A 72,089-nucleotide genomic window follows, 5' to 3' on the forward strand; every position below is an offset into this window, starting at 1 on the left:
CTTCTTCCCTTCTGAAAAAAAAAACTAGTCACTGCAACTACAATTTTGTTTGGAAATTAATGCATGCCTTTCTGCCAGTACCCCTATCCTGTGAACAATTGAAAAGGAAAGCCAGGAACTTGCTTCCAGTGAAATCCTACTATGAAGACAAGAGTTCCATTTTTCATAACCGGTGCAACTTCGAGTTAGGTTACTAAGTGCAAGGAATGAGGAGCAGGCAATAAAGACAATTAATTTTCTCAGTTAAGATTTGCAAACTGGTGCTCAACCATTGAATGTGTTAACTCATTGTCTTCCCCAGTGAGCAGTGAAGGCTGGCCAATTGCATATTGTTTTGCATTAAAAAGGAAATCATGATTTGGGAGAGCAGTCAGCAATTGGAGATAGGCTGAAATCAAATGAGCTGTCATCTTATCACATGGCAGAACAGGTTCAAAGGAGCAAATAGCCTACCGCTGCTCCTATTTCTTATTGCCTTACTTGGGATTACACAAATCCAGTCAGTTTTACAGTAATGTTACAGGTATGGCGGGTGAAGGTATTACTGTTGAATATGTGTACAAGGCAAATCAGGAAGAATCACTGCCTCGGTGTCTACACATAATTGAAGATCACAAAATTAAATATGCAGCTCCAAATGGTTGCAAACTCCCTAAGAACATACGAAGGAGAAAGTTGCGCTGATTAATTGGTTCATTAAAAATGATGGTGGAGAAAAGATTCTTTTTCACTCAGTTTCCAGGGTTCTTGCTCAATTTGATACAAATGTACTGATTTGGCTGTATCAGTAGAGGGCGAAGTTTATAGACAGGCACAGCTGCCGTATAATTTTCGACTGTCAGCTCGAAGGACTAAAACGAGCAAGTATTACTTTCATTCATTCAAGAGACAGTGAGAATCAGTAAGTATGCAAGCATTTTATTGCCCATCCGGAGCTGAGATGGTGTCAATGATACACAGCAGTCTCTGGTCTTGCAGAGACACTGACAGTGGTGTTGAGAAAGTCGGTCAAAGACTGTACCCTCAGGAATGAGCAACACTGCTGGAGCTGCGATATAACTCCAAGTCAAAACTGTGAGGGGCTTGGAAATACATTGTATTTATGTGTGTTACCATGCATCTACTGCCCCATCCTTCTCAATTGTAGAGGTCATTTGTAAACTCTATATTGTAACATGTCTTAATGAGAACAAAGGACACAACATATTACAGTAAGGTACGGGGTTTGGTTACCTCACTTGGCTGAGTGCTTAGTTTCTGATGCAGAGGGCAATAGCGTTGGTTGAATTCCCTTGGTAAATTTGCATTTACATTCAGAGAGGATACAATCGAGAATCTGGTGGTCTGAACGAAGCAAAAAAAGAGGACTGAAAGGAAAGACATTTGACATATCGAAGTTATAGAACCAAGACAGGATGTACGCTATTTGAGAAGAAGGGACGTGAGGTGCGGTTGATGGAAATTCTGACCACAGTGTTCCAAGTGTAATGTTTTGAAGGACCTTACAGCAGGAATGGAGGATTGTAAATGTGAGCCTTTTATTTAGGATCGTGGAAGAGGCGTGCAGCAAGCACCCAAATGCCAGTAACATCAATTGGAGGCATGGTCACAGGCAAACTAAAGAATACTTGTACAGAATATAGGTAAAAACCAACATTTGTTGTTGACTTGGTACCGACCGGGATGTGAATTTCCAATGACATTTGACATTTTGCAAGGCTGAAACCTCGCAAAATGGGTTGGAATAGACCATCAGCAGTAAACCGTATTATGGCTTCCTAACTCTAACCAGAACCGTATTGCTTTATTAATACAAGATTTATTTTGTCCTGTTAAAAACACGGAGGACATTAATCATTTAGAAACATGCAGTCATAGAGTCATGCAACATGGAAACTGCCCCTTCAGCCCAACTGTTACATGCCATCAAGGGTTCCTCAACTGAACTTTCCCATTTTCCTGCGATTTGTCCATATGTCTATAAATCATTGCAATCTATGTACCCGTCCAAATTCCGTTTCCATATTAGAACTTTTCCTGCATCTATCACTTCCTCTGTTCGCTCATTCTATCAAAGCATCATCCTCTGTGTGGAAAAGTTGCCCCTCAGGTCACTTTTACATTTGTTTTCCTCCCACCCTAAATTTCTGCCGTCTTGGACTGCTGTACAGTGGGGGGAAAAAGACCCTGGCGGCTCACCCTTTAAATGCCACTCATGATTTTATGATATGGAGGTACTGGACTAGGGTGGACATGTTCAGAAGTCACACAATACAAAGTTATAGTCCAACGGGATTATTTGTAATCAAAAGCTTTCAAAGTGCTGCCCTTTCATCATGTGAAATGATGAAGAGGTAGTGCTCTTGAAGGTTGTGATGACAAATAGACCTGTTTAACGACAACTGGAAGTCATGTGACTTTTGACTATGACTTTATGAACATTTATAAGGTCACCCTTCAGCCGCGTATTCTCCAGGGAATAACAGTCCGAGTTTATCGAGTGTCTCCTCATAACTCAAGCCCTCCTGCCTTGGGAGCGTCCTTATAAATCTTCTTTGCACCCTACCATTTTAATGACATCTTTCCTGTCAGCTGACCGGAATTGTACGCAGTACTGCAAATGTGGTCTCACCAATTATGTTAACATCCATAACATGAAATCCCAAACTCCAATAATTAATTCTCTGACAGATGAAGGCAAGTGTGACAAACGGCCTTCTTCACCAACCAGTCTACCTGTGACACCACTTTCAATAAACTGTGTTTCTGCGCCCTGAGGCATGGCAACATTGCCTTGGGTTCTTTCTTTAAGTCCTGCTCTGGTTTGTCTTAAGAAAATGCAACACTTTGCATTTCCGTGAATTAAACTCCATCTGCCATTCTTGACATCATTGGCCCAGTTCTCCATGTATGGAATCTTCTTGACTTTGTATTTAATTTGGAGTTGTTCACACACTCATGAACGATGCCTCAGATTTTGTTAACTAAAACGTTTACTTAACTGATGAATAACAGTGAAATAAACACCAGTCCTTGAGGCACACCATTGGTCATAACCTCCAGTCTGAACCACAACCTCTATCACCACCCTCTGTCTATGAGCATAAAGCCAAATTTTCCAATTCGCTAGCTCTTCCCATTTGTTCTCATGGTATTATCCAGTCTGCCATGCAGAACCTTGTTAAAGGCCTTTCCAATGTCCATGTGCACAATGTCTGCCATTCTGTCTTAATCTACCATCTTGGTCACCCCTCCAATGATCTCAGTCAAATTAGTGAGACACGATCTCCCACGTGCAAATTCATGCTGAGTGTCCCTCATTAATCCTTGCTGTTCCAAATGCACGTGGATCTTTTCTCTCAGATTCCCCTCTAATAACGTGTCCACCACTGACGTCAGGCTTACTGTTATATCGTTCCCAGGCTTTTCCTTACAGTCTTTCTTAAACAATGACAAAATACTTCAACACGTCAGGCTTTTAGCAGTTCACCCGTGGTTGTTCATGTCACAGATATTTCTGCCAGAGGCCGCAATTAAATTTCGAGAGTCCCACAGTACACTAGGATACACCTAAGCATGTCCCAGCGATTCCTCGACTTTTATGCATTTTAAGGCCTTCAGTATCTCCTTTTCAGTGATGTCGACTCTTCTCAAGAGATGAATATTGATATTGGGGAGTTGCTCGCTTCCATGTCTTCCTGCGTTCTGACACAAAATATTCGTTTGGGACCTCGCTCATCTCCTGTCGTTTCACACATATATGTGACCCTTTCTTTTAGGGGCCCTATTCTCTCCCGAGTTAGTTTTTCGCTCTTAACATACATGTAAAATCATTTTGGAATCTCCTTAAGCTAAACTGCAAATCCTAAATCCTATCTCCTTTATGCTGTACTCATTTTCCTCCTAAGTATGCCCCTAAACCCCCTTTACTCTCAAAGGATTCACTGATCTCAGATGTTCATAACTGAAATATGCCTCTTGCTTTTTCTTGACCAGAGCGTTAACAGCTCTCCTTAGTCAGCGTTCCCAACGCCTGTCAGCTGTGTCCTTCACTTTCACAGGAACATGTTGTCTCTGAACTCTTGTTATGGCCCTTTTGAACGCATCCAATTTGCCAGATGTCCTTTTGCTTGCGAAAAGCCCTACCCAGTCAACTGTTGACAGTTTCTATGGAATAACATCAAAATTGGCCTTACCCTGATTTAGAATTAAACTTGTGTATTAGTTGTATCATTTTCCATTACTATTTTCGGGGAATAAAATTATAGTCACTGGTCCAAACGTTCTCATCCACTTGCCTGACTTATTTCCCAAGAAGTAGTCGACTTATGCAACTTCTCTGTACATACATCTACATATTGATTAAGAAAACATTCTCCTTTTTAAAGTTAGCGTTGCTGCACCCGTATCAGTGACATGAGAGGATGAATAATAATCCATACGAATCACTCCATTGACAGTTGAACAGAATCATAGCACCATACAACACATCGATAGACTAATCTGTCAGTTGTAAATACTTGCTGGCTACCTTGAAAGAGACGTCGAATTTGTAGCACTTTAAATCATTTGCACACTGATTATTTTGTTTGTAAACTACCCATTCTCTTGTTTTTTCAATGTGTTTACTGTTGTCCCTTGTTTTAAAGCAATTATCTTACATTCATGCTTAGCTATTGACAGCACTGACAGAGAAAATGCTGTATTCCCATAACCAACCTATAATCTTTAATCCATCAATTAAATAGTCTCTGCAACTACAGAAATACGACAAGAGAAAGTGGAGTTGCAGGTCGATAGGTCAGTGAAGAAGGTGTTTGCTATGCTTGCCTTTATTGGTTACTCCATTGAGTATTGAGTTGAGAGGTCCTGTTACGGCTGTACAGAACATTGTCTAATCTAGTTCTGGCGGACTATCCACAATTTTGTTCTCCCTGCTGTAGGAAGGATGTCGTGCAACCTGAAAGTGTTCACCAAAGATTTACAAGGATTTTGCCATGATTGGAGGGTTTGAGCTATCGGGAGAGTCTGAATAAACTCGGGCTATTTTGCTTGGAACATTGGAAGCTGAGGGCTGAACTTATAGAGGTTTATAAAATCATGAGGGGCATAGACAATGTGAACACTCAAGGCAATTCCATGAGTTGGATGAGTCCAAAAACGGAGGGCATACTTTTAAGGTCAGATGGGAAAGATTTGAAAGGAACAAATGGGGCAACAGTTTCACTCAGACAGGTGGTGCCTCTATGGACTGAGCTCCAAAGGACGTGGTGGAGGCTGGCACAATTGCAACATTTAAAGAGCATCTGGATGAGTGTATGATTGGAACCGTTAAGAGAGATATGAGCATTAAGTTGGCACATAGCACTAGATTCATTTAGGTTATCTGGTCAGCATTGACAAGTTGGGCTGAAGGGGCTGTTCCTGTGCTGTACTTCTCCACGAATCCATAACTTTTGCTGTCGGATCGTTCATTGCAGTAATATATTTTCTACCATTTTCAATATTTACAATTCTTCATAATTGTGGTAATTTCAATAAATGTGACACTATCAAGGGCACGATTTATAATGGCAAAGGCTGTGCACTGGCACAAAACAGATCTCTGACTGATTCAGTGATTTGTGAAGAATGACCATGGCTTCATGATGTACTTTCTCACTTCCCCTTATAACCAGACCAAAGGTTTTAGCTATAGCATTGAAAAGTCTCCTGTCCCTTCTCAGATTTTTTCTGAAACCTCAAGGTTCATATCTTTGAAAAATTCCTTTGCAAATTATTCGCAAAAGAACAAAAAAAAATTTCCTTCATGTCGCAGAGCAATGTTTGTATGTTTTCTTGAGCTTGGTCTCGAAAACCACACATGTTTTCGAATATATCAACCATGATTTTGTTACGGACCACATATTGACATCTGCTCTCCACTGTTCACCTCCTTCAGCAACCTTCTCGTTTAGAATGTGAAACCTGGAGCAGAAATAGACCATTCAGTCTATCGAATCTGTCCCGCTATTCAATTAGATCATGGCAGGTCTGATAAACCTGGGCTTCAATTTCCTGAGTTTTCCTTTTACCAATTGATTCCTTTACTGAATAAACATCTATCCGTCACTGCCTTGAATATTTTAAATAACCCAGCTTCGACCGCCCTCTATGATAAGAAATTCAACAGATTCGCAATCTTTACATAGAACAAATACCTCACCACATCTACGTTAAATAGGTTAATCCTTACACTGATTGTGTCCCGTGGTCCTGTACAGTCCTACAAGGGGAAACAGTTTCTCCAAATCTCTTTCTGATTACAATTGGTTTGATAAGATCGCCTTTCATTCTTCTCAATTACAAGGCCGAATCATTTAAATGTTTATTTAAAAAAACCCTTCATATCCGCGATTAGCTAAATGAAATTTTTCTCGACTCCATCCAATGTCAAAATATATTTCGATAGATAAGGGGACCAAAAGTTGGTCACGGTTTTTCAACCGTTTTTGATTATTGCCTTCTATAGTTTCAGAAGGCCTCTTTCCACAGCTCATAACGAAGATGACCAAATATGAGTTAATTTGCAGGTGCCGATACTTTTAAAGTGAGACAGGTTTTGTCCCCAATTTGCATAATGACCGACTTATGGAAAGAAGAATTGAGAGGTTAGTCATTCACCACGCCTTACTTAAAAATAACGACGAGCTAATTATAATGTATGCCGTCATCATTTCAGCTGGATTCCAGATAATGTGAGAGCGATTAGTCTTTATACTAATATCGCAATTGACCAAATAGAGAGTCAATGATCTCGACCAAAATTGGAGCCACTGAGAATCAGGTGAAAAATCAATGCTTTGCGCCATTCCGAGCAAATGGAAAATGTTTGGAGTTGTCGGAGATCAGTAATCTCAGCGCCAGGACATCTCTGCTGAAGTTCTTCAGGGGAATGATCCTGGCTGAACTATTTTCATCTGTTTCATCAATGACCTCCCCTATACCATAAGATCAGGAGCAGGGATGTTTGCTGGTGATCGCACAATGATCAGCGCCATTCATAACTCTCAAATACTGATGCAGTCCATGTCTAAATGTACCACGATCTGGATCCATAGCACGTTTTGGGCTGACAATTGTCAGTGAAAGTTCCTGCCACTCTAATACCAGGCATTGATCATCACCAATAAAATTACACGGAGACATTCAGTGATGTTAACTTTACAGGGTCACCCAATATCGACAACCTGATTGTCACCATTGACCAGAACCTGAACTTCTCTAGTCATATAAGTACAGTGACAGCAAGAACTGGTCAGTGGTCAGAAGTTTGATTCACTAACTATAGGATGGTGCGTTGCCTCCTTGGAAGGGAATGATATTATGACGTGGGTGCGGAATTCCTTCTCGGGAAGATGGCACTCTCAGATGCCACTGTACGTATTGGTGCTAACAACATAGGCATGAAGAAGACTGAAGTCCTGACAACAGATTTCAGCGAGTTAAAAATGAAATTGAAAGACAGATTCTCAAAGGCAGTAATCTTAGGATTTCTCTCTACCACGTATCAATGGGTAAAATAACAGAAGGAGTGATTGGTTCAAAACGTTTTGAAGAGCAGGTGTAGGAAAAAGCGCTTTGGATTTCTGAGGAATTAGAATGGATTCTGCCGCAGGTTGGGTCGGTGGTATCTGAACCTGCTACATCTTCACTGGTTAGCTTTATCAGATGCTGGAGATTCAGGGTCGAGAAGTGTGGTGCTGGAAAAGCACAGCCAGTCCAGCAGCATCAGAAAAGCAAGAGAGTAGATTTTTCGAACATGAGCACTTAATCAGATGAAGAGCTTATGCTCAAAACGTCGACTCTCCTGTTCCTCGAATTCTGCCTGACCGGCTGCGCTTTTACCGCACCACACTTTCGGACTATTTCAGTTTCTGTTTAATTGTAACTCACAGGGTGTTGGCAGATGGATAATTCAGTGACTGAAAAACCATTGGGTATGAAGTGGTAATAGCGAGATGTCTTGTTGTGTCGATGATCATTGGATGGTTCTCAGAGCATTTGAAATCCATCAAAAGTACCAGCAAATTCGGTGAAAATATCATGTGATAATTGATTCCGTGTTGAATGAGGCAGAGGTGCAATTTAGACACGTATACATTTATACAAGTATTTGATGTATATGTATGTACATTTCTCTCTGCGTGTGTGTATATAGAGTCATAGAGTCATAGAGATGTACAGCACGGAAACAGACCCTTCGGTACAACCCGTCCCTCCCAACCCAAACTACTCCCACCTGCCAGCACCCGGCCCATATCCCTCCAAACCCTTCCTATTCATATACCCATCCATGCTTCTTAAGTGTTGCAATTGTACCAGCATCCACCACATCCTCTGGCAGCTAATTCCATACACGTACCACCCTCTGTGTGAAAAACTTGCCCCTTAGGTCTCTTTTATATATTTCCCCTCTCACCTTAAACCTATGCCCTCTAGTTCTGGACTCCCCGACACCAGGGAAAAGACTTTGTCTATTTATCCTTTCCATGCCCCTCATAATTTTGTAAACCTCTACAAGGTCACCTCTCAGCCTCCGACGCTCCAGGGAAAATAGCCCTAGCCTGTTCAGCCGCTCCCTGTAGCTCAGATCTTCCAACCCTGGCAACATCCTTGTAAATCTTTTCTGAACCTTTTCAAGTTTCACAACATCTTTCCGATAGTAAGGAGACCAGAATTGCACGCAATATTCCAACAGTGGCCTAACCAATGTCTTGTACAGCCACAACATGACATCTTAACTCCTGTACTCAATACTCTGACCAATAAAGGAAAGCATACCAAACGCCTTCTTCACTATCCTATCTCCCTGCGACTCCACTTTCAAGGAGCTATGAACCTGCATTCCAAGGTCTCTTTGTTCAGCAACACTCCCTCAGACCTTACCATGAAGTGTATAAGTCCTGCTTAGATTTGCTTTCCCAAGATGCAGCACCTCGCATTTATCTGAATTAAACTCCATCTGCCACTTCTCAGCCCATTGGCCCATCCGGTCCAGATCCTGTTGTAATCTGAGGTATCCCTCTTCGCTGTCCACTATATCTCCAATTTTGGTGTCATCTGCAAACTTACTAACTGTACCTCTTATGCTCGCATCCAAATCATTTATGTAAATGATAAAAAGTAGAGGGCCCAGCACCGATCCTGGTGGCACTCCACTGGTCACAGGCCTCCAGTCTGAAAAACAACCCTCCACCACCACCCTCTGTCTTCTACCTTTGAGCTAGTTCTCCCTGTATTCCATGTGATCTAACTTTGCTAATCAGTCTCCCATGGGGAACCTTGTCGAACGCCTTACTGAAGTCCATATAGATCACATCTACTGCTCAGCCCTCATCAATCTTCTTTGTTACCTCTTCAGAATGCTCAATCACGTTTTTTGAGACATGATTTCACACGCACAAAGCCATGTTGACTATCCCTAATCAGTCCTTGCCTCTCCAAACACCTGTACATCCTGTCCTTCACGATTCTCCTCAATTCTGTCGACTTCAGACCCTGTTTGGTCGGTACCTTATATCCATTGACTTATGCTGAAATAGAGACATCGAGGCCTATAAAATAGTAAAAGTCCAGTCCCTCAATCTTGGGCTGAAGTGTGGTTTATCCATCGTTGCTCTCCCTCAATGGCTATAACATATTTTCAGCAATAAGGGCTCAAAAATTCACACAATGCTCCAGGTGAGGTCTAACAAAGCTGCTTTACAAGTGAGGCCACACGTCACTACTCCGGCATTCAAATCCTCTTGTGATGAAAACTGAAATTCGATAAACCTTTCTAATTGCTTGCTGCCTTCAGTGCATAATTGGGAAGGGCACCCAAAGCCTTCTGTTCCTCTTCTTTTACAACCGTTCATAGTTTGACAAATAGTAAGCACATTGTTTCTTTCCATAAGAGTGGGTAATCTCTCATATTCCCAGGATATTTTCAATCTGCTATTACCTGATCATTGTTTTAACATGAATTACCATAAGCTCGCGGGCGATTTTAATTCGTGCCTCCAAGAAACAGACCAAATGTTTTGTGATTAATATTTTCTGAATATTTCAATTTTTATGTCTGTGAAATCCTTGGTTTCATTTTCTTTGAGCCGTCAGAAAAAAAGAATCCCCTGACATTGTCAATTTGATACATAACATTCCAGTAAAAGAAAACTTCCTTCATGTTACATAGAGGTGTTGGTCTGATCAGCCATTTCAGACCATCTGGAGATATCAACCGTGATATCGATACTTTGCACCTTTGGTTATTTCCTGTACGTTGTTTATCTCAGTCCACACATTCCAATTTTACATGGTTGGGCACAACCTTGACCAGAGACATCTATTTTAATCAAGCGTCTGGAACCTGCTTTATGCTGAAAGGGGGTTCGCTCCAAATTTTCAGTGCTTTTTACTTTTTGGATTTTAAAGAAATAATAGTCAATAAGTATAGAGGCCTCAAAAGTTCGATTGCTTGATGCAGATGAGTACTTCCATTCGTGCGGTTGAATTGTCATTCTTTTTCAACAGGGAGGAACAGTTGTTCATCTGTCAATAATATTTGTATCTCTAAAGACAGGCAACTATTGAGAACATGTATTTTATCATAGAAACCTGGTTGTTGCAAAACATCGTCAAGCTTCGAGACTGCAAAATACTGATCAATTTCTGACACGATGACCTCGGATCAGCCATCTGTGAGGTTTCAATAAATTGTAACATGTATTTGCATAATACACGTTATTGTGCTGATTAAGATTTCATGTTTAAATTCAATGTTCTGCTGTGCCTTTTATTTGTAACACTTTTAGGAATTTGTCAAGAATAATATTCATTGTTTTAATTCTACTAAAGATGATGCTTGTACACTGACACAATGACTGAATGATGTTGATTTTGGTTGAACTCCGAAACACATCACTGATTTTTTTTTGTTTTAAACATCTGTTTTACAGGAAGGTATGGCAGAACTGAGATGCCTATCAAGCAGATTTCTAAAGCATTTCCTAATTTACTTGATTCAACAATTCATTGCTTTGAGAGCAAATTCTGGCTGAGACACTGAGCTGCAATCTGAATCAGTGGAGTCTCGTGCAACTTGATTTCTCAGCTGTATCTGCAACAAATAACTGTCAACCAGGTTGCAATTGACTTAAAGTGAACTCAGTTGCGAGGGACAAAATAAACAAAAACTTCGTGGCATCAAGAAATATTTGAAAGTACTGGACACAGCAAAGGCTATTTTTGCTGCCAAAGTCGATGCAATAGTTACAAATTTAAATGCTCCATATCTTTCCAGTACAAGCGCTTCCAGTACAACTACATTGTTGTCAACTCCCAGCAACACAGAACCCTTCCCACATGCATCCTGCCCAGGAATATAGGACAATAACAAAAACAGTATATAGCACAGCATTTGACTGCTGTTAGTCATTATAAACAAAAGGAGGGCAATCTCAGTGATACGGGGGAATTCAGTGAGTGTAATGGTATCAAGTGGTGATGGCAAGATCCTTTCTTGTTGCAGATGGTTACTAGATGACCATGTGAAGTGCTAATATTTGTCAGTTCTGAGCCTAACCCTGGGCATTTTCCAGGTCTTACTGCATTTGGCCACGTATGCCTTTAGTTTCTGAGGAGTTGTGAATTGTATTGAACATTGTGTCTTCTTCAGAAAACATCACACTTCTGATCTGAAGATGATAAATGAAGTAGCTGAAGATGGTTGAATATATGACATTACTTTGAGTATTTCCAACAGATATGTTCTGGAGCCGAAATATCTGACATCCAATAGCCACAGCGATCCCTCCTTTGCAATAGGAATGATTGGAACCAGTGGAGAGTTTTGATTCTGATCGATTTCAGTTTTGCGAGGGCTTCTTCATTCTACACGCGATCAAAGGTGGCCTTGATATGAAGAATTCACTCATCTGCTTCACCTCTGGAATTCGGCTCATTTGTCCATAGTTGAACCAAGACTGCACTAACGTCAGTATCTAAGCAGCCTTGGCAGAAGTCATTCTTACTGCAAAGCCATTGGTTCTTTTTAACTCTGCTGAAGAGCTGTACCATCACATTTCCAGTGATCAAGAGTTTACTGATTGTGTAATAACTGTTTGGAATGGATAAGGAAATAACGAGGCAATGTTCATCATTGCTGTTTAGATAGCATTATTTCAGCTTCACCAGAACAACTTGGATCGTGGGACAACAGGTTTTGCAAAATTGAGTGCATTTGGAGGAACGTTGTAAGTCCTCATTGAATTATCCGGAGCCTCCAGATATTTGATGCTATGATCAAGAATGAATCGAAACTGAAGACTGGCATGTTCGATTTCTGGGGTCTCTGCCAGAACAGAAATTTAAGAAGATTACTGACCACCTTCTGAAGGGCAAGAAGGAATGAACAATAAGTGCTAACCCAACCCTGTTTACATATCCCATTAGTTAATCAGTTATGAAATGGCAGTCCTTCAATTTTCAATGCACATATTTACTTTGACAGAAATAGACAAGGTGTGCTTGGGATGACAATAAGCTGCAAGTTTCCTTCCGAGCTTGGACTAATATTATGTTCTCTCACGAATTTTAAGAAGCTGCATTGGAACTTTCTGACAGAAATGTGGGAGCTTCTCCTGATAGTATGAAGTGATTCAAGAATCTGTCAGTCCATTATCTTCTCAGGAGTAATTTGGAACTGTAGCCAAAACAGGACGGACCGTTCTCACTCTTTTATAAATGTCGAGTTGCATTATCAATGAAAGGAAAACGCTTATTACTCGATCTAAAAGAAGTTACGTAACCCATGTGCAGCTCGTGATAACTGAGGTGCATTCCCCCATTAGGTATTGATTTGTGGCAAATTCTCAGTTGTTATAAATTAAAAATATTGTTCTGGAGGGTAACTGATGTGAGGAAAATTAGTTATTGATTTTACGGGAGCGGGAAGGTGGAGGCAATAAGAGACAAGAAACGAGCTAGTTCCTTCTTTTAGTTCCCTTATGATACAGAAATATTGGGCCATTTGTGGCATCGGGGCGAACCCGCCTGTATGTTGCGGTGAACACTGCATTTATTGATTGGCTGAACAGCAGTTATTATTTATGTTTAGAAAAGTTAAACATTTGAAACTGTGTTCATGCATCTGGTGGACTGCAGTTGTTTGGTTTGTTTAATTGCGATCTCGCATAAAATATATCAAGTTGTGTGCATGAAGTACTGATGGTCATTAAATCTACAACAGAGCTTACATTTATATAAGTGTTTCCCTGTCTCGTGCCGACGACACAGCTTCACAAACAACGTGTATTCTCGTAGGCACTGCAGTAAAAGATATATCGTAGTTACATTGTTTTAGTCTCGACAACTATTTCGAAATATTATTTCCTGATACATTTGTTTATGCATTCCATGTTTAATATTCTTCCAGCACCACCCAGAATTCATATTGCATTCAAAAGTGCTCACACTCTATAGCATTATTAGGAATTCTAAGCGTTAGTATACAACCATCAAAACAACCTGGTGTGGATTCTGAGTAGAGACCAATTTATGTGCATTCTGGCGAAAATGTGACACTTCTTCTGCTTCAACATGTTTTGTGGACTAATGTAACTTTAGGGTTATGTGTGTGCTTTGTAACAGTATGAATAAGTTCTCGTAGAAGATAGAGGAAATTTCGAGAGAGTTGAGAACCCCCAACTGACTGCATTCACAATACTGTAAAAGACTCTGCAAAATGTGTCAATATTAAACTGTAAAACCTTCATATGTGTTGTATTAATACGTTCATTTAGAATACTAGATCTGCTCCGTCATTCGAGCATTGCTGACATGCCTCTCAACCCCATTGTTCTGCCTTCTCTCCATAACCCTTGATTCCCTTCCTAATCAAGAAACTAAATCTGTATTAAATGCACTCAATGATTTAGACTCCACAGACATCTGTGACATGGAGTTATACCATTTTGTTGAATAAATTCCTCTCCATCTCAATTTTGAAAGATCGTCCCTTCACTCTGAGGCTATGCCCTCCGGTCGAAGTCTGTAGTGCGAGGGAAATTATCTTCTGCTCATCCGCTGTATTCAGGTTTCTCAGTTTTCGGTAAGATTCACTGACACTCCAGCCTTATTCTTCTAAACAGCATTGTGCTCAAAGGCAGAATCTTCAACTGATCTTCAAAAAATAAGCCTGGTATCCAGTGGATCATTTATGCAAAGCCTCTGTGGACTCCCTCCAATGCCACACGTCCTTCGTTAGACAGGAGTCCAAAACTGCTCACAATATTCCAAATGTGCTCCTAATGGACCCTTATACAGTTGGAATTCCAACTCCCGTCATGCTTCAGGTTTCAGAAGTCATTCCCCATTTAGGAAATATTCCTCATCTTGATCCTTCCAACCAAAATTCGTAACCTTACACTTCCCCACATGATGTTCCATCTACCACTTCTTTGCTAATCCCCCCGACAGTCGAAATCCTTCAGCACAATCCGTTTCCTCAGCATTTCTTATCCCTCAAACTATCATTGTATAATCTGTGACGCTGGCAATAATGCCCTTAGTTTCAACAGTTGCGGTCCCAACACTGACCCTGCAGAAATCCAGTAGTCACTGGCTACCATCCTGAAAATGTCCTCTTTATCCCCACGTTTTATCTTCTGCCAGTCAGCCAATTCTCCAGTTATGTCAGTGAGTTATGCCAAACACTATGGCTCTTATCTTAATTATCAGGGCTCTGTGCTTGTCAAAATCAAAATACATCGTGTTTACTGGGTCTCCTTTGTCTAACTTGCTGGTTGCCTCCTCAAATAATTCTTTCAGATTTGTGAGGCATGGCTTCCCATTGAACAACCCTATTTTACCAATCACACGCAAGTGTTCTGCAATCTCACGTTGAATAATGGACACGAAAATCTTACCAACGACCGAGGTTCGGCTAACCAGCCTAAATGTCACAGCTTTTGAGTTAACTAATTCGTTGCAAGAGACCGGGCATTAATAGAATACCATTTATCTCTTTCTTAGATAAGCTTTCTTAGAGAAGCAATATAAAATGACAAAGCCATTATGGCTTTAATTAGAACAAAGAACAAAGAAAACTTACAGTCCAGGAACAGGCCCTTCAGCTCTCCAATCCTGAGCTGATCCAAATCTATTGTCTAAACCTATCGGCCAATTCCTAAGCATCTGTATCCCCCTGCTCCCCAACTACTCACGCATCTGTCCAGACATATCTTAAATGAAGCTACCATGCCTGCCTCTATTACCGCTGCCGGCAGCACGTTCCAGACACCCACTGCCCTCTGTATGAAGTACTTGCCGCGTGTATCCATCTTAAACATTTCACCTCTCACCTTGAAAGCATGACCTCTCGTTATTGAATCCTTCACCCTGGGAAAAAGCTTGCCTCCATCCACCCTGTCTATACCCTTCATGACTTTGTATACCTCAATCAGGTACCCCTCAATCTCCTTTTTTCTCATGAAAACAATCCTAACGTTTTCAACCTCTCTTCAGAGCGAGAACCATACCAGGCAGCATCCTCGTAGAACTTCCCTGCACGCTGTCTACAGTATCCTATACCCTGGAATATTTAATTGCCAATCATGACCTTCTTTCAACCAAGTCTCTATGATTGCAATACGTCATACTCACAGGCACCAATCCAAATCCTAAGTTTATCTATCTTACACACTATACTCCTATGGAATAATGTAGATACACTTCAGGTCACCAATTCTTTTGCATTCATCTGATCTGCCTACTCTTCCACTTATTAATGCTATCTTTATGATTCTTACATCTCTAATATACATATCACTGTCTAATTCTCTTCTCTTCTGGTTCCCACTACCCCTGCCACATTAGTTTAACACATCCTCAACAAGTAGCAAAAACTTCCCCAAGGACATTGGTTCCAGTCTGTTTCAGATGTAGACCGTCCATTTTGTAATAGTCCCACCATCCCCAGAACCGGTCCCAATGTCCAACAAATCTGAATCTCCTCCCTCCTACACCAACCCTCAAACCACGTGTTCATCCTGCCTATTTTTCATTTCTACGCTGGCTATCAAGTGCCTTGTGTCGTTTCAGAATATTCTCCTGAAACATTGGAAACAACGGATCAGACTAAATTCGATAGAAGGCTGAGTTTCAGCCCTGGTTTAATTAAGACGCTGTTATTGAGGAAAACTCAGCAAATAATGAGTGACTACAATAAAATGAATCATTGCGATCCAGGATAAAAGATAAGACACACTAATCAATAATAAATCCTATTATCATGACGTTAATAAAGTGCAACGTTCTCACATGCAGAGAGATCTGGCTTTCAGAATGGACATTAATCAAGAAAGTTAAATGAAACTTATGTGTTTTTGTGACAGCAGTGCACTGCAACAGTATAACAGCTTCTGTTGTGCAGGGCATTGGTAAGATAAAAATCAGATATATTTTGGACAGTGTTGGTCACTGTGCTTATGAAAATGTTAATGAGAAAGAAGAGAAAATAGGGGAGAGAGGCGAGGTGTGTACATTCTGGAGTTAAGCAGAGACAGAGGTCAGTTGATTGAAACATATGGAGTGCTGAGGAAAATAGGCGGGGTCGATGATGAAAGATTGTTTCCTTTTTGGGGGGAATAGAGAAAAAAAATCATAGTTTTAACACAAAGACTTGCCCACTTCAGACAGACATGAAAGGGAAATAATTGCTTATATATTTGTGAGTCTTTGGAATGCTCTTCCACAAAGATAGAGTAATCAGAATGGTATTAAATATTTATAAGGAAAGGTAAATGAATTCTTGATTTCAAGGGGATGAAACATTATTCAGTATGCAGGAATGTGGAGTTGAGGTTAATTTCAGATCAGCCATCATCTTCTTGAATGCTGTAGCTGGGCTAGAAATGCGGGGGTTGGGGTGGGGGGCATTCTTGTTGCCTCTTCTGAAGAAATAAACAGATAATAATCAGGGAGAAATTAGATATAACTCAGTTTCAGCCAAGCAGCCACAAGAACTCCGATTCCCTCCACTCCACCTCCACATGGAAAACAGCATGCGATGATGCTGAACGTTTTGCATTAAAACCGGGCAAATAGAATACACTGAAAATGCTAAACAACGTTTGCAGTCTCTGAGAAGAGCAGAACAAAGTTAAAACTTCACACCATGTGTTTTAATCGGAGCCCATCTGATGAAATATCATGATATGAAACTACAACCCTGGTAAAAGTTTTCACAGCATCATAACGCTGTCTGCGAGGGTGTGCCTGCTTCCCCCGACAAAGATTTTACATTTAAACGTATATGCACGGCTCCTGTTTCCAGCTTATGCAATCTCTCGAAGTTCTCTTTCTCGATGCAAACATTTTCCGCCTGTTCCGCATATTATGTGGGCCAACAATTGCAGTTGTTTGAACAAAGAAAGCTCGTTTTCCATGTAATCATCATATTATATTTCCACGTCAGTCAACATTCTGGATAACTGTTGGTGCAAGCTTTGAAATCACAGCATACAAAGTCTTTGGTGGGGTCAAAAGCTGATCTGTGATATCGTGTTGGGATTTATCATTTGCACCATTTTGAATTGATTTAACAAGCATGACCTGGAATTTCATTTGACTCTTTGTGAAATCCTACCAAGCTCTAACGTTATGCTCAAAAAGAAGCCTTCCTCAATGAAAAAAGAAACTTTTAACAATAAAACGCATATCGAATCCTCTTTTGATTAAAAAATGCCAAAAACATTTCGCACTTGCTCCTGAGTTCTGTCTGCTGCTTTTAAACTCAATCACACGAATCTAACAATATCGCTTTGATCTTCTGAATTGCGAGCCATATTTGCAGTTGAACAGAACATTCAAGTTTCAGCAGCACCATCTCGAAGATTATACCCAAATGGATGATGTCAATGTGACGAGAAGCTTCTATCCATTTTTAAACAGGCTGAATTTCGTCTCTTTGTTCGTGTTTTCTCTGTCCTGAATTTTTGAATTGACTTCACTGACAAGTTTCAAATTTTGAATTCTGCAAAATCTGTACTTACTTTCATAGCTACTAACAGTCAAAGACTTTCAAATATTGACACACATTTCATGCGAAATTTTCAAGGAACGAGAGACGCCAATTGAACCTGATGTTTCTAATTTTATGGTTCTAGCGAGCATTGCATGCATACATAAGACGCGTGGCCACTCGGTTGTCAGAGATCACCATGTGTGGCTTTCAGTCTTAATTATTTCAGTGCCCCCTTTGTTCATGAATTCGCTGCCTGAACTTGACAAATGTTCACGGATACGAAATCAAAATGTCATCAAGTTAAACACAAGGAAATAAGCACATGCTGTTAATCTCTCAATTCTCAATTGATGCAGATTTCCATGATGTGATGTTGGTTCGTCTGCATAAAGCTCAACCCATCACAATTCGTGAGTCAGCATCAACCTGATTGGTTTCTCGCTCCACATGATGCAAATGAGCAGAGTCTCCCGTGGTTTATAAGGTCGGTGCTCCGACACACACTGTTCCACAGAACAGGTTTTAATTCCAGCATTGGTTGCGTATGAAGTTCTGTTTGTTGGTGCAGAAACAATGAATATTTTCTTGTTTTCGTGCCTTTTAGCCTGGTTCCCAAGTAAGTACGGTTTCGTATAGATGTTACTCGCATGGAGACTGTGTTTTTATTATTGATATGTCCTTGTCTGAAACTCTCCCGATGAGAAATAAATGTCATGTATTAAATATATTTTTCTCTGCATAGATGTCTTTACTGCACGGCTTGAACAAACACCGAGTACGGCAACAAAGGAGGCAGGCGAATCACTGACCATCAATTGCGTCCTCAAAGATACCAGCTGTGCATTTAGTAGCACGTACTGGTATTTCACAAAAACGGGCGCATCAAAGAAGAGCTTATCAACTGGCGGACGATACTCGGAAACAGTGAACAAGGGATCAAAGTCCTTTTCTTTGCGAATTAGTGACCTAAGAGTTGAAGACAGTGGTACATATCAGTGTCGAGCATATATTCATCACAGTGATAAACCTGATCTTCCACCAATACAAAAACACATTCAGATCTTCCGTGAAGCAAGTTTGCCTTGTTTTGTCTTGTCAACGCTCAACATGCACTTTGAGGCCACTGTTCAGGATACAGAATAGCAGGAGTCAAGTTCTAAAAGATAGTTAACAAAATTCAGCAGGGAAATTCAGAGAAGGTGCACTTGGATATTCAGTGCAGTTGTTGATCTTACAGTAATGTGCGAGCATTTGTTTTTGCACTGGGATGTATCACTGTGACTGCTGGGATGACTGGGATTGCACAGTGATACAAGCCAGAGCACAAACCTCTCGGACAGTTATTCCTTTTTCTGCTTCTGATGAACATGATTCCATAATCAACTTTCTGTCATGAATGCTGCTTCATAGAGTTAACATCAATTCCAATTCGTCCCATTCTGGAATTTTATACAAGTTTCACGTTGATTATAGATCAGCATGCTAAACGTTTCCAATGTCACCCAAGTTGGAATTGGAGATAGTCGGCATATGAATGGATTTAAATTGTTAACAAATGAAGATTTGTTCATGCTGTGAATATATATGGAAAATAGTGGAGAAGATTTGTTTTGGCATATTGATTATAGGACTTCTGCTTCACTGACACTTTTTGCATGGCGTTGAATGGGAGCTGATGGACTGTGACAATAACTTGTATGGAGACAGCACCATTCTGACTGTGAAACCTGGTAAGTGACCCTCTTGCTACTTATCGCTACGATTTTGCAGTTTAGTTATTTTTTAAAAAAAGTTTTCTCGTTAAAACAGGCTCAACTGCACAAGGTGAGATTCAGAACGTTTACTAATCGACATATTTTGCGTGCAATAATTTATGTAATAGTTTAAAAATATTTTCAAACTCATTTGCAGATTTTGTTTGAGCAAATTTATGCTAAGATACAAATATAGACTTAAATTTGGCTGAGAACAAGCCAATACAGTATCTAAATGTTTAACTTGCTTGGCATAGAGTATATAAGATTTTATTTGCACAGATGATGGCTTTAGCTGTTTAAGCAGGACACTGCCCACGATGTGAGGCTGTACTAAGGCACGCCAGTGTGTCATTGGCATTCAAAACTTCTAATCTGAACAACTAATGCAAGTTAGATTGAGGAAAACTTTCTGCTAGCATTAATGTTTTGGATTGTGTCCAAAATCAATGTTTCGAAAGACAAGCCTCATTATTTAACATAATTTATTACATTAAGTTATTACATAAGTTATTACATAACATTAACATTATCACAAAATCAGCAATTGGACCGTCCGATTTTGAAACTGGAACAATTGCAGCTCACCAAACGTGGGCTTGGTAAAGGTTGATTGGAGCTGAAGTTCGTCTGCTCCAGTTCCACAAAATGGTGAATAATTGTGCACTGATTTTCCCAGAGCCCTATTTCAGACAACTAGCGGAGAGTAATTTCACCGTAATTTAGCACGAATCCAGATTATCTGAAACATGCTCTCCCAGATGCATGTCCATCTGTGGATCGAAGTTTGTTGTGTATAAGAGGGAGTCAAATATTTGAGAACTTTGAACCTACTATAGATTTAGTGTAAAATGGTTACTTGACATTAAAGTGGAAATCATGTAGCCCATCTGTACGATATTATTTCCTCGAGTGGAATATTCTTTGCCTTACTGATAATATTCATTGCTATCCGATTCAATTCTTTTAACCACATCAAGCAACCTGTCTAAATAGTCTTTTGTCTTGCCCTCATGGATCCTCAGGACATCATACTTAACGAAATAGGATCAATAAGTCGATGTGTGCACTACAGCATTGCTTTTGTGATGCAGTCACCTTGCTGTCGTATTCTTGGACAGGTATTTACGATTGCAGGTGATAATAGGGGAACTCCAAATCAGTAGTTCATAATTGACAACAACTAACAAAAAAAGGTCAGAAATCAGTCTTCACCTGACAAAGGAGCAGTGATCAGAAAGTTTGTGATTTAAAAAGAAGACCTGTTTGACTATAACCTGATGTGGTATGACTTTTGACCTTGTCCACCCAGTTCAACACAGGCATCCTCAAATTAAAAAAAAAATGCAGCTTTGCCGTGGTGTCAATCCCACAACAGGAAGCATTCACTGCACGAACCAACTTCTGCAATTTGGGCATTCTTAGACTAATGTGCGAACATAGAAAATGATTTTAGTCCATCTAGAAGGTGCGTAGAATAGTTTGCCCAGGCAGAAGGTACTGTAATTTTAACTGAAAAGAATGAACACTTTCCACTGTGATATTGTTCGTGTCGTGGTAAATTTCGAGAAAATAGCTCTGTCTCTTTGAATGAAATGGAATTGGGTATGTTTACGCCATGCAAATTTAATTATTTTAACTGATATTTTTCACGCCAACGAAAAATTTTTTATGCCATATCACGTTTCCCAACAATAGTTAAAAACTTCACACATTTTAATATTTTCTTTTCTATTACACAAGTCTGTGTAAATTTATTTTGACTCGTACATTAATAGGACTATGTTTGCCAGTATAGTGATCACTTGTTCTACTTCGGAAACTTCTTCTAGGCCAAAACTACCAGACTCTGTTATTTTGCCTGCAAAAGGCTAAAATATGTGTTAAAGCAAAATTGCGAAATTTTTAAATCCGAAATAAAATCTGAACGAAACGATCTGAGAAATTAACTGTTCTCCACCTTCCCATAAGGGAAATTATGCAGTGAACTTTGAGGAATAACAGATCAGCTGGGAAGAATGCCAAATTATATTAACCTGAAGAATAACCATCCGGATGAAACACGGAAATTCAGAAAATCGGCGTCAGAGAAGCCCAGACCTTTTGAAATTACTCCAACGTAATTAAGATAGAATGACTACAGTGTGTAAGCAGGAGATCCGGCCCAAAAGGTTGACACTGACCCTTTCACGAGTAACCCACCCAACACTCCACATTTACACCTGACCCACACACCCCTGAACTCTATGGGCAATTTACTGCAGCTAATTGACCTAACCCGTAGATCGTCAGACCGTGGGAGTTAAATTGGAGCACCCAGAGCAAAATCATGCAGACACGGGGAGAATTTACAAACGCCACACGGACAGTAGCCAAAGACTGGAACTAAATCTTTATCCTGGGTATGGCGAGCCAACAATGCTAACTACTGAGCCATGATGACATCCGACCGTCTGTCCGTCCATCCATGATGAATCAGTTAACTCAATCTTGTATCCGGTTTCTCCGAAGCCGTTTAATCCATTTGCCTTAAATCTATTTAGAATTGGTCTCAAAAACCATCAATGGTTTGACCTCAACAGTTTTCTCTGGCGGTGAATCTCATCATTTCACCCGTCTCTTGGTGAACAAATTTCTCATGATCTTATTAGAATTTTGTGACTATCTATGAGCGTCCCCTCATGCTTTTGCTCTCCAGTGTATATGGTCTGACTGAATTTAGTCTATATGAACAGATCAGTCCTGTTGACCCAAGAATTACTTTGGTATTCAGTATGGTCAGATGAACTCTGTGCATAAAGGAAAATAATGCACGCATATAGTTATGAAAAAAAGTTTTGGAGTTTCAAGAATTTCATCATCAATACAGAAAAGTCAATTGAAGATAGGACACGTTCTAGGAGGACAGAGAAAGGCTCAGTGAGACAATTATTTGGCTTGGGTAACTTGTTCCCACCTGAAACACTCCAAAAACAATTATTTCCCTTCCTGCTTGAAGAACACGAAGACTGTTTTAATTTTGTATGCATGCTATTTTACCTCGAGGATTGGATTACCCGAGTTGGCTCAATTGTTGGTTTGTAGAGCAATGTGATACCAACAGCATGGGTTCAATTCAAATTTTTGGTTTGAGGTTATCGTGAAGGACTCTCCTTCTCAGCCACGTCCATACCCTGAGATGTGATGGCCCTCAGGTTAAATCACCAACAGTCATTTCCCTCTCATGAGAGAGCAGCCCCTATGGTCTGGCAAGAGTATGCTGTCTCAGCCAATAACTTTATTTTTTTCAGTTAGTAGTGTTTTTTTTGTCATTCCATGGAATGCTGAGATGATGAAAACCGAGGTTCAAATGTATTTAACTGAAATAGACGATAGAAATTTTCTGGTTAACTTTGACATGTTTCCTCTAACTGTAAACTTTGAAAAAAATTGGATACTTCTATGCCAGTTGCTTTGTCTTGATAAAAATATGTTTAATATTCCAAGTTTCCCAGCAGTATGAATTTAATATCAACATTAATGGCTATCTTATACTAATTAGTGTCACTGGTTCGAACTTGTTATTTCATTGCTATGTCTGTCAGTATTTACAGAGTTCCGTCATTTTTATAGTTCTGCCAAATATTAATCACTGCACTGCACCAGGTTTTCTGGGAAGTATCCATTATTTCGTGGAAATTCCTTTCCTTTCCATTAATTCTGGGAATTCTGCTTTTATTATGAAACTTGCATGACTAAAGCATATTTGTTTAATAGTTTTTTTTAAAAAAGAGGGATATGGGCTTCGCCAACTGAGGCAGCTTTCTTTTCGTTTTAACAAAGTCAGGGTACAATGCACTTTACCCTATAAAATATGGTGTAAATCTGACTACGTTCTTCATTATGATTTCGCAATGTTATTGTCGTTATTGGCAAGTTGTACCAAACACATTGTTCAGTCCGACATGCAGTTTCATAAAAAAAAGTTACAACCTCCTGCTGCTCCACAGGGTTCATTAATTCTGCCTTTCCTTGAATGTCTTTCATATTACTGGGAAATTGTACCCTAACTTCATCTGATTTACATTATTTTTTAATCGACCTAATCATGGCATATCCACGTACATATGGAGCATTCAATATCAATTCCGTCAGGAGGGCTGTAAAGCCATTCCGACAAAGGCAATTTTTCATTCCATGGAATTGTCAGGTCACCCTTTCCTGAACGGCCTCTGATGTGTTTACATCTCATGTGACTGAGATGACCAATCAGACGCACCACACAGTCCAGGAGGAATCTTTTATGTACCTGGTTTATCTGGAAAAAAGCGTCTGCACATTTCCGTCCAGTTTCCCATTTGATAAATGATATCATTGTTTTAGTTTCCTTAATTATTTGCTGGCCAGATGTGCTAACGTCAAGTGATCCATCCTTTTGGACATCATCAACTTTCTGCAACTCAGAGATGCACAAAATGTCATCATTTTGATTGTTCTTTTCTATTCCTCTTGCTAGATATTCACCCTTTCAACAAATTACTACATTGCACGTCATTGTCCGTGTTCTTATTCACACGTGTCAAGATATTCTTGTAGTTTAATTGGACCATCTGATGACTTAATGCCTCTTTTTATTTTTGAGAGTTCGTTATGTTGGGCAAATGGAGCATGTCCCACTTAATCCAACACATAAATTACGAACAGTTGCAATTCCTATAACAGTCGCTCTGGCACATCACTTGCCAACCTTAGGATTACTCCTGCACACCTACTGTCACTTTCAGCTATTCTCCTGTCCATTTCAGAATTGTCCAGTCCTCTGTCTTTCAATATGCACTATCAACTTTGATTTGGAATTTTATTGAATATTAACGGAAAATCAACACACACTGCAACCTTCGATTCCCCTTTTATCCAGTAGATTTCTTAAACATGATTTCCCGTTCATAAAGCCGTGATTGTGTTGAACTTGTCCAGTTGCACCTTATTTTAAACAGCTTCTAATATTGCAAACTGACTTGTGCCATTTCTTGCTCGCTGTCTCAAAATGTTTTGATAAACTTGTTAAATGTGATGCGTTGCAATCTAAAGGGCCTTCCCAGCATTGGAGATAATCTGCAACAGTCAACACAAAAGGTCAGTTATTTGAATGACATTTTCACTTTGGACGCAGGGATAATGTCACGAGGGGACAGGCAGGTCTCGGCCCGCAGATGCAACTACTTAGGCAGGACCGTTTCTCTGTTGCATGTCATTTCCCTGCTTTTGCCCTTCCTTTGATTTGCCGATTAATTGCAGTTTCTAGAATGCTGCTTGTGTTCTCTGTCATGAAAACTGTTGGAAAATAAGTGTTCTATTTATTTCTTCTCTGCTGCATTTTACAGGATGATTTGTCAAACAATCATTTCTTGCATGATTAACTTTCACTTTGTAAATTATTTTATTTTCGAAATAGTTACAGGACCTCGTCTTCTCTCTTTTTTTTAATTCACTCGTTAGCTTCCTATCATATTCTGATTATCCAATCATTTTTTCTGAATTTTCAGACATTTCGTTTCCGAACATTTTAATAGTCTGTCTAATTTTCTCACTTACCATCTGTTTATCCACAATCACATACGTTTTCCTGAATGTAGATATTATCTTAAACCACAAAAAGCAGTTCTGAACCTTGGAATATCCCTTACTCTTTGGAATGTGCCTATTTAAGTGATCTGAAATGTCTCCTTACATGTTTGCCACTTTATCATGATCGAATTCTCCTCCATCTGATTTTCCTGTTCACTTCAGCCAGCTCTGATTTCGTGCGCACAGAATATGATTTTTATTTCAAAAAAGACCAGTTGTCTATCTCACAAATTGATTGTATTATGCAATGGAGTTAATGTTGCTGATCCCGAAGGGCGCATTTGCAATGAGATAATGAGTTAATCCGATCTCAATCCACCATTGCAGGATGTTCAATATAGGTTGAAAACTTGCGATTCGAATGAATGATTGCAAGATCTATTTTTATGAGCTGCACACGTGGGCTGTCTTTGCACATCTAACTTTCACAGTTATTTTGCAGATTATAGCTCGCATTCTGATTTTCGTGATTTTCTGACAAGCTGTTGCAATGTCTTCCGTTATGCTCTCCCTATTATATAGTTACACATGGTGACCCAAACAATACTCCCATAAATGACTTCTTGAAGTGGTAATTCCTCAGCTTCACTCAAACCCATTCCACGGGTTGCTTTTCTGAAATGGGGTCACCCCTCTCCCTTTCATAAAACTAGAACAGCAAACTCTAAAGAAATTCAGCCTTCCTGGAAGCATTGGTGGAGAGAAAGAGACAGAATATGCCTCCAGTCTGATATGACTCTATGAATGAACTGTAGCACTTGTACAGGTTTCCTACCCCACCCTCCCCGTCTTTTCCACATCATCTGGACGAATCCAATCCATATCATCTTGCGGGAAGGATAATGTTGAAGGCCTAGAGTAGTTTCATCACCTTTTGGCCTCGGTATGTGCTGAATATCAGCATGGACATCACTAATGTCAATTCGAACTAATGTAACTCTGATACTTGCTGGAAAGTGTCACAAATTGATGCTTTCACACTGCATGACGGAGAAGACATACGCATACGCGTGAGAATATCAGTGTGCAGGTGGAATCAGTTGTTTTGTCGGGTATGTTGTTCCCAAGACTGATATACATAGTCATTGCCATGGATGTCATTTATAGAATTTGTTATCTTAATTTACAGCAAAATGCTGCAGTTTGTTGACAGTGTGCTTGCTGGAGAGCACGGAACAGTGGTCATGTGTAAAAGGTCCAAAGAATGTAATCAACTCAATATTTCAATTGCGGGTTGATAGCTGCTGCATTCGTGTATTATTTCAATATAAAATTTCACATGCGATATTTTCTCGTGTTATTGATGACGTGGCTGCTGAGTAGTGATAAACATTGGGGATTGATAAGAAGTCAGCAACAGCCCAGTTCATAAAGCTAAGAGATTATTTATCTCGGGATTTTGTAATAGCAAAACCATGGCTGTCGTTGAATTTGAACAAATGGAAGAGAAAATAAATTCAAAAGTATTGTCTGACTTTGAGGTAAAACGTTGATGGGTGAACAAGAAGTGCAATTTAGGATATGGGCAGCAGAGTTCAGATCAGATTTACATGAAAGATTTTGAAGATGGGATCCCAGGGTTGAGATTTGCCGAATAATCTAGAATACCTTTGAAGAGCTTGGAATTTCTGGTCACAGGTCAGCTGAGGTATTTTCGAGAGAGTAGTTGATTTGATGGAACAAGCAGGTGGTCCTGCTGATGGCTGTATTAAGTAGTCTGGTGACTCTAACAAGGTCACTCGTAAACACCAACTTGTGAACAGTGTGGTCAGCTGGTTGCATTGGTGATAACAGCTTTTGTGTAGAACATATTTGTTCAGGTTAGCGATGGAAAGGGATAGGTATATAGGCTAGGAGTCATATCGGGGGGAGAAGCAACTTTGATGAGATTAGGCAAGAGTTATGACGCATGGGATGGAGAAGAAAATTGCAGAGGACCAGCACACTTGAAATGTGGAGCTTATTCAAGGAACAGCTACTGTGTGTCCTTGTTAATTATATACATGTCAGGCAGGATGGAAGTTGTCGGGCGAGGCAGCCGTGGTTTAGTAACGAATTTGAGTCTCTTGTCAAGACAAAGAAGAAGGCTTATGTTGGGATGAGACGTGAAGTCTCAGGTGGAACACTTGAGAGTTACAAGTTAGCCAGGAAAGACATAAAGAGGGAGCTAAGAAGAACCAGGAGGGTACATGAGAGATCATTAGCGGATGGAATCAAGGAAAACCCTGAGGCTATCATTCAGTATATCAGGACTAAAAGAGTGACTAGAGTAAGATTAAGAGCAATCAAAGGTAGTCGTGAGAAGTTGTGCGTGGAATTCAGAGGAAATAGAGGAATGGCTAAATGAATCTTTTTCATCAGTATTCACACAGGGAAAATACTATGTTGTTGAGGAGAATACTGAGATACAGGCCACTACCCTAGATGGGACTCAGGTTCACAAAGAGTTGGTTATTGCAATTGTGGAATGTTTGAAAATAGCTAAGTCCACTGGGCCATATGGGATTTATCCTCGGATTCCCTAGGAAGCCGGAGAGGGGATTGAAAAGCCTTTGGCTTTGATCCTGGTGTCTTAATTATCTACAGGAATAGTGCCAGAAGACTGGAAAATAGCAAATGTTGTTCCCTTGTTCAAGAAGGTGAGTACAGTCAATTCTGGTAATTGTAGAGCAGTGAGCATTACTTCGTTTAAGGGTGAAATGTTGGAAAAGATGATAAGAGATAGAATGTATAATCATATGGAGAGGATGAAGTACATTAGGGACAGTAGATACGGTTTTGTGAAGGGTAGGACATGTCTCACAAACCTTACTGTGCTTTTTGAGAAGGTGACCAAACAAGTGGGTGAGGGTAAAGCGTTTGATGTGGTGTTTTTGGATTTCAGTAAGGTACTTGATAAGTTTCCCACGGGAGGCTATTTCAGAAAATGCAGAATGGTGATCTAGTGGTTTCCATAAGAAATTGACCAGATGAAAACAGACAGAGTTTGGTGGTTATGAGAAATGTTCATGTTGGAGTTCAGTTAATAGTCGTGTATCACGAGGATCTGTTTTGGAGGCAGTGCTGTTTGTCATTTTTATAAATGACCTGGACGGGAGCGCAGAAGGATGGGTTAGGAGGTTTGCGAATGAAACGAAGGTTGGCAGAGTTGTGGATAGTGATTAAGGATGTTGTGGATTACATAGAGACATAGATAAGCTGCCGAGCTGGGCTGAGAGATGGAAAATGGAATATAATGCGGAAAAGCGTGAGGTGATTCACTTTGGAAGGAGTGACAGGAATGCAGAGCACTGTGTTAATAGTAATATTCTTGGTAGTGTGGATGCACAGAGAAATCTCGGTGTCCATGTCCGTACATCTCTGAAAGTTATCAACCAGGTTGATAGGTTTGTTAAGAAGGCATACGGTGTATTAAATTTTATTAGTGGAGGGATTGAGTTTCGGAGCCATGAAATTATGCTGCAGCTGTGTAAAACTCTGGTGCGGCCGCACTTGGAGTATTGTGCAGAGTTATGGTCACTACATTCTAGGAAGGATGGAAAGGGTTCAGAGGAGATTTATTGGAATGTTGCCTGGTATGGAGGGAAGATCTTACGAGGGAAGGCTGAGGGACTTGAGGCTGTTTTTGTTCGAGAGACGACCGTTGAGAGGTGACTTAATTAAGACATATATGATAATCAGAGGGTTAGATAGGGCGAATAGTGAGAGCCGTTTTCCTCGGATGGTGACCGCTACCACAAGGGGACATAACTTTACATTGAGGAGTGATAGGTAAAGGACAGATTTCAGAGATATTTTCATTATTCAGAGAATAGTAGGGGCATGAAACGGCCTGCGTGCCACAGTAGTAGAATCGCCAATGTTAAGGGCATTTAAATGTAGGTTAGATGGGCTTCAGAACAGTTTCACAGGTCGGTACAACATCGAGGGATGAAGGGCCTGTATTACACTGTAATGTTCCATATTCTATGTTCGATAAAAAGAAAATGTGGTCTCGTTTCCAGACAGGAATGCTTTAAATTTACGAGGTCCAATCAAAAATTGAATGGAAAGAAATCCATTTGTCTGTATTGAGAACACAGGGAATTGTTTTTGAAATTTAAAAAACCGTCTAAATTAAGGGAAATATTAAGCGATGTCTTTTATGATCGCGATAAATGTAAGGTTCAAGAGATTTGGCTCTTGAAGGAGGGAGGTTCACAGAAACAGTGTGTACATTATACAACAGCAAGGCGTGATACATTTTGAAAGCTAATTTTAGGAAAAAAATGAGGTTATGGGAATTAAGAATAAGATTTCGGCTATAAAATAGGCGTTAACTGTTCATTTCTACTCCCTGGTGAAATTCTGACAACTGTGATAGAAATCACAGTTCGACGATGGGGAATTGATCAATGTGTGCTGCCAACCTGTACAACGTGTTGGTGAGAACCGGGGAAACAGTTTGAGGATTCGAGCTGCACCATTTGTTAGAAATTTGAGAAGACATTTGTTCACCTAAAGAGTGGTGAGAATGTGGATTTCATTACCACAAGAAGTAGTTGACACTAATATATTGAATGTGTACAACAGACGGCGAGACGTAACACTTGGAGGGAACAGGGTAAAATGTTGTGGGGAGAAAGCAGGATTAGGCTATTGATTTGGACGATGAGTAGGATCATGAAGAATGTCAGAGCAGGCTCGAAGGTCTGAATGGCCTGATCCTGTTCCTATCTTCTATGTTTCTATTTTTCGATATAGTAGAGATTCTACTTGAGTAAGGAACAATTTTGCTCCCTCAAGTACTTGAACAAGGCCTCCAATTCCTTTTGTCTCTGTTGTTTAAACTGACTTCTGTTGACTTATCAAAACCACAATGATATCAAAATTAAAAGCTTGCACAAAATTAGTTCCTGATTATTACATGAGATCAAATTGCCTCGTTAGCAAGAAATGTAAAACAGATTATTGGAAATAAATCATTAATATTTCCAGACTTGGTTTTTGTTTTAACAGAAAGAAATGCTTTAATAAGTAGATGGGACAAGGTTCAGGGAGTCGTATACAGAACGTCGATTCTCGGAGGCTGAAAGTACATTGATTAGTTTTGGGACAGTTGAAATGAGGAATTCTTCAGAAGCTAGTGCATCAATAGAAATGTCTCATACGATTTCAGCTCGAGGAAATTTTACAGTTGGAGTTGAGTGCAACCATTGAGAGGTTGAGGACAAGGAAGAGAATGCTGAAATCGAGGGATTGCTTGACATGGCAAAATTATATCACAAAGCAGAGAGCCGGTCCTACGTACTTGGCCTGAGATTAAGACATCGGCAGAAGGCGATTAGAAGACCCAAAGTTAGAAAGTTGGGGTTTGGCCAGGGATGCATTTTCTAGATTGTACAAATTTGTCTTAATGTTTGAGCAGTAGATAAGCTCACCGTCAAACCAGACAGTGAAGTTAGATATAAAAATAGGTAGTCTTAACGAGGAAGTTGAGTGGCGACCATTTAGAGGTTTATAAAATCATGAGAACAATGTATTAGGTAAATATCAAAGTATATTCCCGAAGGGATAGGAGTCCAAATCTTGAATGGATAGGTTTAAGGTGAGACGGAAAAGATTTAAAGGAATCTGCTGTTCAAGTTTTTCTTTGCACAGAGCGTGGTGTGTATGTGAAATGACCTTCCAGAGAAAGTGGTAGAAGTGGTACTGTAACAAAATTTAAATGATTTTCGGAAGGTAAATGAAGAGGAAATGTTTGTAGAATATGGACCAAGTATCAGCAAATGAAGAAGGCCCTTGGAATGCTTTCCGTTATTGGTCAGTACTCTGAGTATGAGTTGGTAGGTCATGTGACAGCTGTACAGGATATTGCTTCGGCCGATTTTAGAATATTGTCTGTAGTGCTGGTCTCCCTGCTTTGGGAAGGACGTTCTGAAACTTGAGAGACTTCAGAAACGATTTACAAGGATGTTTCCAGTGTTGAAGGGTTTGAGATACAGGAGATGCTGAATTGGCTGGGACTATTTCCCTTGCTGCGTCAGAAGCTGATTTGTGACCTTATCGAAGTTTATAACATTATGAATGGTAATGAGAACTTAAATAGACAATACATTTTCCCCTGTGTGAGGGAGTCCAAGATGGAGGGTGAAGGATTAAGGTGAGAGCGGAAGATATGAAAGACTTCTAAATGATATTTTTTTCTCACTGGGGATGGTGCGTTTATGGATTGAGCTACCAGTTGGAGGTTTGCAAAACTCCAACATTTAAATCGCATTTGAATGGGTACATGAATAAGAAGAGTTTAGAAGGATACAGGCCATGTGCTGGGAAATGGGACAAGACAAAAATTCAGATATCTGGTCGGCATGGATGAGTTTGACCAAAGCGTTTGTTTCTTTGTTATCAATGATTCTCTGACTCAAATGGCACATGTTCAATTTAGAAAAACTGTTCAGCATGGACGAATTTAACTGAAATGTTTCTTTCTGCTCTTTGGACTCCAACAGTCAAACAAGTGTGGAGCTCACCTCAAGGTTAACTATGATGCCAACGTTACGAGAAACCTCTTATTGCAACATGATAGTCTGATACAATAATATTATTTTTGGGGTATTATTTGAGAGTAATCGATTGTACATGACATCACTGAAACAATGTAGCCATCTATACGCAAGAGAGTAAGTCTTAATTTGTAATTTTAGGCATACAGCCTTCTCCACCAGTCATCAGTCTCCACTATTCTGCAACTGACGAACAGAGGGCAAACGGATTTCTGCAGCTGATTTGTCTAATTAGCGGATACTATCCTGAAAGAATTGCATTGGCCTGGCAGAAGAACGGCAATACCATAAGTTCTGGCTTTACAACTACATCTTCAACGAAAACAGTGACCAATGATTTTAGCTCTACAAGTTTGCTTAAAGTGTCACTGCAGGAATGGAACAGCGGCTCTGTGTACAGTTGTCAAGTTTCTCATTCTGCTACCAACAGTAACCAGAAAAAAGAAATTAGTTCAACATCGGGTAAGAAAACTAGACAACCTCACAAGCTCACATTCATTACCATAATCAGTTTTGTAATAAATATTAGAAAAAGATGGAAAATTATGTTGTTGGTTTATTACTGCGGATGAAGCATTCTTGAATTAGTTGCAGTGAGTAATATCAATGGGAATTTGTAATCCAGAGAAATGTTACAGCAAAAATGAGTCGAAATGAACCAGGTACCTAAACCCGCTCTTTCAAAAGAAAAGTGGAGAATAACATCTGAAATTATTTCCCTTTGCTCTGTATAGGTCTGACTGAAATAACCAAAGTTCTTGGAAGAAGACAGAGGAAAGGAGACAGATATAGAGACATTATGAAGAAAGCAACTGAATGAGAGAGATTAGTGAGCAAACCTCTTAACTGACAAGTTTAGGCAGAGTTTCTGGATATGCTCGGTATTAAAAATTATTTATACAACGTGGTAGTCCCCCGCTTTTTCTTATTTTCCGAGTCAATTCAGAGAAGCAAAATAAAGCCTTGACAATGCACACACTTCATCACAAAGGAATCATTTTCAACAATGCGTATTTCTGAAGCTGTCGCTAGTGAGGATTTAGTATTGTCTGTTGCTGATTGTTGCCATGCAATCGGAGAAGGGATGTATTGGGGGGACAATGTTCAGAGTAGCTAAGGGGAGAGATAAGGTGTCTGGTGGAACAGAGGTAAAAATTTGTTATTGGAAGGGGTTTGACAGAAACAACAGGCTTGCGCCAATATGTTTATTTGGAACATTCATTATATAAATCAGATTTTAGACAGGACTTTAAAATACCCATTGGTGAGAACGATCTCAATGAACGTATGTGCTTAAAATGCATCGACCGTCACGATGTGGTAAACATTCTGTGTCTCCACCTGTCTTCCTTGCTCTAGAACTCTCTTTTGTTCCTGTCAATTTTTTTCCCTCACACACAAACAAACACAGGACACAAGGGAGAGAGGGAAAGAGGGAGAGAGACGGTTGCATTCTTCATCCCTTCCTTGTTCATTGATTTTGACATTCTTGTTGCACTCCTGATTACAATATTGGAACAGGGACCAGAATCTGAATCTCTGATTTCTCTCTCACAGAGATAACTGTATTATTGAGGGATCCATTGGTTGAAGAAATCTGGATCAATAAAAGTGCCATTCTGGTTTGCGAAGTGCTTTCTACAGTTTCCAGTGGGGTAGTTATCTCTTGGATGGTGGATGGAAAGGTGCGGAATGAAGACGTTCAAATTGAAGCAGCGAACATAAACCAATATGTGACAATCAGCCGCTTGACTAGCACCGTGGACGAGTGGCAGAGTGGGGTGGAATACACATGTTCCGCAAAACAGGATCAATCATCACCCGCAATATCAAAACGAACAAGAATGGCAAGAGGTTGGTGACAAGAAATATGCATTTGTACATGTCATTTTATTAACGAGGAAATACTAAAATTGTATGTAATTCTATTACAGTCAAATCAATGAAGCCATATATCCGCCTCCTGCCTCCATCACCAGAAGAAATTAAGAACAGCAGCACTGCTACGCTCACATGTTTGCTAAGAGGGTTCTATCCTGACAAAATACGCGTTTCCTGGGAGAAAGACGGAGCTTCTGTCAACGTGAACATCACCAATTTCCCCACCGCTCTGGAACAGGACCTGACCTACAGCACACGGAGCCTCCTCATTTTACCTGCAGCGGAATGGAAGAGCGGCGCAAAATACACCTGTACTGCCTCGCATCCACCTTCACAGTCCACTGTGAAAAGGGAAATCAGGAGCCCGAAAGGTAAGGACAGTGTTCTAGCAAACATTTTCAACATTAACACATTGTACTGAATATCGACAGAACATGAAATCTTAACCAAACATTCTAAGGTTCCAGTAATTTTAAAATGCACAAGATCTCTTGGAATGAAACAACTTTAGCACACTGCACATGGCTATGAGGTGAACAGGAGAAGCAATAACATCCAACAGGCACATGGTCTCAAGTAGTGTGAAGACTGCTGATCTAAACAAATGGAAGGAACTTCTTGTGGCGCATTGCCCTCTTGTGGCATCCTGGACCAAGATGCCAGTGTTTACTTGCCACCTCCTCCAGAGTTGTGTGTTGAGTTATCTGAACAGGTTGATGAGAAAAATAGGTTAACTCAAGACTTATATTAAGAGAAAGGGCTTAACCACAAGATTAATGCTTGAAGGCGTGTTGTCTTTCGAGAACAATGAAATTTGTTGAGAGGATGTTTGTGTCGAAATGATTTTGTGTTTTGCTTGCTTCGGTCACTGCTTCATGCTCCTCCTTTGATACCAGCTCGAGCGGTTGCTGACAGTCAACTGAAAGGTACTTAGAAATGCAAACATTTCTCGACGAGTAGAACTGATGCACATGAATTAACTTGTGCATTTGAAGGATTATATTGTTCAGCCCTCCGACCATGGAGGTCACATGGAGGATAGTGACAAAGGATGTTGTAGGTTACCAAGGGACAGAGGTAAGAGATAACTACCCCACTGGAAACTGTAAGATGGATTGAGGGTGCCAAGTGGAGTTTAATGCGGAAAGGTGTGAGGTGGTTCACTATGGAAAGAGATAATGAGTCAAGAGTACAGGGGCTAATGATAAGATCTTTGGTGGTGCAGATGAGCAGAGTGATCTCAATGTCCATGTGCAGAGATCCTTGGAAGTTGCCATCCATGTTGATGGAGTTATTAAGAAGGCATGCGCTGTTTTAGTTTTGATTGGTAGAGGGATTGAGTTTCGGAACCATGAGTTCATATTGCCTCTGTGAAAAACTCTGGTGCGGCCACACTTGGAGTAATTCGTCCAGTTCTCGTCACCACATGATAGGAAGGATTTGGAAGTTTTGGAAAGGGTTCAAAGGAGATTTGCTAGGATGCTGCCTGATCCAGAGGCAAGTTCTTATGAGCAAATAATGGTGGACTTGAGAATGTTTTCATCAGAGTGAAGAAGTTTGGGATGTGACTTCATTGAGATATATAAGATAACCAAAGGCTTAGATAGGGTGGACAATGAGAGCCTTTATCTTTGAATGGCAATGGATAGCACGCAGGGATGTAGCTTTAAATTAAATGTGATAGATATGGACAGAGGTCTGAAATAGTTCCTTCACTCACAGTGTAGTAGGGGCATGGAACGCACAGCCTGCTGCAGGACTTGACTCGCAAACTTGAAGGGCATCGACATGGTCATTGGATATGGATATGGACGAGAATGGCAGAGGGTAGGTTAGATTGGCTTCAGAGTAGTTTTACAGGTCGGGGAAGCATCGAGGGCCGAAGGGCTCGTACTGCATTGTAATGTTACATGTTCCATGTTCTAGATGATTAATTTCATTCTGATCAGTTTTTTTTCACAATTCCATTCCCGCCTCTATTACTTAATTGTATTAGCTGAAAGGTTTTGAAAAAGCAAGACTATTTGAATGGGACTGATCATGGAACGTAAAATATGAACCACCTATTGAGGGAGAAATGGTAATAGAGCGCGACTGAACTCAGGTTGCGAATCGACAAATTCATGTTAACAGTCTGCTCAGTTGAACAGAGACGCAGTGGAAGAGACGAACTCAGGACAGCCAGAGGAAAAGCAAGTATTTATACTTAAGAGTTTGGAAATCGAGACAGTAATATTAATCAACAAGGGAGTAGGTTTTGCAATATTCTCCCGCCCAGACAACCTGACAAAAGCAATAACATAACAGAGGAACTGCATAAGCTTTACAATATGCGCACAAAATAAAATTATGCCGTTTGAACTGCAGGATAGACATGGAGCATCATTCCTCACAAGTATTATTGAAACTTTCAGAGATAACCCGTTCTGTCAATTTTGTAACTGTACGAAAATTCAAGGTAACAATACAAGCAGAACATTCAAGAACCTTCTTTTCATTTGTACTTTACGTTATGCACAAAGAAGTAACTGTTATTGTACTAAAAGCAACCATTTTTCCTTTAGCAATCTAAAAGCATGCTTTCCCCTACGTTATGAATTCCTTTAAAGTTATCACGATTCTGAATAACTGTTAGTTTTGGCTATTCCCAACACCAGAGTTGAGAACTGAAAGACATGTGCTCGCAATATTTTAGATTTCCTCACTTAACACTCTTCAAAGAAGAGTAATATGAAAAACATCTGTTGAATGGGCCCTTGACTGGAACTGAATCATGCAGCAAGTACCTTTTATTTTCAAATAAATGTCTGCCGAGGAAATATGTAGCAAAGTCAGTTGAAAGGATGCAATCAATAAAAATGCAGTTTGATGTCACGTCAATTTCTCCATGAGTTTTTCTGACACAGAGCAAATAATGTTAGCTCATGAACAGGGGACACATATGATACGTGTTTGCTCGTCTGGGATTGAATTCCGATAAATGCAGTTCATGTGGCAGCAACTGTCTTCTGACACTGGTAACTGCAAGAGGTGAAAATGTGTAGCACTCGAGTGGAGACATTAGGCCTCAGTCTATCCAAGGCAGAGCAGTTTCCAAATTGTTCAAGGTTATATCGGAAATATGACTGCAGGCTTATCCATAATATTCAGAGTGAATGCAACCAATACGAAAAGGAGGACACAGCATCTGATTAATTAAGCCTAAACGATCTCAGAAAACAGATAACAGATGACAGTAAGTAAAACTATTTCCAACTCTAGTCGTGTTTTGGAATTGATTTCGATATTGCAGCCTGAAAACATGCATTTTTTTTCTGATTCCAGGTGAATGCCGTCAGACAGATATTTCTGTCAATCTACTGAAACCTCCGTTCGAAGAGATTTGGACACAAAAGACAGCGACCATTGTGTGTGAAATCGTTTATAGCAACTTAGAAAACATCAAAGTTTTTTGGCAGGTGAATGGGGCTGAAAGAACAAAAGGAGTCAAGACAGAAAATCCTGATTGGAACGGAAGTAAATTCACCATTGTGAGCAAACTTAAAGTCATTGCGTCAGAGTGGGACAGCGGTGCCGAATATGTTTGCTTGGTGGAAGACAGTGAATTACCAACACCACAGAAAGCTTCTCTCAAGAAAAAAATTGGTAAGTCGGATAGTATTGCAATAACAACAAAATTGAATTGATTTCGGAAGTCTGAAATGACAAAAAAAAATGTTTCGAAGAAACAGAACAGGAGTGGCAGAATCTGTGGAGAGAAAAATAGGGTAAACGTTTCCAGTCCAGTATGTATCTTCCTAAAAATATTAATTTATGATACTTTGATATAAGCCTGACTCATACACTAGTTCAATGTAAAAAAAAATCCTGCAAACCATTAATGCGTTACAGTAAATGGCCCCAAGTCAGCAGCAGCAAGTGGCTCACTGGTTTGCACTGCTGCCTCAGGGAACAGGTTCAATTTTAACTCGGTGTAGAGGGTTCCCATGTTCACGTGGGCTTCCAAAGCGGGCTCCAGTTCTCGTCGACAGTCCAAATATGTGCATGTTAGATGGAATGGCAATGGGGAATGTGCTTTTGTCGGGAGTGGGTCTTGGAGGGATGCCTTTTAGCGTATGGGTATGGACTTGTTGGGCCGAATGGCTTGTTAAAACGCTATGAGAAAATCATGGAAAGCCAATAGCCGTGGCTTCTTCTTTTCTGAAAATGAACGTGAAGAACTGTAAGTGGATTTGCACCACACGAACAGCAATCTTTGCAAAATGTATGATTGGCTCCAAGATTTAAACCAGCAAAGTAAGGGACATAAAATACTGCAGCATTCAGAAATATTTGCATAGTCTGAGAGATAGGAAATATTTTATAAACTATATGCATTACTAGCAATGAAATTCTAATGCAGATGTAAAATGGTCTCAGCTAAACAAACATCTCTCTCTTTGCAGACGACCAAATGCGTCCTCCTCAAGTTTACCTCCTGCAGCCATCGACAGACGAGATTGACGCTGAGAATTCAGCGACTCTGATGTGTCTCGTCACCAGCTTTTACCCAGCTGAGATCTACATTGGCTGGATGGCCAATGACACCCTTTTGGATACCGGGTACCGAACCCAAGTGGATAGCCAGGCGGGGAATGGTTCCAACTTCGTGACCAGCAGGTTGAGAGTCACGGCGGCGGAATGGAACAATGACACCACTTACTCCTGCTTAGTGGGACACCCATCCCTCAGCCGGGAGTTAATCAGAAGTACAAATAAATCTCATGGTAAACCGACAGCAGTCAATGTTTCAGTCGTACTAAGCGATGTTGTTAAAACCTGCACATAACTTGCAGTGATTGACTAACTGTTTTCCATAGATAGTTTAATGTTACTTTGGTAATAACTGTTTAAGTAACCGTTTAAGCATTTTCAATTCATTGCACGCATCAGTCACATTTAAGATCAGTGATCACTTTTGTAAAAAAAGAAAGTAGCCACTATTCCAAATTGCATCTGTCGGTAAAAGATAATTAAGCTTAGACTCTGAAATGCAAGGAAAGCCTTGTCTTGTAAGTCTGATCGTTCTGAAGATCACTTGAAACGTTCCACCGCGCTACTGCAGGAAAAAATAAACCGTGTTTAAGTCTGTATGTGGCTCCGATGATTGTAATAAATGCAGAATGGAAATACTTTGACTTACTTATTCTTGGTTTGCATGTATAGGACTTCCAGAAAGATGATTTTGACCTTGATTGAAATGTGTGTGATACCCACTTGTGAGACACCAGCACTGCAGCTTGTTTACACGTGCAGACCTTTAGAGCCACTCGGCTTCACTCTGAGTAAACCACACTTATCCTCACCATTTTTGGCTGCACCCCTCCACCATGCAGAGCCCATGGGGTATCACGTGGTTAAATAAAATGATTGAAGATATCATGGGGTCAACTTGTTCAGTATGCGAATCACTTCTCCAAATTGGCCTTACCTTCATGTAGCCAGTCTTGCCAAGTTCTCTACGTCCAGTCGTGACGTCCAGTCATAGTCTGTCGTATTTGTGTTGCATTTTCACAAGGATCCATGCTTGAGCCCTCATCCAGAGCAGGCTGCACGCATTCCATCACAGATATCATGCGAGCAAGCTCAGACTCCACTTCGACACTGATATCACATAATTCTCTCTCACAACCGTCTATTTTTCCTCTGTGTATGTCCAATACATCCTAAGACATGACATAACATCAAATAATGCAGAATCCAAAATCATTGTCCTCTGTTCTGTCGGCAACTCAGGTTCGTCACTCATTTTCATCATTCAGCTTTTGTCCATTTCCTGTGGTGACAGTTGTTTTCTTTTCTGACTAGAAATTCGACATAAATGGAATATCTAAGCCCATCAATCAACCCAACAGAAGACTGCCATATTTCTGGTTTGTCTGCTTTCACCAAAATCATATGATTCAAACTGACTGTTTCACCCATTCGTTGTCTGCTATATATCTTTCACTCTCTATAGTCTTACATTTACACAAAACTTAATTACCAGGCATATGAATTCGCAGAATTTCCCATTTACCCATCACTACTGAACTTTTCAACCATGTCTATTAATGCTTCCCTTGCAAAACGCTTCCTCACTTATCGAAATGATATTCAGTGAGTCAAATTCGTGTTTGGATACCGTTACATTCACTTATCCAGTCTTTCCATATATTCCATAGAACTTAGAACAATACAGTACAGAACAGGCCATTCGGCCATCGATGTTGCACCGACCTATGGACTTTTCTCAGCTCGCCCCCCCCTACACTATCCCAAAATCATCCATGAGCTTATCTAAGAATTGTTTAAATCTCCCTAATGTGGATGAGTTGACTATCTTTGCAGGTAGGGAATTCCAGGCCTTTACGACTCTCTGTGTAAAGAACTTGCCTCTGACATCAATCTTAAATCTATCACCCATTAATTTGTAGTTATAATACGGTTATAATTCTGATACATTATGACGAATTGCACTCGTACAGCGTCATTCCTGCATCAGTGCAAGAATCGCTGCTTCGAACGTCACCCATGTAGAATCTCCACACTAACCCTGACTATTAGCAGGCGAAATCAGAATTCACCTGGAGAATTAAAGCATCCATTTGAAGTATTATATGCGGATGCAAATCCATATTCAATTAGCTGATCCCATCGTTGGTGTAATAGCATAATGTCATTTCCAACCTGTGCACCAAACAGACCATTTTCCATGTATCAGTAGGTCTCCCAGCATCTGCGGAGAGAAAGCATTATCATTTTGTTCAAGTGACCTTCATTAAAACCAACGAGGAAGGGTCACTCGAAACGAAACCTTAACTCTGAGTTTTCTCCACCGATGCTGTCAGTTGCATTGGTATATAAATAGGAAGGATTTAGAAGATATGTGTCAAGTGCTGGCAGGTGGGACGAGATTGGGTTGGGATATCTGGTTGGCATGGACGGGTTGGACCGAAGGGTCTGATTCCGTGCTGTACATCTCTATGACTCTATGACTGTATGTTGTGAGTCTTTCAAGCAATCTTTGCTTTAGTTTCTGATTTACAAGATCAACAGATTTCTTTTCCTTTTTTAATTTAAAGTGTCATGGCTGAAATATCTCACACAGTAAGCTGAAACCAATGCAGCAATCTGGGGAGTTGTTTGGTAGATTTGTGTCTGGTTTCAACTGCATCTACGATGCCTCTTTCCCCCCAAAAAACTACATTTTAACATGGGAGGAAACAATCTTTAGCAAAGCATTTGCAACATTCCGAATCTGCAAGGCACAAATTTCACATTGGCTGTTCTGATGCGATGTTTTTCGTGATGTTATGTGTTCTGATTAGTTTATGAGGGAGGAATGCAAAGGATTGTGGTTCTGAAATGTATGCATGACCACGAAAGCCTACACCATTGATCAGGTGAAAGATAGCACGCTCAGGTAACCTGCTTTGATAAACATACATGTCTGAACAGCTGTTCATGAATGTGATGAAACTTTTTGACATTCAGTAGTTTTCGCAGTTTCATGACATGAGATACTTATTGTCAGTAGATTGCATCTCCGCATGTGACACTCTGCTTTGCTTTTCGATGTGACATAATTCCATGTTGAAAGGCATATCTGTGCGTGGATAGATCTGTTCAACGTGATGTGACAACTGTTCGTGCTGGATTGGTGATTGGAGAGTTCATTTTCAATTGTCTGTTCTATGTATCCTTCCATGAGGCTGTCTCTGAGTGGGGAAATTTCGAAACAAGTTTTGCTTTTGATGAGTTTCCCCGTGGTAGGCAATTGCACAAAATACTGAGGCATGGGATTGAGTGTGCTTTCACGGTTTGGGTCAACAATTGGCTAGCTGAAAGAAGAAGGTGGTGTTTGATGGGAAATATTCTTCGTGGAGTTCAGTTACTAGTGGTGTACTGCAAGGATAGGTTTGGGATCCACTGCTGTATGTCATTCTTATAAATAACTTAGATGCGGCATAGAAGGATGGCTTAGTAAATTTGTGGCTGACACTAAGGTTGGTAGACTTGTGGATGGTGCCGAAGGATCCTGTGGATAACAGAGAGACATAAATAAACTATAGAGCTGTGCTCAGATGCGACAAATGGAGCTTAATGCAGCAAGGTGTGACGTGATTGACTTTGGAAAGAATAGCAGGAATAAAGAGCACTGGGCTAATAGTAAGATTCTTGGTTGTGGAGAGGAACAGAGAGCTCTCAGTGTCCATGTACATCGATGCTTGAAAGTTGCCACCCAGGTTGAGAGGGTTGTTATAAGGCATACAGTGTGTTAGCTTTATTTGTTAGAGGGATTGAGTTTCGGAGTCACACGGTCATGCTGTAGCTGTGCAAAACTCTGGTGTGGCCGCACTTGGAGTATTTTATACAGTTCTAGTCACTGCATTATAGGAAGGATGTGGAAGCTTTGGAAAGGATTCAAACGATATTAACTATGATTTTGCCCGGTATGGAAATAAGACCTTATGAGCAAAGTCTGACTGACTTGAGGCTGTTTTCATGAGAGAGAAGAAGGTTGGAGGTGACTTAATTGAGACATACAAGATAATCAGAGAGTTCGATAAGGTGGACAGTGAGATCGTTTTTCCTCGGATCGCAATGGCTCACTCGAGAGGACATAGCTTTTAATTGCGGGATGATAGTTATAGGACAGATGTCTGAGGTAGTTGCTTTACTCAGAAAATAATAGGGGATTGAACGCAGTGCCTGCAAGAATAGCAGACTCGCCAACTTAATGACACGAAAATTGTCATTGGCTCGGCATATGGGCGAGAATTGAATAATGTAGGTTAGATATACTTCAGATTGATTTCACAGGTCGGTGCTACATCGCTGGGCCTGTACTGCACTCTAATCTTCTCCGTTCTGTGTTCTTTGTGGTATCTGGTTCTTCAGTGGCTGTTTTGTTGTATATTAGAAATACCGTGATGTATACTGGTCCAGTTATTCTGTACTGGTGGGGGTGTCAATAACTAGAGCAGATTCCTCAGGTCATGTAATGGGGTATCTACCCATGTCGGAAATTTCGTTTGAGTTGAAGAATGATGCTGCTGCTAACATAGAATCTGTACATGTACAATCTTACGTAACATGATGACAATATTAACGGTGAAGCTTTTTCTGTGGTATCTGTTCATGCTAAAAAAAACCTCATTTACTGAGGGTTCCATGACATTACGTGCTGGTTAGTTGTTGAAACGCGTAAGCCACCATTCTATATCAGCTGTTTGAAGCATACGTTTTGGATAGACAGAACTGAAATAAAGTTTTAGAACTGCCTTCTATCCACTTCTCAATTTCGCAGTAAATATCCATTGTGCCAAAATATCTGCTTGCCATCGTAACTCGTCATTTTCATTGTTCTCTCCTCAGTCACTCGATACCAACTCACCCAGCTCCACTGAAGTCTTGTTATCAATTGCATATGCGTAAATTAAACTGATTTGCTTTTGGGTTGCGATCGATGCCAGTTGCAGCTGTTGCTGAGAGCACACAGCAGGTCAGTTCATACCGAAATGGCATTGAGAGACTAAAACCCCAGACGTGAGCTTTGAATGCATTCTGTGAAACAGTATATTAAAGTACGAGACTTCTGCGATCGTGATTGTTTTGGATGAAATGTCCAACTGCCTGAATACATTATGAGCAGTAATTTCTTTGCATCAACTATACTGGTGTGAATTCAAGATTTCTTGATGACAGGCATTATATTGGCATTAATTAAGGTTTCATTAATTTGAAGAAAACATTGCGTCAGTCGAAATGGAATACATAAACTATCATTCTATTGTTGGACGATTGTTACAAGTGAAGTAGTGTAAGGAACAACATTTGTGCACTCGTTATTCCTAAGCTGTATCAATGATTATGAGGACACCATGCAAGATTTCCAGCATTGTCAGTGGCAATTAACTACGTGGTTCGTGATAAGAAAGCAAGGAGGATCCAAACTGATATGGACAGAGATCAGATGGATTATTTTGTAGATTAATTACAATTTTTTCCTCTTTGGCATAACGGCCCTCAATGAGGAGTATCTCTGAAAAGCCAGGAGAATGGGAAATGTTAATGCTAAAAGGGAATTGTGAGTCTGACTATATTAGTTATTGGAATCTAACAAATGCAAGAAAGAGATGGCATGCTAAGAGGGTTGGTGTAACGACAGCAATCGATAAAACGAAGGAGTCGAGCATTGCCTTGTGGAAGTGAAGCCGATGGCATGCCCTTGCCTGCATGAATAGGGCTGAGATGGGGTTCATCCACAGTGTCAACGTTCTGGAAGTGATTACGACCAACAACCTGTCTGGTCTACCCATGTCGTCTCAATGTTCAAGGGAACAAAAGAGCATCTCTACTTCCTCAGGAGGCTGAAGGAAATTTGATATGTCAACAAGCACTCTTATCAATTTTCACAAATGCACCATAGACAGCCTTCTCTGTGCATACATCATAGTGTGATTTGGCAACAGCTTCTCCCATTACCACAAGAAACTACAAGAGTCATGAACACAGCCCCGTCCATAACATAACCCAGCCTTCCAGCCATAGAAGAGGTGTTGATTTTCCATTGTCTTGGGAAACCAACTAATTGAATCAAAGACTACTTTCACTGCTGCTACGTTTTCTTCCAGCCTCTTCTCTCAGACAGAAGACATAAAAGCTTGTGCACATGAGCAAACATATTCAAGAATATCTTCTTCCCTGCTGCTATTAGATTCCTGAATGGAACTCTCAAATATTATATTTCATGTTGATCTCGCTGTGTTCCTCTTATCTGCAGCTGTAACGTTTTATGTTCGCTCTGTCCGAGGACCCTATATACTTTGTTTGATATGATCTGCCTGCACTGCACCTCGGTATGTGTCAATAATAATTCCAATCAAATCAAAGTTGTTAGAAAGCAATGAACAGCAACTATGTTTTAAGGAGTTCAATCGCACGTAAATTTAAACATGAATGCACATATTGCTTCAAATTTGTGGCATTGCTAAGATTGGACCGAGACATAGTGCAAAATCTATTACCTTCACTTAAGTTAGGATGCAATTTCCTTTCAAATGAATTGTGATGGACATCCAGATGACAAATTTGTGAGATTGTCGGACCGTCCCATGAAACGACTTTGAAGAGACTGCACTAATAGTCTGAGCTAATCGAATAATGAGAGATTGACCGAGCATGTGCATGACAGTGTACCGTTGGTGTTTGATGTTAACGACATTAGTGGCAATGTGGATGTATGGAAACATTACCCGAGGTAGGCAATCCAATACTATCTAGAATGGTGAATCAGTATCAAGGAGTGGAACGGTCTGCTCCATGCTTTCATATTCCTGTCATCTCAACAGCAGCAAGCTACAGAATCGAAGATAATTAAAGCAAAAAGGACAGTAGCAAATCAACAAGAGAATGAATAAAATGATGGAAAAGTTAAGGCATTCCTAAGTATTCTTTCATTGAGCTATTTCAGGGAAGAAGGGGAATAATGAAAGCATTGGGGCGAACAGGAGTGGCCATTGTAACTGTTTCTGACAGAATTCTTTGTCTTCACTAAGGAGGGAATTAATGCAAAGAGTGTAATTAAAAAAGGATTCCAGTAAAATTTTACTTTAAATAATAATGAGAATGAAAGTATTGTAGAGTCAAACCTCCTGGAAAGTGCATATATATTTCGTGGTAAAAGGAACCCAGTGAGGTAATAATAGATGCTCAAAGGATCATTTGACAGTTCTCACGAAATGTATGTGAGGTAGCAGACGATTATAATTGTAAGTCTACAACTATTCAAGCCTCGAAAATGTCTTGATGGTCGACCAGAAAGTTAAAGACCAGTTAGTCTGTACTCCATGGAGCGCAATTTACGATAACCAATTATGAGAGGTTTAGGTGGAATGGTACTAAGAAAGAGATGGACTAATCATGGAAAGTCAGAATGAATTTGTGAAGTGAACATCGTGTGTTTTGAAGTTGAGCGATTTCTTTTGGTGCAATAGCATCAAGGGGACTCTTAGGGATAGCATTTCGGTAATGTCTAAATGGATTTCGTGAGGCACTTGCCGAGTTCCAACGTAGAAGACTTGACAGAAAAATAAAGCCCATGAAATACAAGAGAATGCCAAGTTTGATTACAAAATTGTGTCACCGACAGGAAGCAATGTTTAACACTGGAGAATGTGTTCCTTTGTTTTTGACCATCTCCAGTGTTGTATGACACGACTTAGTGTTTTATCGCTCGGAATTGGAGGTGTACATTCATGATTTGCAGTTTAATGTGAAAGTTTTGATTTGGATTTCGTTGATGATACAGAGGCAGTGGCGTCATTTACATTAATGATAATGGCTGTCAAATGCAGCTCTATATGACTGGTTCAGTTCTGCCGGTGAAATATGATAATTTGAATTCAGTCTGTAAGTGAGAATATATGAAGTGAAGAGGATGTCAGAAACTTTACAGCATACGTCCACTGGTCCATGATTGCTGAAGTACAGGTGCTGAAGTGGTTTTTCAAAAAAAGGCATGTGTGAACCATTGAGATGTTTTCCTGCTTTTGATGGAATGTTGACCACATAATATATTCAATGCTCGAACTCTTGTGGTTTGTGTATTGAAGCAAATGCAGCAGTTTTGTGTCGAGTCCAAGTCACCACGTTCGTGGAAAGGCAAAATTGTTCAGGATAGAGGACAACATGTTATACAAGAGTGTTGTGAGAATTTTTAAATGGATGTACCATTGTTGTTTTCCTCCCAAGACAGGCGGCAGAGTTCTAACTACATTGAACAATACAAAATAATGAGGGGTTTATATAGTATGGGCAGCGACGTCATGGTATTATTGCGGGGAAATGTATTAAAAATACATTAATACATTTTAGACAAGTAAAGTAATTTTTTTTACAGTCACATTCTGTAATTAGAACAAAATAACTGATCATCGTTTAACCAGAGGGTACCTCTTAGGACGACATGGGAAGTAAGGGAGAGAAAAGCATTTTCATCCGATGTTGGGGGCTGTCTGCGATTTGCTTCCTGGTTTGATGGTTGAGACAGAAATCCTCAAGTTATTTGGAAGCAGTTTGGATGTAAAACTGTGGTGGTGTGTACTTCAGGTAATGTTGTGTGGTTCTATAGTTCTGTGCACTTTCATTCATAACGTGATCGCTAAATTGATCTCTGCAAACCTGTCAATGGAACTTTATTAGTGGGAGATGTTTTGAATTTAGAATGAATCATTTTGGATCAAGGTATCAGTCAGTTGGAGAAATGTGCATTAATTACAGAAATGAAGCCATGATTCAAAACAGGGAAAAAAGGTGGTCAAATAATTGATTGGTATTTTGACGAGGTAACAACGTTGAAATGCTGGCCTGAAATTGCAAGAGGAAGAGAATCAATACTTTTCTACAATTGTAAAGTCACAGAATAAATTTCCGAATTGAGAAAACATATATAGTGATCTGTACTGAACAGGCCACTGGTTAAATCTTTTTATGAGAACTGGCGTTCTCTTCCCCAGTCCCAAACGTTGCCTATTTCATGTAATCTTTAATACCTATTTAGCATCTGATTCCACTTAATGCCTACGAATGTTCTGCACTGAGTGATGTCAAGTGTAATTATTTTAGATGGATTTTCTTTAATTGTTGTTGGTATCAAAAGGCAAGAGATTAGTTGGTGGTCACCAGATGCTGTTGCCATCCTCACTTTTTTCTCCGAACGTGAAAAGCGCAATTGTATGGGATATTAATACACTTTACAGATCCGTAGATGCACAGATTCATAACAGCACAGAAAAGACTCTTTGCTCAATCGTTTCTGCTCCAACGTGAACTAAACGTGCACTAATTGCAATTTCCTGCACTTGTCCCATATCCTTGAATATTGTGATATTTGAAGTATATTTCCATTTATTTAAACTTTGCAAGGTTTCCAGCCAACGTGAGAAGTTGTTGACAGTTAGGAACAAGGGAAACTTGAAGACCTTCTACAGGTATATCAGGAATGCAAGAATGACTGGAGTAAGATTAGGCCAATCAAAGATGGCTTTGGAAAGTTGTGTGTGGAATCTGAGGACATAACTGAAGCGCTTAATGAATACTTTTCGTCAGTTTTCACTTTGGAAAAGGGAAATGTTTGTGAGAATGCAGAGATGCAGACTATAAGAATTGATGGGATTACGCTTGACAAAGTGGAGGTTTTAGCAATTTTGGAAGATCTGAAAATAGTTAAGACCCCTTGGCCAGGTGGGGTTTATCCTTGAATGCTCGGTGAAGCCAGTGAACAGGTTGCAGAGCCCATTGCTTCGATCATTATGTCACCATTCCTGACAAGAGTAGTGCCAGAAAACTGGATGATAACAAATGTTGTTCCCTTGGTTAAGAAGGAGAGTGGGGACAACCCTGATAATTATAGGCCAGTGAGCCTTACAGTGGGTTATAAGAGCTTTATGATCATCTGGAAAGGAATGATTTGATTAGGGATAGTCAACACTTTTTTGCGAAGTGTGGGTCGTGTGTCACTCGCCTTATTAAGTTGTTCGAGAAGGTGACAAAGAAGGTGGATGAAGGTCAAGAGGTTGATGTGACGGATTTGGACTTCAGTAAGGCGTTTGATAGGATTCCACGTGGTTGTCTACTGTACATAATATGGAGTTTCGGGATTGAAGGTGATTTAACGGTTTGGATCAGAAATCGGCCAGCTTAAAGAAAATAGAGGATGGTGTTCGATGGGAAATGTTCATCCTGGTTCTTGGTTATCAGTGGCATGCCGCAAGGGTCTGGTCTGGGGGCACTGCTGTTTGACATTTTTATAAATGATCTGGATGTGGGCGTTAAAGGTTGAATTAGTAAATTTGTGGATGACACTAAGGTAGGCAGAGTTATGGTTAGTGCCAAAGGATGCTGTGGGCTACAGAGGGACACAGTTAAGATGCAGAGCTGGGCTGAGAAGTGGGAAATGGAGATTAATGTGGAAAAAGTGTGAGGTGGTTCACTTCAAAGAAGTAACGGGTACGCAGTGTACTGGTCTTAAGGTAAAATGTTTGGCAGTGTAGATGAACAGACCGATCTCGGTGTCCAGGTGCATAAATCCCTGAAAAATGCCACCCAGTTTGATAGGGTTGTTAAGAAGGCATATGGTGTATTCGCCTTTATTGGTAGGGGAATTGAGTTTCATAGCCACAAGATCATGCTTCAGTTGTCCAAGATACTGGTAAGGCCGCACCTGGAATATCACATGCAGTTCTGGTCACCACACTATCAGAAGGACGTTGATGCTTTTGAAAAGGTTCAGAGGACATTTACTAGGATGTTGCCTGGCATGGAAATAAGGTCTTTTGAAGAAACGCTGAGGGAACTGAGGCTGTTTCCGTGGGAGAGAAGAAAGCTGAGAGGTGTCTTAATCAAAATATATCAGATCATAACATGGTTAGATAGCAGTGAGAGCCTTTTTCCTCGGATGGTGATAGCTAACATGAGGGGACTGAGCTTATACCGAGGGCTGTTAGATTTAGAACAGATATTCGGGGTAGTTTCTTCACTCAGAGATTGCTAGAGGCGTGAAATAGCCTGCCTGCAGTAGTAGACTCGCCCAAGTTAAGAGCATTTAAATGGGTAATGGGAATACGTATAGATAATAATGGAGTGGTGTAGGTTTGAAGGGCATCAGAGCATTTTCGCAGGTCGGTAAAGCATTGAAGCCCGAAGGGTCTGCACTGCGCTTTAACGTTCTATGTTCGATGTTCTATGTTCTATGTTACCTCGCCAATCTGTGCATTCCAAATTCTCTTGACGTGTTGAATGACACTCTGAACCTCATGCCCCTGTCGTGATTGACTCCCCAACCAAGGGGAGCAGGTGTTCTCTATTAAAACTTTCCATACCTCTCGTAATCGTATACACGTAAATCATTACCCCTTCTGTCTACTCTGTTTTGAAGAAAATGATCCAAACCTATCTAGGGTCATAGCATAGCTCATTTTCTCCGTCCCAGGCAACATCCTGGTGAACCTTCCCTCTCTCCCCTCTGATCCTATCACATCCTTCCTGCCATGACAAGATCAGAACTGGACATCGTACTCCAAACCTGGCCTGACTGAAGCTTTGTACAAGTCCAAAATTACTTCTTTATGCTCTAGCGCACAACAGATGAAAACAAGTGTGCCCTAACACTACTTCACCTTGTTTCTTCTTCCAAAGCATATTATCTCGCACTTATCAGGGTTTATTATCATCTGTCTTAGGTCTCCAATCACCCAATGGGATTTTCACTATTTACTACTCTTCCAAATGTGGTATCTTCTGCAAGTTTGCTTCATATTCCTCCTCCCCCCACATTTTTATCTGAATTTTTTGTGTATCTAACGAACAATAAGGGTCCTTAAACTGCTCGGAGTGGTGTACCGTTTCACACAAGGCTCCAGTGATCCAAACAGTCTTCTATCATTGTCTTTGGGTTCTATTACAGAGCCAGTTTCTGATCTGGCGTGAACGTTTTTGCTCAGGTCCATGTGCTTTAACTGTCTCTAAGAATGTACAGGAAGAGGTCTTTCAAAAGCTTTGATGCAATCCACATATAAACTACATCATCTGATCTCCTGTTGTCCACACATTTTATTGCATTTTCAAAAATTTCCAACAAATTTGTTAGGCATGACATCCCTCTGAGAAAGTCATATTTACTATTCTCTGCCCTCTATTGCCTGTTCTCACAACTATATAGTCTACTTTGTCATGGAAGTTCCATGATAGAACATTAATTTCTTTACTGAATTTTACTCAGTCTGACAAAGAATGTATTAAATATCACACAATTGCCAGTGCCTTGATATTAGAGAAAATTTACCGGGATTATTTTTTGTCGACGTGACTAATTTTTCAAAAAAATTTTTCCAGTAATTGCAGGTATTCCTGAAATAAAAGAGGACCCGGTAGACTATGACATCGAAGAAAATGAACAAGAACATTTCGATGGAGATGCCAACAGTTCATTATCCATTATGACGTTTGTCGTCCTGTTTATTCTCAGTACGCTGTACAGCACATTTGTAACTGTGCTTAAGGTAATAACACATTTTAATAGCTGTGTTACATTCGGCTTTCATAGATGAAATCATGCTAATCTGCACATAATAACGCAGAGCTATTACTCAAAAAAATCATTAATCCTCTTCAAATTGATCTTGAGTGATTAACTGCCGTCTTGAATAAACGTCCTCATGGGATGATTGCGTAGAGGAATGCAAGCACACATTTTTAAAAAAAAATCCGGGATTTAGGAACCAAAATATGTCAGTCATTGAAATAATGCTTCACTCGTAGTGTCTGCTCATAAAAGTGTAGAAAACGTTTTTTTTTTGAAAAAAAGGCAGTTCATACTTGGTGGTAATAAGCTAGACACGGTGAAATATATTGAGACGCGAGAGTATAAAGGTAAAAAAATACATCGAAAGAAGTTCAGCACAAATTGTTTCAAATAATTCTGCATCTCCATGAACGAATGAGGAAAATATTAGTGAATGAATCAGATTAACTAATTAGTTTAGTTTAGATTAGTTTAGTTCAGATTAATTAATGAATCAGATTAACTAGTGACAGATCCAAGTTAATTTATAGGAAAAGCATGAGAGGCGACTTTATTTGTAACATGCAGGATTCTTCCAGATCTTTACAGGATAGTTGCAGAAATATTTTAAAAATATATATCTTATAAAACCAGATTCTAGCCCACCATTTGCATTTGGAACCGCGAGTTTTCAGAGCACTGCTCCTGTGAAGTGTGATTTTTAGCTTTATCCACCCCAGTCCAATACCAAATCCTCGACATCATGCAGAAAGATTGTTTGACTTGGTGGTGGATTAATACAGTCACAGAACGCACAAACGCAATTTCTGCAGAGTTGTGCCGATCTAACTATTCTACTCGCACATTCCAGCATTTGAGTTGTATGTTAGAATTCTTGAAGTGGTCATCCACGTAAACATTTAAATATTAAAAAGTTCTTTTTCTCACTTCTACTACCCTCCGAGGCATTGCCTTGCAGATGCCCAGTACCGTCTGGCTGAACAAATACTTCATAAAATTCATTCTGATACACCGACCCATCATTTTCCATTATGTTCCTTCCTTACTGAACACCTAATTAAAGGAAACAATAGTTTCCCATCTACCCTGGCCATGCCATTTGTAGTCATGTACATCTAAATCACGTTCCCCCATCTGTTTTCTCTGTTGTAAAGAAAACAACCAGGATGAACAAAGCATCTGTTAATATTTAGAGCTCTCCAGCGCTGCTTAATCTTCTACAAACTCCCTCCACTTAAAACAAAATTCCTTGGTGTCGTGCTGTAAACAGAACTACACACAGTAATCCAGCTGTGGACTCACCAAAGTTTTGTAAAACTCCAACATAACCGCCCTGATCTCACATCTCTAAAATACGCACTGATAAAGGCAAGGGTCCAGAATGTCTTCTTAAAAAAACGGCACTGGACATCCACACAATTTTGAGTGGGCAACTCTAACATCTCCAGCATATTTTTTAAGAGGAATTGGTTCATCACATCACTCCCTATTATGTTGGCACTAATTAATACTGCTACCAAACATACTTCTGTACTCTGTGACAATCATCATCAATATCACCATTAGATAATGATGATTGAGTTACCAGTTCAATACATAGGTTTGATGGATCTCAAGAGTTATTCTGTTTCACTGCATTTCGCTCAGAACTAATGTCAACCACCTTGTATAATCCACCTTAATAGAAATTCACCATGATCACTGCAACCATCCAAAATCCATTTGATGTTTGAAGGCACGGCATCGTTTGAGTGACTCTGCATCATGCAGAATCTACCACCAATATATCCTTCTTGCCATGTGCGCTCTGCACCCAAACACAAAGTGAGGAATTCGGTGTAACTATAACAGGATGTCCCGCTCATTGTGTCCCACACATAGCCTTGAATTATTAATCTGTAATCTATTAATGAAATACAGAAGCTCTGAAGAAAGTTCACTGACCTGCAGCATTAAATCTGGTTTCACTGTACAGATGCTGCCGGAGGTTTTCCATCAATTTCAAAATTTGTTTTTGATTTCCAGTATCCACAGAACTTTAGCTTTTTGATTAATGAAAATGCTTTGTCTGAGAGAAAAAAATCCTGCATGACAATTGGTTGCTTTGCAAACAGGTGAAAGCCTCATTTCACGGGGCACCCGATTGAAATAGTGAAGAAGATTCATAGATTTTGTTTTGGGATTTTCAAGGAGTAGTCAAGGGCCTTATTATAATTTTATGTTTTAATCTCTTGTGCTTAAATAATACACACAGACATATGGTGTCGTCAGTTCATTCTTTCAGCTTTGCTAGAGCATTGAATACTGCAATTTCCCACTCTAACTTGATTCTCAGCAGTTTGCCGATATATGCTGCAGAGTGCACTTTTACATTTTGTCCTTAACTGGCCTCTGAAACACATAATTGCCCCAGCATTACTGCACTAGCGATCGCTTTGTCAACTGCAAGCTCGGTTTTCAGTGAGGCCATTCTAAGTTGCAAGCAGGATGATGGCGTCGAGTGAAAATCAATTCAATTAATTTATAAACAGGAACACAGAATTTGCTGATGTTTTGTAATAAAATTTGAACTGTCTTCGCCAACTGTAAACGACCTTACATTTGCCCAAAAGAGAGAAAATGCTTGAAAATATCAGCAAATTTGGCAGCATCTGTGAGGAGAGAAAAGAGCAGACGTTTCGGGTCTAAATGACCCTTTGTCAAAGCTAAAAAAAAGGGAGAAATAGGGAGGTATTTATACTATTCTGAGAGAAGGTGAGTCGTGGCTCCAGAAGCAAAGGTAGCAATAAAGAGGTGATAATGACAGTACAGAGAGAGATTATAGGGAGATTAGGAGCTGTGAATGACCAAGGCTGAAGGCAGAACTATGTGGCAAAATATGTGAGGGATGGGGTGGGGAGGCAGGGGGGAGGGGGCGTGGGGGGGAATCAGAGAAGCAGAGGCAAAATGGAAAACAGGGCGGAAGGGTAGCAAAGGGGGAAGAAGAGAGGAAAAAGATGATGAGAGAGTGGGGAGCGAGAGAAAGAGAGACAATCAAGCAATAATAGGTACAGAACAGTGAAAAAATAGAAAAAAAGAAATAAAATAAATGAAATGAAATTATGGAGCAAAATGAAAACAGAGGGGTCGAAATGTTGAATGTTGTTGAATTCAATGTTGAGATCGGCAGGCTGTAACATGCCGAGTTGGAAGATGAGCTGTTGTTCCTCCAGTTTGTGTTGAGCTTCACTGGAACATTGCAGCAGGCCAAGGACAGACATGTGGGCATGGGAGCAGGATTGTGTATTGAAATGGCAAGCCACGGGAAGGTCCGGGACCTGATTGCATCCAGAAGAAAAGGTAGCAACAAATAGGTGATAATGACAGTGTAAATAGTATAAATACCTCTCTATTACTCCCTTTTTTTTTGCTTTGAGAAGGGGTCAGTTATACTCGAAACATCAGCTCTTTTCTCTCCTTACAGATGCTGCCAGACTTGCCGGGATTTTCCAGCATTTTCTCTTTTTTGGTTTCAGATTCCAGCATCCGTAGTAACTTGCTTTTTTCTTACATTTTCCCACGCGGGCCGTGATCTGCCTTTATTTCCTCGTATTCGCTATGCTACTGAACTTAATCTCCTCTACAAAACATGAATCTATGCTTCATTTATTTTTCTTCCAAGTCCAAATTTCTCTTAGTACGTTGCATACTTGAAGAAACGTCTAACCAGAGTTGAGGTTACCTGCTCATGGAGTTTTGTCAATCCTTTCCAGATCACAAAACAAACCACTCGATTTCATAATGATAGTCTGTGATTTGCCTCTTGTGTATGCTTCAGAATATTAAACGTTTTTATAGATTTTCTTCTCGTAATTATTGGACTTTTGCTCTCTGCAGGTGAACTGACCATCACTGATGAAAACAATTACTTCTGACTTCATTGAAAGCTTGTGTATGAAGCTCCATCAGATGCTGATTAGAAATGGCATTGAATTGATTTTTGCTCTCACTCATAATGGCCCTTCCACGGTATCACTTCAACGTGTATTTTAATGTGATCTCAACTCAGGAATGAGAACTATTTGCATATTGTTGGTCCATAACGTTTATCTTCACCCTTTCTTTTTGAAGTGTTGGTGTTAAACAAATTTAATGAAACTGCCACAAGCTGAGGAAATCACTCTTCCTCATTTAAATAAGCTGAAGACGAATCGTTGAAAGTTGCCAATTGTCGGCAACATTTGAAAAAAATGAAGTGTATCCTATGTTACTCACCTGCTAGAGATGTGTTCAATACATCTTTGAGAAAGGTAACCAGAGAAACCTTCCAAAGAGGCACGCAATCATGTATAGAATTCTTACCCAAGAGCATGAGATAGATAAAAGCCTATTAATTTGACAGAATGTCGAGTCATTACGATAAAAGACATAGAAAATGTATTTTCCAAGAATTGGAAACGCATCTACAAGTATGAGTATTTTTCTCCGCACTGTTGTTATTAATTATCTGACAGTGAGAGCCGAGATTTCCTCTGTTCAGCATTTTTATTTGCGAAGTGATAAGGCTATCAATGCTGAGTTTGAGCATTGAGCTGGAACGATTGAGAATATCTTCAGGATATTTCGAGATACAGAGCCCAGCGAACACTTCGTAAAAATTCTTGAGTGTCGCATACAATTTGTTTAGACCTTGAAAAAGTCGCAGGATTTCACATTCTCGTAGAAAGTCAATGGACACTGCCATTACTATCCGTAATACCACATATGTGGAAATGTGTTCCAATATAATTGCCTATTTCAAACAATGGTTACGAATTCCCAGAAACATTGTTGTTATGAGACAATAGGTGCACTAAAGCAATTTCATGAAGGGCTATTTTCAAACAGAGTTCAAATGATTCATTGTCTCTCTGTACGAACAAAAACAAAAGAAGTCTAATTGGCACCAGATACTGTGTAACATCACAGTTAAAAATTAGCTGATTTCTGTGCTGTTTATTTTGCTGCAAACCTTCCAAGTTGCAATGGAAGTGATTAAATGTAAGAGAATACATTTTCTTTTGAGTGGATCAGAGATTCATTCTTGAAATTCATGAGCCATTCAAAGCCTTGTAAGCTCTTTTGCTTTCTCAGTACCTTCACTCGATTCCCACATGTGTTTTCAAGCCTTTGAGTTACTTTTATTGACAAGCCTGCAATTCTTATGATTTTCAAAATAAATGAAGTGTCAGAAACAGATGAAACTTGCACTCATTTATGCAAACTGCAGAAATGTAATGCTGCCAACAATAGATATCACTGTTGTAATATAATTCAGTTATTGCCTTTCCACTGTTGTAATATAATTTAGTTATTGCCTTCCTATTCTGTCAAGGCAGTGGTGTGAAATGTACTTGCTATTATCTACTCCATATTGCCAATCATTTCTATGTTGTTGAAATCCTGACCTTCAATCTAACATGTTTTCAAAATGTAATGTTATTCAGTTCGTTCCACTGATAATGTCAGTTTTCACAGATTTTCGCCTCATAAATGATTTTCCGTTTGCAAATAAAATCAGTTTTTAATTTAGCAACCGCTGTGCAGAGCTTTATTCATTTACTTTCAGTTTGCTGGCCGTAACAATCGTCAGATTGAATTGAAACTCAGTCCTGTAAAGCAGGAAGCATTGACACTCTCAAACCTTATTGCCCATCTACAAACTCTCCTTGCGAGATCAGACGTTTTTATCTGCTACAATCTCTGTTACATAGGCGACTGCAGAGTATGTCAGGATGTTAGCTGAATTTAAGGGGTATTGGCAGGCACTGTTTGATCCCTTGCAATGTATGTCCTTGCATTTATGCAGAGGAGAGCAACGAGGTTTGATAATTATCATGCAACAAAGATGAGGGATAAAACGTCATTGAATTACTGCCACAGATATTAGTCATCAACGGAATCTAGTTTTCAGTTCTAAATTCTTCCTGAAAGACAGTCAGAATTACATCTATCTGTAATGACTCAAAAGCGCTATTCAGTAATGAATGAATCAATTATTGAAGACTAATCAGCACATCTTGATACCTTGGCACTGGAAATTACTACCCAAGATTCATAAACCTTACTACCCTGGCTGCCCGATCATCTCAGTTTGCTCCTGTCCAACTGAACTCATCTCCACATACCTACTTACTGTCCTGTTCCTCCTATCCAGGAACACCCCACACACATTCGGACACCATCCATGCCCTCCAACTCTTCCAAGACTTTCACTTCCCTGGTCCCCGAAGCCTCATTTTCACCATGGTCGTCCATAGGGACAATAGAACTCCATCTGCCATGATGAAGGCCTCCAAGCCCTCCGTTTCTTCCTGTACAGGTATCTCCACTGGTAGCCTTCCACGAACACTCTCATTGATTTGGCTGAACTGACTCTCACCATGAATAATTTCTTCTTTGAATCCTCCAACTTTCTCCAGACAAAGGGGCACCCGCATGGGCCACAGCAATGCTTGTCTCTTTGTCGGTTATGTTCTACAGTTTCACTGGTTCCATTTGCCAACTTTTCCTCCGCTACATTGATGAGTGTATCAGCACCACCTCGAGCTCCCACGACGAGGTTTACCAGTTTGTCAACTCCACTGACACATTTCACCCTGACCTGAATTTCACCTGCATCATCACAGACGCCCCACCCCACTTGCAGGACATTTGCATCTCCATTCACGGTGACTGACTCAACACTGACATCAACTCCAAACCTATCGACTCCCACTGCTCCCTGGACTAAACCACCTCCTACTTTGCCTGCTGTAAAATCCCTAACACTTATTCCCACTTGCTCCGCCTCTGCTGCATCTGCTCCCAGGAGAACCAGTTCCACCACAGAACAAACCAGAAGGCCTCCGTTTTTGAAGACAACAACTTTCCCTTCCATGTGGTTGAGGATGCCCTCCAACGCATCTTATCCATTTCTCGGACCTCCCGACTACCCCACCCCCCAAATGCAACAAAGACAGATACTCCCCAGTCCTCAAGTTCAACCCCACCAATCTCTTTTCACATCTCATCATTCGCCTGCATTTCCATCACGAACAAATGAACCCCACCAACAGAGATAAATATTCCTCCCCACCCCATCCACTTTCCAGAAAGACTGTTCCCTCTGTAACTCCCTTGTCAATTCCATGCCCCCTTCAACGCACCTTCCTCTCCCAGCACCTTCCCGTGCCAACGCAGGAATTTCAAAACTTGCACCCACACCTACCACCTCACCTCCATCCAACGCTCCAAAGGAGCCTTCCACATCCATAAGAGTTTTACCTGCATTTCTACACATGTTGTTTACTCTGTCCTTGCTCACGATTTTGTCTCGGTGACATTGGAAAGACAGGAGGCCTACTTGCAGAGCACTTCAGATAACATCTCCAGGACACCAAAAGCAACCAACACCACCGCCCCACGGCTGAACACATCAACTCCCCCTCCCACTCCATCAAGGACATTCAGGACCTGCGCCTCGTCCATCGCCACTCCTTAACCACCCGACGCATGGAGGAAGAACGCCTTATCTTCTGTCTTGGGACCCTACAACCACACGGCATCAATGTGGATTTTACCAGTTTCCTCATTTCCCCTCCCCCACCTTAACACTGTTGCAAACTTCCAAATCAGCAGTACGCTCATAACTGGTCTGGTCTGGTCTGATTTATTGTATCCATTGCTCCAAATGCGGTCTCCTCTCCATTGGGGAGACTGGGCGCCTCCTAGCAGAGTGCTTTAGGGAACATCTCCGGGACACCCGCACCAATCAACTACACCACCCTATGGCCCAACATTTCAACTCCCCCTCCGACTCTGCCGAGCACATGGAGGTCCTGGACCTCCTTCACCGCCGCTCCCTCACCACCAGCCTGGAGGAAGAACGTCTCATCTTCCGGCTTGGAACACTTCAACCCCAGGGCATCAATGTGGACTTCAACAGTTTCCTTATTTCCCCTTCCCCCACCTCACCTTAGTTCTAAATTTCCAGCTCAGTAACTGTTCCCATAACTTGTCCGGACTTGTCCTACCTGCCTATCTTCTTTTCCACCTATCCACTCCACCCTCTCCTCCTTGACCATCCCCTCCCCCACTCACCCATTGTACTCTATGCGACTTTCTCCCCATCCCCACCCTCCTCTAGCTTATCTCTCCACGCTTCAGGCTCACTGCCTTTATTCTTGATGAAGGGTTTTTGCCCCAAACGTCGATTTAGAAGCTCCTTGGATGCTGCCTGAACTGCTGTGGTCTTCCAGCATCACTAATCCAGAATCTGGTTTCCAGCATCTGCAGTCATTATTTTTACCTTTAACTGGTCTGACCTGTCTGCCCTCCTCTCTGACCGATCACCATTACCCCCATGTTCGTCTATCTATCACACTCTCAGCTACAGTTCGCCCAGCCCATCTCCCTCCCATCTATCTCTCCACCCCATCGGCTCACAGCCCAAAAACTGTTGAAGAGCGTTTGCCCGAAAACTTAATCCTCCTGCTTCTCAGCTGCTGCCTGACCTACAGTCATTTTCCAACACCACACGTTCGACTGAATATTATGCATTGTGTTTAATGAATTATTTTATATTGTATGAGTGCGATTGTGTTTATCAATGGGAGAACACAGAGATTGTATATTCTGCAGTGGGTAATTCCTGCCTTCCCAAAGCTGAAAATTCTGATCAATAAATTTGGCCTGACTGAGAAAGCAATGCTCCCGAGATGATATTTAAAAGTGTTTTTACAATGTCTTGTGAACAATCATATGAGATTTCACCCCACAGTGTTACTGCAATTAGCCACATTGTCAGTCTTCAGTTGCCTTAGACAAATCGTGAATTTTCGGTGGCATATCTTGCCATGATAAGAAAGCTGAGAGTCCAAAGATTTCTTGACAGTATTAAGTAGCTCATTCTTAATGAAATTCCTTACTGCCTTAAGTCTGGTTTCAAGGCAGGCCTCATGTCAGCTGTTTCCAACATAATAATGTTTGCAACAATATCTTCATTTCATGCATTTCCTGAGCATTGTAAATGGTTCAACAGCTCTTGTATCGAAACATTAAGAGATTGAAGTGGTATCAGCCTACCAAATCAAATTTGAGTCAATGATTTTCAATAGTTATTGGTGATGTATTCATTCAAGCATCATCAACTTTATTGGAACAGGCCAAAGTGATCGTCCATTATACTTCATGCAAACAAAGTCGTCAACATTACACATGAATTGGCTTTACTGCCTACCATATTTTAGCGGAAAATGGGCATAAGTGACATAATATTGGGCGTCAGAGAAGTGATGTTAAACCCCTTACATAGCCCAGTAATACACGTGCAAAACAACCGAATGGGTAACATTAATTTCAATAGCATGAAAACAATGCAAATAAATTCAAGAAACAATGAAGTTGAATCTTCCATACGATGTCCCTGATTGGTGTGATGGTCAGATTATGAGAATCTTTGCCCAGTTTCACCAAACTGCACTTCATTAATTATAGATGACAGACGAAAATCTGTCAGCAAATTTGCCATCTACGATTTCTTCCCCCAATTATCACAGTCAAACTAGCGATTTCAATTGAGTAATACAAAAGTGCAACTCAGTTGAAATTGTTCAGTTTTTTTAAATCTCAGTAGATAACCCACATCCACGACCTTTCCTTACTTTGAAAGAAAGCCGCATTTAATGGAATTTCGACAGAAAGTTACACTGTGCAACATGATCAGAAATCAGTTTATACTTTGTTGTCGTGGTGCACTTCTGTAAAGGAGAATGGGTTTATGTCACTGCATTTTACTCCACCTAGAGACTAACGCTAGCTATTAGGTAAAAACAATGACTGCAGATGCTGGAAACCAGATTCTGGATTAATGGTGCTGGAAGAGCACAGCTGCTCAGGAAGCATCCGAGGAGCAGCAAAATCTCCTCGGATGCTGCCTGAACTGCTGTGCTCTTCCAGCACCACTAATCAAAAGTAACGCTAGCTATTGCATGTCTGAGGAACAGGAGGAGGCATATCAGATTGCATTGACAGTAATTCTGTACATTTAGATCGCAAATAATGCCTGGCAGAAAAGTTTAAAAACGTTGACACCGTTGTTAACACATATCTATCTACCTCATTGGGAAAGCTTAACGTGCCAGTAACCATTAGCTTTTGAGAGTTAATAGCACAGTGTGTGTCATAACTGTTTCCAATTTCACTCCAGAATGGCCGATGTATAGTTAAAACTACTGCTAGCTTATTCTTGTACTATCCAGCAAGAAGATAGATTAGTTAAATATGCCGACACAATGAATATCTTTTATGTAGTGTCTGATCCCAACAGCCATAGACTGCTCATGTATTGGTGTGAAAAGTGTGCTGACTGCTTGGCAATTCAACCGTGATTGGCCGATGCATTGCCATTCAGAAAACAATGCACAGCGAATCTCTTGTCATGTTTCTGCGTAATCACCAAAGACGTCAGTATAATGAAAAAATCAATTGGCAATGCTTACTATATTTATTATTCTGTTAAGTTTGCTATTGTTCTGTTATAAAGCAATTTCGTCTTTATTTTGTTGCATTTCAACGACAGTGAATGAATAAAGTTTGTGTTGTATTTTAATTTTGGTAGGTCTACCTACCGAATTGCCTCTGGAATGCAACGCGTTATATTTACCTTTAAAATAATAAAATGGTTAGTGCTGAGACTAGACAAACACCAAACTGCACTAATCCCTTTGAACTGCACTTGTTGCACAGCCTTCTGTGCCTTGGAATGATAATTACTCATCAAGATGCTTCTTAAATGTTATGAGACTGCATCCACCTCCCTCTCAGGCAAATATTACATACTCCGACACCCTCTGGGTAGAAGACATTTATCTCAGAACAACTTCAAGGTGCTTACTCGTTATTTTGCATTCATGCCATATGGTGTTAAGTATGCGAACCATAGAGAAAATAAACTCTTACAATTTCACATGTTGGGGCAGCACGGTGGCTCAGTGGTTAGCACTTCTGCCTCAGAGTGCCATCAAATTGCTCTCCCGCAGACAAGCCGTGCCTGTCCAGTCTCTCCTCATGACTTTCCTGCCAACTAACATTCTGGTGAATCTCGTCCACCTCCTGTCAACTGTTTTGAGATCCTTTTTGCTGTGTGCCAACCAGAACTGAACACAATATTCTATTTCTGATCGAACAAATTTCACTTCTAAAGCTGTAACAAGACTTACTTTCTCCTATTGTTCTACGCCTTGGCCTTTGAAGGCACGCGTCCCATATGCCTTGTTTACCACTGCAAATGTCCATGCAACTTCAGTGATCTATAGACATATATACCAAGCTCCCTGTGTTCCTCAGTATTACCTCGGGTTGCATGATTTGTGATAATTGTCTTATCATTTTTCAATCTACCAAAATGCATCACGTCCCATTACACTGAATTAAATTTCATCTGTAACTGTTCTACCCAATTTCCCAGATTATCAATATTAGACTCTGCTCTGAGACAGTTATGCTCACCACCAACGACATCAGCAATTGTCGAGTCATCCAAAAACATGCCAATTAGTGCTTCTTTGTTCACATTCAATCATTAACGCATTTCGAACAGTAAATATCCCAGCATGAATCTCGGATCCTCAAACAGACTGTCGTTAATAAAAAGGTCATTGACAACGCTCAAGGCCGGTAAATGAGCACTGCAGCCCGCAGAGTCATCACAATTAGTACCATTCCCAACTGAAAGTGCTCTTTGAGACAACTGAACAGTTTTTTTTTCCCCTCTAGCAATACCGCTTTGCATTGTTTTATCTGCTTAGTTTCAGAGATGATATCACACAACTCTGGAGCAGACAGGGCTGAACTCAGGCCTCAACAGCCCAGAGATAGGGACATTGCCATTGTACCAAAAAATGCGTTGCTGGAAAAGTGCATCCGGTCAGGCAGCATCCTTGGAGCAGGCGAATCGACTTTTCGGGCATAAGCCCTTCTTCAGGAATCCTATTGTTATTTCCAAAACGTTTTCGGGCTTATGCCCGAAATGTCGATTCTCCTGTTCCTTGGATGCTGTCTGAACTGCTGCGCTTTTCCAGCAACACACTTTTCAGCTCTTCTCTCCAGCATCTGCCGTCCTCACTTTCTCCCACTATCACTGTACTGCAAGGGCTCTAAATATCTTTTTTCTATGTTTTCGAATCAACCTGTTCAGTTATGCTATTGCCCACATCCAAAAGAAGTATTTTTTACACCCGAGCATTCTGGTTCAGAGGTACCAACGTTAATTTAAATCTACAGAGATATGATTAAACACCAGCAAGTGGAATTTGAAACGAGGAATTGAATCTATTTGAACCCACAGCTTTTGTGCCACAAGACACTTCACACATTCATTTCAACTTATTCACTCAAGCTATTCAAAGATGCTAATCTGCTCCTCTGGAGCGGGTGGAACTTCAACTCGGATCTGCTGGTTTCGAGATACCTCTTCACATTGTTGTAGGCATTTCCTCATTGAACTGTACACAGATATTATGACATGCCCCTTGAGCAAATTGGACTTGGCCTCTGAGCCTCCCGATTCAAAGGCATGAACACTGGCACTCCACAACAAGAGCCCTCATTCTTTACAATTTTTTTGGCAGTGGTGGGGCAGGGTGGGACGGGGTCCTGAATATTCCGGAAGAGGTCTGTAAGCTCTTTTGCATTTAATGTGTTTCTTCCAAATTAAAAGAAGTGGTGAGCTGGTGTGCGTGTGCAATCCTGTATGAGCTGAAAAAACATTCTATTCACGAGCACTTCCCGCTGCCCAATGGCAATACATACCACACATAGATATTTGGACGGAATGTACTGTCAGCTCTCAGAAAGTGTGTTTGTTTAATACGGAAAGGGCATGAGGGAGAAAGCGATAGACTGACAAAGCGAGAGGAGCCTGATCGTGGATGGGTACTGAGAGGGTGGGTGAAAATTCGAGGTATGGTTTAAAGGATGGTAAGCAATGAGAAAAAGGTGGAGAGAGGCAGAGGGAAACAGTGAAAACTGGAGATCGAAAGGAAAAACGGCGCTGGTATACAAAAGAGACATTGTGAGCGAGAAGGAGAGAAAGAGAGACAGAGAAAGAGAGAGAGAGAGCTAATAAGAAAGAAAGTATGGCAAGAGTAGGAACCATATACTTCTGAGTCTTACTTTTGTAAGTTAAAACAAATTTGCTCCATTCTTTCCTCCATGGTTATTGCTTGGTTTTGGATACAGCCAGCAATGTAGTGTCTCCTCGATAATCTATTTTAACAACACAGAATCTGCTCCTGAACTCTCAAATAACTTTTCTTTGCCCAGTTCAAGAACAGTTTATTTTATTTATAAATTAAGAATTCCCATTTTGTTCCATTCGTTACGTTTCGCTCACCCACTTATAATTGCAAGGAATGTCTTTAAATCCTTCAGGCATATTTGGAAATAAGATCACAGTCTCGCAGATAATATTAATTCGAGGGTGAAGCCAAAATATATTTTCAGACACATCTGTCACCAGTTCTAAGATAACAAAGATGCAATAGTCTGAAATCCAAGGAATGCAGATTTGTGATTTTCGAGAAGAAGTTGGCGAGATTTGCATAGAAAAACAATAATGGGGCAGCATTGAAGGCGATTAAGCACCATCAATAACATTTCAAAGTTGAAGTTAATCTCGACAAGAATCACGTAGTCGATGAAGGAAATACGCAACAAGTGATGTGGATACAACAGGGAGTGTATGGGCATTCAAATATGGTTTACAAATCGGAGATTATTGGAAGAATCTGGTGAAATATTTTTTAACGTGGTATGAAGCGTTCACACTACAGGAGCCGAGGAAAGGGAGAAGAGAAGACAGAGGTTGAAATTCAATTTGTAATGAATCTTCTGATGACAGGTATTTGGAATTGATAGACGTTTCGATCAGAAATGGAATGGAAAATAGCAAGAAAATGCAGTTGAGAATCAACAATGGCTACATTGAATAAACGGAGCAGACTGGAAGAGCTAATAATCTACCTCTGTTGCTCCATCTGATCTTCTTGGCGTTAAGATTAGCACTCTGAATATCCATCGTAATTAAATAAAGTTTGTGCGCCTAATAATAAATATTTCCTCGTGATCCTCACTTTAAAACATGTTGGATGCATCTTAATTGTTTGGACAGCCTTTTTTCTCCTGAGAACCAAGTAACAGAAGAGTTCCTACGGTACATTTCCAAACATGTCTCACTGTTGCAAAGAGATAAGAAACATGTGCCGAAGGATGCACGAAATCTACAGATGTGATGCTTTGTATCCACTTTTTTCGATTGGCTAGTTAAGACAGCTTCATTTCGGCACTGGAGTGGGTGAAACTTTCAATCAATTTAAAGAATTCGCACTTGATCGAGCTCACATTGACCATAAAGCCAAAAACTGAACAATTACAGTTAGTTTAATCAATGAACATTTGCAACATCAGCATGGAAACTGTCACTTCACATTTTATTCCAGAAACTCCAAGTTGGCGGAAAGATCACCAAATACATTGCTGAAAATATTACACCACTTCATTCAAGATAGGGAGAATTACATAACCAGATATCACGACAGAAAACTCACAATAATATCCATAACGTTTCTACACATCTTGGCACTATTGTAACTCATAAGTTTTCCTGATTATTTTTAGGTGTTTGCAAAGAGACGGACATTTCTGTCAACACAATGTACAATTTCATTAAAAAGATTTGGCCAAAACAGACAGTGACCATTGTGTGTGAAATCATCTGCAGCGACTTAGATGACATAACTACGTTCTTCCAAGTAGATCGGAGTAAGAGAACGGAAGAGTAAGAGTAAGTGGCAACGAGAAATCCTCAGTGAAATGGAAGTAAATGCATCACTGTGAGCAAGCATCAAGTAATAGTAGCAGATTGGGAAAAACTATGAAATACCAATATCAGCCAAACATTTCTCTTGGGTCAGAGCACTGGAGGAAATTCACGCAGACATACTACAACGCAGAAACTCCACACAGTTTGTCACCCAATCTGGAATCAGAACCAGTTCCCTGGTGCTCTGAGTTAGCATTGCTAACCATTGATCCCATTGAGTCTGCACGAACCGGGAGAACATTCCATCCAAATCCACCCACAACCTGACACCAAACAGTATTTTTCTTTTAAGTATTTCTAACCAATCTAACCTGCACACGACACGAAAGTTTTCTGCATGGCCAATCTCCCTAACGTGCAGATTTTTAGATAGCATGTAAATGCTCATAGACACCGGGAGGCTTACAAACTCCAAACAGACGCTCGTCTGAGCCAGGAATCCAACTCGGGTCCCCGGTGCAGTGTGGCCTCAAATATTTCACCCAACACTCATGGCACGGGGACTCAGTAGTTCAGTCGTGAGCACCGTTGCCTCACAGTATCAGGAAATTACTTCCGATTCCTCGGGTGAGTATCTGCTTGCAATTTGCACGTTCTCCACATGTCGACACAGATTTCCTGGCACAGTCCAGAGATTTGCAGATTGGGTGAATTAACCATGTCATTTGACCATAGCGTCAAAGAATTTGCAGTTTAGTTGGGGTTCAGTGGCAAGTTAAATGAGCTACTGTTATAACAAATCATTCACTCTCCACATAAATTACGCATATAAATAGGAATATGCAATATTATAATTTTGACCTTGCTCATTCTGTAAATACTAATCTGAATATGCTGCAAATGATTGCATCCCATCAGTTGCTGTGTTTTTTTTTAAAGCTGATCGACTCGACCTTCTGGTAATTGAACATGAGAAGGAGGTAAACCTACCAAAATTAAGCATGGGATTCATCGACGAACAATTGGAGTTATGTGTAAGTCTTTGAGGTAGAAGATCATTCTACACCTCCATACGTATACAATGAGAAACAACAAAAATTGTGAAATCTGTGCAAACAACGGACTCAGCAAAGTATTGTCCTTTTGACTGACGAAATGCGTCCTTATGAATTTTACATCCTGATCTTATCCACGGCCAAGATTAACGCAGAGAAGACGGCTGTCCTGCTCTTATCCTGCAGAAATTTAAGTCGGCTGAATGGCTAATTACGCACTTTCAGATCCAGGGTACTACTGCACAGTGGAACGCAATAGAGAAAATGTTCTAGTTCCAATACTAGTAGACTAAGACTCACTGCAGCAGCGCGATGCAGGACAACCAGCTACTCCTCTTTCGCGGGACACGGCCTTCAGCTGCAAATTAATTAAAATTAAAAATAATTCCGATGGCAAAACCAACATTAGTTAATGTTTGATATGTTCTAATTTAAGTTTCAAGTCCTGTTCATCATCTGAGCTGTCTACAGTATAGTTTCCTGGAGATGTATTTCACCTTTTATGCCAAAATCTGAGCAACTGTGTCTGATGTGCATATTCTGAAAATCTCATGAATGGTTTACTGGCATAACTAGAGCACGACAGAATTGTTGAAGTGGCTTTGATAATTACAAATAAAATCTGAAATAAAATCTGAAGACTTCCACACCCGTATTTTGCAAAGATTATTTTACACTTGATTCAAATATGCATACTATCCAGTGTGATATGTGAGCGTTGCAATACGACTGGTGCCCAACGTTTTACGTCCTTTACTGTTGTTTTAATCATTTACTCCAAGGTGATCGCCAAATCAAGATTTCACACGTGTGTTGATGGCCCTTGGCTCTGCCTGAACAACTTTTATTTTGAATCGATGGCTGCTCTCTGAATAATATTTGTATGAAAGCTATGAGTGGACGTGCAGAAGCTCTAACAATGAAACAGTATAGACACCACCAAAACCAATGTCTTCTGTTCCTGTCAAAACATTAGTTTCAGAATTCCCTGATCCACTCTTCTCATTGGCCATCGTCCAATGCAAAACCAGGATTCAGAGTATCAGTATCCCAATGGAAACCGAGCTTTCTCCAACATTATTGACTCCACTTCAACGACTGGTTTCTTGCCACTTTGAAATTTCACTCGACTGTCAACTTTCCTTTGCTCACGAGTTGCTGAAAATGTTCTTATTTCTTTTGTTACATGTCGATTTGACGACTGCATCTGTCTCCTGGAATAACTCCACTCATCTTGAACATTCAAAATATTTCCTCAATTTTCGTCCTTCGACATCATTTGTAGGGCTTCCATATTTAAAGGCATCAAAATGTACACTGAAGTGGTAGAATGAGAACGTGATTGGACTAATAATCCAGGTTGGTGAACTCAGTTGATATCTCACTAAAGTTGCTGCTGGAATTGAAGGTTCATTAACTAATCTGGAATTGCTCTTAGCAATAGCGACCATGGGACCATACCTTAAAAAAAACACTGGTTCATTAAGATCCCACTTCATTACACAAAATCTCCTCGGCCTCATACAAACTGCGCAGGCATTTTCTAAAGTTGCTCTAGAATTGCCGCATGAGACATTCAATTTATGGGCAATTAGAGTTTGGCGAAAAATGCTGATGTCTCCATTTTGTGAACAAAACGGAATTGGGTGGCACTGTGATTCCGTGGTTAGCACTGTTGCCTCACAGCACCCCCCCTCGGTCAACTGTCTGTGTGGAGTTTGCACATTCTCCCTGTGTCTGCGTGGCTTTCCTTTGCGTGCTCTGGTTTCCACCCACAATCCAAAGATGTGCAGGTCAGGTGAATTGGCCATGCTGCATTGCCCACAGTGTTAGGTGCATCAGTTCGGCTTAAATGTCTGGGAGTGAGTTTGGGTGGGTTACTGTTCGGAGGGGCGGTGTGGGCATGTTGGGCCGAAGGGTCGGTTTGCACACTGCACAGAATTTAATCTAATTTGGAAGACATTCTTGTTGTCCTGTAATACTGGTTTCTTCTGCATTCCACTTTTCCACTGGCTGATTTATGGCAGTCAATAGCAGTAACGTCAACAACAATAAAAAATTCTACGAGTCTCCACGTTTTTAATACGTCTGCTGATCCAATCGTTGTCACAATCGTTGAGTTTCATGTTCATGTCATGGGGACACAAGTTCTTTATTTAATCTCTACTGCTAATACTTCGTATGCACGATGTCAAGATGGAAGCTCTGGCACAGGTTTATGGATTGATTGGCAAGCTGAACTCCAGGAGAATCGTCCAGACAGCTCAGCGTTGTGAGTGGAGAGGATAGCAAATCTTTGCATAAATGGTCTCAGCGACAATCCGTTATTGCAAGTGTCAGATTTTGCTTGTGATTTTGTTGGTTAAAAGTCTCCAATACTTTGATTTATAGAATGTAAAGAAGGAATGCAAAGAGTTATCTTATTACAGATTATGAGATAATCTGTTAACTCAGGGAAGTGCACACCTGTAATTATGTCAGAGAATGCACACTCAGGAACCAAATTTGTGCAATCCGTAACTGACCTGTCCAGTCACGCAAAGGTGTCTGAGAAATATTCTGGCAGCAATTCACACTCTGTCCAATGGAACGTAAAAACGTTTATGCTCATGGTAACACGATGATTTTGGCGAACATTTCTTTCTGAGATGTATTATCTGTCCATCCCAGATGGTTTTCTTAATAAGTAGACAAGAGACGGCTTGATGAAATGTCATACCTGCTAATGCTGGAGCATCATTCTGTGATTGGGGGAAAGGCTGCAGTTGAATAAGTGTGCAGATAACTTTCCTGGTGTCTGGTTTAGAAAGGGAGAGATTTGGAAGCATAGGATGTGTCACCTATGTACACAGACAATATTTCTCTGAGTGGGAGAAACACAAAATATATATAAAATTTCTGATCTATTTTACACGATCCGAACCCTACTGTTCTAACACAATAGGTATATATTTTTTACACTATTGTGGATATCGTGTCAATTAGTATCAGGATGACAAAATTAACAGCTGTGTTTTCAAGAATGGTAAGTTGAAATTTTATTGCACCACCCAGTTTCACCAGTTTCATTTCGTCACTCTTATGTTGTATTCTGCTTTCAACGTGAAAAAAATTATAACAACAACTACCAATACCTTCTCGAAATCTTGAGGACGTCCTTTAAGTATATTAAAGGAAAAATAACACCTAGAGAGAATAGAACCCTTCGTGGACCAAAGTGAACATGTATGTGCAGAAGTGCAGGAATGAGCGAGGTTCTCAATGAATATTTCTCCTCTGTGATCACCATGGAGGAAGAAGTGAAGACTTAGAAACTTACAGAGGATGGCGTGATGGCTTGGCGACAGTCTCTATCACAGTAGATAAGCTTTTGTGTATATTAGCATGCATGAAGATAAATTTCCTGGTCCTGACCAGATATATCCAAAAATATTGCAAGGAGCTAGAGAAGAAATTTCAGGGAACCTGACTGATATTTTTGCGTCATTGGTAGCCACGAGTGAAGACTGGAGTTTAGCGAATTTGGGTCCATTATTGAAGACGAGCTGCAAAAAGATGGGTAAAAATAAGCTCAACATCTGAGTTGGGTAAGTTACTTGAGAAGATTTGGAGAGATAAGATGCACATGCCGTAGGAAACACAGGATTTGAATAGCTGTCAGCATGGTTTTGCGCGTGAGAGATCATGCCTCACAAATATGCTAGAGTTCTTTGATGAAGTGAACAGGAAGGTTGACAAAGGCAACGCGGCTTACGATGGCACACGATGTGCGGCACGGTGGCACATAGGCTAGCACGGCTGCCTCACAGCGCCAGAGACCGGTGTTCAATTCCCGACTCAGGCGACTGACTGTGTGGAGCTTGCACATTCTCCCCGAGTCTGCGTGGGTTTCCTCCGGGTGCTCTGGTTTGCTCCCACAGTCCAAATATTTGCAGGTCAAGTGAATTGGCCATGCTAAATTGCCTGTAGTGTTAGGTAAAGGGGTAAATGTAGGGGAATGGGTGGGTAGCGCTTCGACGGGTCGGTGTGGACTTGTTAGATTAGATTAGAGTACTTACAGTGGGGAAACAGGTCCTTCGTTTCATTTGATACGTTTCCATATGTTAGGCTACTCTGGCAGATTAGATCGCATGGAATACAGGGTAAATTGGAAAATATCGACGCAAACTTGGCTTAATGGTAGGAAGCAGAGGGTAATAGTGTCAGGATGCTTGTCGGAGTGGAAGCCTGTGAGTAGTGGAATGCCTCAGGGCTCGGTACCGGGCCCATTGCTGTGACTTATCGATATCCATGATTTGGATGAGAATGGACAAGACATGATTAATACATTTGCTGATGGCACTGAAATAGGTGTGGACAGAAGAAGGGTATCAAAAATTGCAGCACGACCTTGATCAGCTGGGAAGGTCGGCCGTGAAATGGAGTTTAACCTTGATAACTGTGATCGTGCATTTCAGAAAGTCAAAAGAAGGAAGGAATGTCATGGTGAATGATAGGGCCTTAAGGAGTGTAGTGGAACACAGGGATCTTGGAGTTCAGGTTCACAGTTCTATGAAAATGGAGTCACAGGTAGACCGGGTAGTGAAGAAGGCTTTTGGCACACTGACATTCGTCAGTCAAGGCAGTGAGTGTAGAACTCATGAAGTTATGTTGCAGATATGCAGGACTTTGGCGAGGCCACACTTGGAGTATTGTGTTCAATTTTCAAAAACTTTTTGTAGGAAGGAAAGAGGTCAGAAGACATTTACAAGGTTGTTTCAAGGACTCAAGAGTCTGAACGAGAGGAAGGGTTGGACAAGCCAGGCCTTTTCTTCTTTACAGCGAAGGAGACCCAGGAGGGATGTTATAGAGTTGCATATGATCATGAGAAGCATAGATAGGGTGAATGCACGCAGTCATTTCCTCGGGATTGTGGAATGGAGGACAAGAGAGTATCAGTTTAAGATTGGGGGGAAAGTCTGAAAGGGATCCAGAGGGATAACTTTTTCTTTAACACACAGAATGGAACGTTTATGGAATGAACTGCCAATGGAAGTGATGGAGGCGGGTACATTATGAATATTTGAAAAGCATATGTTGAAAGACCTGATTAGGAAAGGATTCGAAAGATGTGGGCCAAGTGCAGAGAAATGGGGTAATTGTGGACGGAACCTTTGCTCAGCATAGGACAGTTTGGACCAAAGGGCCTGTTTACGTGCTGTAGGACTCTATGACTCTCAGTACAGGATGACCCAGAAGTCTACGAGTTAGAAGAAGACATATTGACAATTCAT

At 40.5% G+C, this 72,089-nt stretch overlaps 1 gene segment (V, D, J or C); it reads left to right on the forward strand.

Annotated features, from left to right (window-relative positions):
• The first annotated feature begins 19,693 nt into the window (after positions 1-19,693).
• Positions 19,694-56,432, forward strand: LOC140460451 (Ig heavy chain C region-like). The segment is given in 8 exon segments: positions 19,694-19,776; positions 32,094-32,414; positions 33,510-33,806; positions 33,887-34,204; positions 37,158-37,478; positions 38,279-38,599; positions 50,751-50,917; positions 54,817-56,432. Coding segments are annotated over 8 exon segments (1,809 nt in total).
• The last annotated feature ends 15,657 nt before the right edge of the window (positions 56,433-72,089 follow it).

Source organism: Chiloscyllium punctatum, chromosome 36 (genome assembly GCF_047496795.1).
Source record: "Chiloscyllium punctatum isolate Juve2018m chromosome 36, sChiPun1.3, whole genome shotgun sequence".
Taxonomy (NCBI): domain Eukaryota; kingdom Metazoa; phylum Chordata; class Chondrichthyes; order Orectolobiformes; family Hemiscylliidae; genus Chiloscyllium; species Chiloscyllium punctatum.